General features: G+C 37.2%; 2 protein-coding genes across 5 annotated transcripts; one reads left to right on the forward strand and one right to left on the reverse strand.

The window, feature by feature from the left end:
- The first annotated feature begins 2,397 nt into the window (after nucleotides 1-2,397).
- LOC131950914 (uncharacterized protein KIAA0825) lies at nucleotides 2,398-29,360 on the forward strand. Its single transcript, XM_059313126.1, has 28 exons — nucleotides 2,398-2,425; nucleotides 4,126-4,296; nucleotides 5,170-5,341; nucleotides 6,049-6,213; nucleotides 6,688-7,051; nucleotides 7,677-7,880; nucleotides 8,698-8,819; nucleotides 9,354-9,522; nucleotides 10,537-10,689; nucleotides 11,443-11,672; nucleotides 12,358-12,501; nucleotides 13,075-13,196; nucleotides 13,471-13,624; nucleotides 14,736-14,926; nucleotides 17,903-18,082; nucleotides 18,827-18,949; nucleotides 20,001-20,091; nucleotides 20,430-20,527; nucleotides 21,237-21,506; nucleotides 22,117-22,174; nucleotides 22,525-22,577; nucleotides 23,333-23,472; nucleotides 25,315-25,475; nucleotides 26,232-26,373; nucleotides 26,753-26,849; nucleotides 27,673-27,776; nucleotides 28,479-28,690; nucleotides 29,089-29,360. The coding sequence occupies exons 2-28, from the start codon at nucleotides 4,151-4,153 to the stop codon at nucleotides 29,263-29,265; spliced, it is 4,242 nt and encodes a 1,413-aa protein (XP_059169109.1). The 5' UTR covers nucleotides 2,398-2,425; nucleotides 4,126-4,150; the 3' UTR covers nucleotides 29,266-29,360.
- Nucleotides 29,361-37,326: 7,966 nt separating this feature from the next.
- Nucleotides 37,327-51,653, reverse strand: LOC131950913 (uncharacterized). 4 transcript variants are annotated; one of them, XM_059313122.1, is made up of 2 exons: nucleotides 51,326-51,653; nucleotides 37,327-39,169 (listed from the first exon to the last, which is right to left on the reverse strand). In XM_059313122.1, the coding sequence occupies exon 2, from the start codon at nucleotides 38,816-38,818 to the stop codon at nucleotides 37,634-37,636; it is 1,185 nt and encodes a 394-aa protein (XP_059169105.1). In that variant the 5' UTR covers nucleotides 38,819-39,169; nucleotides 51,326-51,653; the 3' UTR covers nucleotides 37,327-37,633. The 4 variants fall into 4 exon arrangements, with proteins under 4 accessions (XP_059169105.1, XP_059169106.1, XP_059169107.1 ...); XM_059313123.1 differs by having other exon boundaries at nucleotides 51,322-51,653; XM_059313124.1 differs by lacking the exon at nucleotides 51,326-51,653 and adding an exon at nucleotides 47,895-47,971.
- Between the last annotated feature and the right edge of the window lie 20,436 nt (nucleotides 51,654-72,089).

A 72,089-nucleotide genomic window follows, 5' to 3' on the forward strand; every position in this document is an offset into this window, starting at 1 on the left:
TTTTCTAGGGCTGCCAGTATTCTATTGTTAAACAGACACGATGCTCTATACTGACATAATGTCAGACAATATTGTCTAATCCCAAGAAATGTCTAGTGTCCAATCCTTTGATATTGAACGAATTTAACTCAAGGTGCCTAGTGGATGTTATTGATATGCATACTCCATACTTTTTTCTCCGGGGAACACCTGGAATTTTCGGGGGGGGGGGAAGGGGAGGAGGGGGCGGACTAAATTTTCCGGGGAGGGGGGTGGGGGCGGCGGACTCTGGTAAAAGTATATGTTTTCTATATACATTTCATTTCGTTCGGGGGGGGGGGGGGGGCTAGACTTACTTGTGGGGTGTGTGTGTGGGGGAGGGGGGGGGGTTGACTTTCTTGGGGGGTAGTGGAGATGCCTGGAAGAAACGCTGTTGATATGTTAAGTAACCCACATGGTGCATACAAATGTATGCTAAGTCACCGAGAACATTTAAACACGTTCATATTATTGCGAGCTTGGAAACCAAAAGAACAGATTAACTTGCCTACAAGCTGGTTGCCTTCACGGCCGCTGTTGCCCCAATCGTGATCCAAGCAGCGAACCGAAAATGATTTTTGTATCAAGCTATAATATCTATATATATATAATTCTCTTCTGGGAGACGCTAGAAAACAAGCTGTAAACGCGCTCCCTACCTCCCCACCCCTACATGGTCTTAGTGAGCTGTGTTCACTCTAAATGTTTACAAACAGAGCCGGGTTATGTGACGACTATTAGGGGCAGATAATTTAGTTTAAAACGATTTTAAACGTAGGGGGGGGGGGGGGGAGGGGGGAGGGGGGAGGGGAGGGGGAGGGGAGGGAGGAGGGGGTGGGGTGGGGAGGAAGGGGGGGGTTATGGTCCTTAACGAGCTACTTAAAGTGTTTTAAAGAAATATTTTCAGTGGCAGCGTTGGTACTGTCGAATTCACAAATTATGAATTACTGAAAAATAGAAAAAACAACAACTAAAATAGCGGCGTATGTTATGCCGCGGGCCGGCTCGTGTAAATTAAAGAACCTCGGTCATAACTTAAGCTAGTTCACGGGAAAACCGCTGCAGAGCCAAGATGTTTAGAACTTAATGATAACATGTAAGTGTTAAGATCGTCGTACGTTGTCCTTCAAAAATCGACCCTGTCCACATCTCACATAGTAACAGTAAGTAGACAAATTAATAAGCCTATTGTGCTATGACTCAACTTTATCCAGTTCAAATGCAGCAATTTTATTCAAGCTTGTAAGTGCATTAATCTCCGATGACAATGTAAGAGTATCTTTACTAAATTTAATGATAACAGGGGAGATAACAAGATTGTATACTAGTGATCGATATATCAGTTAGTCGTCGAGGGACTAAGTCGATTCAGATAATAATTTGTGTTCTAGAGATTGCACGCTACTGTTTGGGTTTTAAAGGCAATAATTTTAGTCGTATTTGTTGTCGACTTTATTAAAAAAACTATTACTAAAAGTAGAGGATAAACCAAACAAAACAAATGCACTGTGTTCGCTGAAGTAATACACTTACAATTTAGTACCACTTATTAGAAATAAAGAATGAAAGTTTACTTTATTATCTAATTTACATTCATCCACCTGCAAATGTACCCAATTTTAAAATAATGATTTTAACAGCATATCTATTTACTTGTGTATGAATAAGTTCAATTATGTAAAATTTGTTGATGTTGTTGTACTTGTAATGAAAAAGTAATATAATTTTGTAACTGCCAAAAAAAAATTATCTAATTTACATAACATTCAAAAACTTAAATTTAGAGAAAAAAATGCTTTAATATTTATTTTGATTATTTTACATTATTTATTTATTTATTTTGTGGCTAGATAAATGGGAACTTATTCTTGTATTATTTTCGTTTTTTGTGTAACGCGAATTCCGTCCCTTGAATATAACGCAGGTAAATGCTGGTCAAAAATTTGGAAGTTATTATTGAGAATTATTTTCGCTATCAAAAAAGGCTAAAAAATACAGGCTTAGGCACTTAACGATAGGAAATTAGCTGATTTTAAAAGGTTTAGGAGGTTTTGACTAATTCGGCACAGCAATATTAGGATTCTGTTTTATAATACAATTTAATTGTTATGAGATAAGGAAAATTTAAATTATCATTTAAGGAACATTTGCATTTGTAAAATTATATAAAAATTATGTATTAATTTGTAATCACATTCTACCTAGCGAAGCAGCAAATATAAATAATAGCTTTGTTGATTATTCTGACTAGAGACTAATCGTCTAAATCGCGATTCTTCGATTCGGCTTTCCTATTTTCTTCTTTTATATTTAAGCTAAATTATCTACATTAGGCCTAGAGTAGAAAAGTAAATCTGGCAAGTAAAGGGAGAAAATTGTAGCCAAGGGAAAAATAAACAAATGAAAAGTACTTAAAAGTAGGCCTACCGACCTACCGTATTGGTGTAGCTTATCATGATTTCATTTTAACCGTAAACTTAGACTGAATTTTTACTTACTACAGTCTTTATCGTGTAAACTTAGATAAACTGTTCTCTATTAATATTATAATAGGTTGGAACCTCAATGCAGGAATGAGAAACATTAGTCAGAAAATAGTCAGAAATAATAAAAATTTTTGGTAATCTATCGTTTTAGGTACGTAAAATCGCCCGCGACTAGTAATGTGAAAGACAGGTGACTCCTTGAATTTTAATATTTATTTCACATTTTGAGGAGGATTTATGTTTTGAAAAATACAAAAATGATTCCTTGTTTCATTTCTGTTTTTAAACAACTGAATTAAAACTTTTCAGTAATAAATGAAGACTAGCGATGTTTCCAACAGATGCAACCATGCTCATTTACTATAGCAGACATCTTGTTTAAGTTCTGTTTTTGCAAACTTATAGCGGAATATAGCGCGAGATTCGGGGGAAGGCAACTCTATTTTACAAATGGCTGCTGTTTATATAGGAAATCTTGCTCGCAAACACTGTGACTGCTGTTTATTTGTTTAAAGTTAATTTCTGGCCTATATTGATATATTTAGCCATTGATTTAGGTTTATTATTCATTTATCTATAATATTTGACACAAATATATCACAATATAGATCTACTTCTATTAAAGCCTTGACAGTGAGGTAACTTTTTCGCACATTTCTAGCCGCGGGCGATTTTACGTACCCAAAACAATACATTACCAAAATTTAAATAGATCTAGATCTAGAATCTATAATCAGAATCTAGATCTAACCACTCTAACTTACAGATGGCTGCTGTTTATATAGATCTAGCAGCAAACACTGCTTTTTAAAGTTAATCTGCCCTATAGACCTATATTGATTTTGATTTATTATTCAGTTATCTATATTTGACACAAATATATCATAATATTGATAATATACATCTATTAAAGGCCCTTAACAATGAGGCAACTTTTCGCCAATTTTACGCACCTAAAACTATAGATTATCTTATCTTGATTAGATTTATTAGTACTTTTAGTAGTTTTAGTAGATTCTACTAGATTTTTAGATCTAAATTAAAAAAAACAACAAAATCTTAAAGTTACAAAAATTTCAGAAATTCAATACTTTAAGAATTTGCGTTATACAAGAGCAAATAATTTGAAAATATTTTTTTTGCATTTCAGACTAAATTTCTGACATTTTTTTTCTGAAGTTTCACTTTAGTAAGACAAACTGATTCATATCTGTAAACCCCACTCCTCATTTATTTTTCGCCCCTATATATTTTTATAGACTTATTCTTTTGAAAAACAAGATCTAAGTGAGCCACGTTTGTTTACATTTACAATGATAAAATGCTGAAAAAAATGTTTTTGGCATATTTTCAAAATTTAGTTTACTATACTTAAAACATGAACAATTTTAAGAAAAGTCAGACATAACCACAGATCCAAATTTTTTATAATCACAACAGTTATATTAACACTGCACATTATTTTTTAAAATAGTTATGTAACAAAAAATATTTATAAATATATGGTATCACACAACATATTCCTGCTGGATGCTACTAAGCAGCATCTGCCTTCTCTTGCTATAGTATACGAGTGACATTAAAATATGATTATAATTTTCTTTTTCTAAATAAATCACAGAAACTGAATTTTTTCGACAAAAAAGATGTCTCAGTATACTCAAGAAAATGGACCTGCTGATTATTTTCCTCCAATTGCGGCACTGTTCCAAGGTGGGATAGTTCCGAGCTCAGTGGCCCTGCAGAGCCTGATCGCTGACATAGATGGACAGATGGATGCCAACACTAAACAGTACGTATGACATTCATGCCAACACTAAACAGTATGTATGACATTCATGCCAACACTAAACAGTATGTATGACATTCATGCCAACACTAAACAGTATGTATGATATTCATGCCAACACCAAACAGTACGTATGACATTCATGCCAACACCAAACAGTACGTATGACATTCATGCCAACACTAAACAATACGTATGACATTCATGCCAACACTAAACAGTATGTATGACATTCATGGCAACACCAAACAGTACATATGACATTCATGCCAACACTAAACAGTACGCATGACATTCATGCCAACACTAATCACTTAGTATGAAATTCAACTCAATGACTGAATCTTGAGTTGTCTTATGTTAACACTAAGCAGTATGTATGACATTCACCTCATGCACTAAACAGTATGTATGACATTCACATCAAGGACTGAATCTTGAGTCGTCTTTCTGTATTCTGTTTTAGAGTCTTCATCTTCATACAGCTTTCTGAAATTGTTTAATTAGAGATAGTATAATCAGTTTAACTAGTGATGTTTGTGTATGTACCGAAACTGTTACATAAAAAAGACAGATTGATTTACTAGCAACTCTTGATAAAATACATGTAGACCAAGGAAACCAAATAGATCTGTTACTTTAAATCACTTTACTTTAGTAGAAATCACATTTAGTCATGGCATGTAAATACATATTTGAACCTGGAATTATTGCTTGCCGGCTAACAATATGACAATATTATTGTAAATCTGTACAAATAAGCAGACAAACACATTTAATTTCATTTCCCCAAGTGGGCTGTTTGAACAAAAAGTAAAGTTAAAATGTTGTTCATTACTTTTCAATTTACTTCATACATTTTCCCCCCTTTTCCAGGCTGGATAGTTGCTTGCAGTCAATCCTTAACACTGCCAACAATCTGCCCAGTAATCAAACCTTCTCCACACCAAAAGACGCACTTGGGTACATGTGTAACAGCCACACACTTGAAAAGGACACGTGTTACGACCCAGAAACAGATGAAGCTGTGGCTATTATCATGGCACTGGTGAGTTTAAAAAAAAATGTTAAGTTCCATTTCGAACCTGGTGGCCCACAGGACAGGTGAAGTAGAGTTCACCTGTTTTTTTTACCTTGGCATTGAAGGGATAGTGTCGTCAACACTATACCAAGCTGTCTTTACTTTCCCTAACGATAGTCAGGTACCGATCAGAGGTGGGTGGATTTACAGATGTGCTATGACTCTAGCCAGAGACTCGAACTTGAGACCATGCCATCCTACTGGCAAGTTTAAAAACTCTAAAAGAACCTGGCTAGCATCCCCACCCCGTGTATTCACACCAAGCACGGCTTCTTCAGAAAATACTTTGTAGACCTACCCCTAATTATTTCATACAATTTTTTTTAAACTGTTGATCATCTTTAAGTGTTTCAGTATAACAGATTTCTTGTCACGATAGAATGTTGCTAATAAAGTAAAAGTTAAGTACAGTTTCCCTTTCAGACCTAACTATTCATGGGGTGAATGAAGTAGAGTTCATGTTTCTTGACCTCAACATACGAAGAGTTGTTGTGGTTAGCACTATGCTCAGTCAGCTTTCCTTTCCTAATGTGAGACAGGTACTCATCAGACCTTCGGTCTAGAATTGATCGAGACCCGAACTCGATAACATCAGACTAGCAGTCTAGTGTTCTACCACACCCACACCATAATGTTGCTAAAAACAAAGAGTTTCTTTTGTCTTCTTGTGACAGTGTGATTCCCTTGAGAAGAGACCAGGAACTGAAGAATCAATCCTGCAGGAGATTTTAAGCCTGTCCTCTGATGAGGGCCTGTTGTTACCTCTAAGGTGCTCACAGTTGGCTGCAGTGAGCCATTCATCCAGTTCACTCAACATCCAGCTGGACACTGGGGACCAGGTACTCACACTACACTATAAGCAAGTTCCTCCCTCCACCAAGCATGTTCCCTCCACCAATCAAGTTCCCTCCACCAACCACGTTCCCTCCACCAACCACATTCCCTGCATATATCCAGTTCCCTCCACCAATCATGTTCCCTCCACAAACCAAGTTCCCTCAATCAATCAAGTTCCATCAATCAAGTTCCCTCAACCAACCACATTCCCTCCACCAACAAAGTTCCCTCCACCAACTATATCCCTCCACCAAGTTCACTCCATTAATCCAGTTCCCTCCATCAACCAAGTTCCCTCCACCCAGTTCCATCTATCATGTTTCCTCCACCAACTAAGTTCCCTCCACCAACCAAGTTCCCTCCACCAACCAAATTTTAAAGCCAGGCACCCGTCATAGCTTTAACACACATTAATCTATTCAAAAACTTCGAGGCACAAAATTTACTTTTTTATTTCTACTTTTTATCCTACCTAGCTTATAGAAGGTAGATGGGCAAAACTGATCCAAAGCATCCAAAAGCATATTGTGTCAGAGCTGTTAAAGATACCCACACTAGGGCAGAATGTCAGATGCCCCTGGGCTGTTATTGAGCGACGCCTCGACCTGGTTGGAGGCTTAAGGTCCTTGGCTACGGACGACGAGGCGTGGGTGACCTATCGTAACGTACGCGGCCAGCAGCTGGAGCAGCTGTTTAACTCCCTGCTGTTGGACAGCGACTCGGAGAACGTCAACTACAAGGAGCTGTGCTGTAACTGCGAGGCTGTGGCTGACAGGATCATGGAGATGATTGAAGAGGATTTCTCCGTGTTGTGCACGGGCGTCTTTAAAAAACTTGGAGGTCTGGTTTCTTCATTTTTATAAAAAAAAACTTATGTTTCTTATAGTGTGGTGTAGTTATGGCCTGATTCTTAAATATTTAGAAGAATTGTGTTAGTACTTTTCAAATATACATAGCTGTCTTTTGTAGAAATATTTACACACATTTTTAAAATCCATAGTGTAGTAATACATGCAAGCATTTATCGCTAAGTTCTAAATAAGTTGTAGAATTCTGTTAATACTTGTCATAGACATGTATTTATTTAAAATAAAAAAAAATGGTTAAAATGCTTTATATAGTATTGTGTTGTAATAGAAATGAAATCTACATGAATGGCCTAATTGTACACTGTATTTAGTACTTCTAATAGATATGTAGCTATTTTTTACTACTTAGGCTGTAATTAGTACCGCTACTTTAATTTGCCTAATTGAATTTAAAAAATGCTAATTGTTAATTTGGTATGAACTCTGCACCAATCATTATAAGTTTAATTTAGCTACTTAACATAAGGAAACAACATAAAATGATGTAACCTTTAAACAACCCATTGCATTAAGTTTTGTTTCATGCTAATATTGACTTCTTTCTAAAGGAACCTACAGTTATATCTTATATACTAAATATTGACTTCTTTGTAAAGGAATCTACAGGATATTACATGACCTGTACCTGGAGAAATACTCAGATGAGATGTCTGTCCTTGTGGAGGAGATAGCTGATGACATCAGAGAGTTCAATAAAAAAGTGGTCAAAGCATCCAAAAGTGACCACGGCCTAGCCAAGTCTGAAGCTGGTGGCAGCAAAGCTCCACAGCCTAAAGCTGGGTCAAGGGGAAGTTTAGGTGGTCAGTATTTCATTTTCAATAAATTTTAGGTGGTCAGTATTTCATTTTATATAAAGCTTATGTGGTCAGTATTTCATTTTCAATAAATTTTAGGTGGTCAGTATTTCCTTTTCAATAAATTTTTGGTGGTCAGTATTTCATTTTCAATAAATTTTAGGTGGTCAGTATTTCATTTTCAATAAATTTTAGGTGGTCAGTATTTCATTTTCAATAAATTTTAGGTGGTCAGTATTTACTTTTTACTTTTTAGAAAATGTTTAGGCGGTCAGTATTTCATTTTAAGTAAAGATAAGGTGGTCCATATTTCTTTTTAAATAAATTTTAGGTGGTCAGTATTAATTTTTCAATGTAGATGAAATTTAGGTGGTCAGTATTTCATTTTAAATAAAATGTTGGTGGTCAATATTTCATTTTATGTGAGGCTTTGAAAGTCAGTATTTCATATTAAATGAAAAATTAGGATTTCATTATAATTAAAGGTTAGGTGGTTATATTTTTCATCTTAATTAAAGGTGGTGTGTATTTCTTTTTATTTTAGGAGTTGATGGTCAGTTTTTTTATTTTAAGTATGCTATGATATGTTAAGCCAAGTTTGGGTGAGGGCTAATTGATAACAAATATTTAATGTTGATTTAAATTGAATTCATCATGTTCATAGTCGTCTGGCATTTAAAATTTGGTGATATGTATTAATAAGAAATATTTAGTTGAAACAATAATAATTTCTGTAGGCATTTGTTAAAAAGTACACAAATATTTGCACCAGATTTAGATTAGTTTTTGTTTCTCTACTTCAATATTTTATGTCACTGTTCAGCGACTTCTAGCGCCGACCTGTGGGCATCCAAAACACCAACTCTGTCCCAGAGCCTAGACACCATGTTTCTTGCTTCAAGTTATAAAGTAGACAAGGAGAAGACTGCTGGGCCTAGATTACAAGTAAGTTTACTTTTTGCTGAACTGATGTGGACCATAAAAAGTTGGGTTTAAAGATGCTGATCCACACAAAAATGGGGTATTGAAATTTGAGTTCTAACAGAAATATTATTATTTTTGAGACCTGACTATCCACAAGAGAGGTGAAGTAGAGTTGTTCACTTTTTAGACAGCAGCAGATGTTTGTGTGGCTAGTAAATATCAAAGTTAATAGTTTCATCTAAGAGAATGACCCTAAATCAAACACAGTATCTCATAGAGTTGAATGTACATCTTATAAAGAACAGTTTTTACTATTTATTTTTAATAGTTTCATCTAAGAGAATGACCCTAAATCAAACACAGTATCTCATAGAGTTGAATGTACATCTTATAAAGAACAGTTTTTACTATTTATTTTTCTTGTAGTAAAAGTAATCACTTAATGATTTATTTTTCCTCTTAAATACCTGTTTTTAAATACTTTTTTTATGAAGGATACCTTTATGATAAATTTGTGAAGACGGCTGGTATTTGAAATATTTTTCTAATTTGTAGAAGCAATCAAGTATGGCCTTCCCTAAAGACTGCATCACAGCTTTGAAGCACATAGCCCTGTCTCTGATGAAGCTGGAAGATTTTCTGGACAGCCTGGCCAAAATGACCTCGTGGGATGTCACTGGCCTGCCCACCACCAAGAAGGCCAAGAAAAAATCCAGTCTAAGAGGTGAATTAATATTGTAATTTTATTTGACTTGACATCTCTGTGATTATTGGTTGCAAAGCATCTGGTGCTCTGTGCAGCGCCACTTTGTTTCAACTGCTTTTAGTTGTTGCACTTTTTTAAATCACACACTGGTTTGTTAGGTAACTATCATAGAGGCAAGTTTGTCAGCTTACCACATTTATTGTAGTACTTAACACTAAAAGAAAAGCATAGTTATTTAGAAGTCTTGTCAAAATAAAAATCTGTTTTATCTATTTTATAATTTAGTTAACCATTTGTATGGCAAAAGTGTCCTTTTGACCAGCTTCTTTCATTCCTTTCTGCCTCTTTCAGTATCTCATATAGTGGTGAATCCATCTATTATCTGTTGCTTTCTTTTACTAAGTATAAACATTTTTGCAAGCCCTGCTAACCATTCTGATAAGCTTTGGGTGCCACAAGTGTCCTTTTGACCAGCTTCTTCCATTCCTTTCTACCTCTTTCAGTATCACATATAATGGTGAATCCATCTATTATCTGTTGCTTTCTTTTACTTAGTAAACCATTCTGCTAGACCATTCTGATAAGCTTTGGGTGCCACAATTGTCCTTTTAACCAGCTACGTCCATTCCTTTCTGTCCTGTGTCACCTTCAGTGTCTCACCCATTGGTAAACCCATCCAATCTTTGATCATTTACCTAGTACGACAAATTTTCATGTGCTACATCATTAGAGCTGCAGTCTTTATATCATCATCTTTTCCCTTACATGCCCAAGACACTTGAGGACGTCACAGACATCTCCCTCCACTTTTTTCTGTTCCTGCAATTTTCCTGGCAGTCCCCATGAGTTTTTGTATATGATTCCTATTATCTTTCTTCAAACATGTTGCAGGTGTCCTGAAGCCTAGCTCAAGCCCAGAGATCAAGAGACACTCCCTGAATCTTGGCAGCAGTTTCAGCAGCAGTGACACGACTTACGACTCCTCCACCCCCACCATATGATTCCTATTATATTTCTTTAAACTTGTTGCAGGTGTCCTGAAGCCTAGCTCAAGCCCAGAGATCAAGAGACACTCCCTGAATCTTGGCAGCAGTTTCAGCAGCAGTGACACGCCCTACGACTCCTCCACCCCCACCATTGTTCTACCAACAGCGCAACCTTCTGACAGTACACCACCACCTAAAGGTACCACCATTCTTATATTTGTTTGCTGTATGAGACTTGGGGCATTTGGTTAATTTTATTGAGAGAAATCTTTACAATCTACCTAAATATGGCTCCATTTTCTAATTGACCATTGGATAAGCTTATTGGAAATCCAAGCAAAAAGGCTGGGTCCTAAGTTGAGAAGAGCTAGATGTTGCCCATGTATCAGCCTCTAAAATAAATAATTAAGTTTACTTTCAAGGTAAGATGTTGGTCAGAGGAAGCAGAGTCTTTCTGTTTCTGATCCGTATGACCCATTCACATTATCTACTCTCCAACTTATGCCTAGTACTAATAAAGCTGGGTGAACTCAGACACACCTTACATACTTAGTTGTAACCAAATGCAAGACTCTCTAGTTAGCAGTCATGCACACCATGGCCAAATCTTAACCAAATTATTGTCATTGTTGTTGCTTCACACAATTGATCCAGTATCCAGCCCCAAGTTGAGTTGTAAGCACAGTGTTGTTGTACATTCAGTGGTCGATGGGGCAGGTGAAGTAGAGTTCACATGTTTCTGTTACTTTGGCACATGAAGGGATAGTGTGGTCAGCACTATGCCCAGAAGCAATTATGTTCCCAAATATGAGTTAGAAATCCATCATAGCTCTGGGACATTCTACTGACTTGAACCTGAATTTTAAATCCAGACCTTTGGATTAGCAGTCTAGCACTCCACTGCTGGGCCACGCCATCCCCTATGTAAGCACTTTGCTGTTGTACCTTTCAGTGGTGGAGAGAAACAGATCTGAAGACAAAGTCCGCTGGGACTGGAGACTCATCTTTAAAAAAATCGCCTCCGGTCTGGCCACGGCCATTGAAACCAAACTGGACATGACCATGTCCTCTACCCTATCCCATGAGACCACCTACTGGACAACGGAGCATGTTCTGGAAACTTCTGAGGTGGATTTTGCCCAGTTCAGTGATAGCATGGACCACCCTTGGATAGTGTCAAAGGTAAATTAATTAGAACTACATTTGCCATAATAATTAAACCTAATCATTCAAAACATCTGCAACAGGTAGTATTTAAACCTACATTGAAAAACTATATAAGATCTCTTTCACATATTAGGGGTTGTCCATAAATAATGTCACACTTGTAGAGGAGAGGGGGTCCGTATTTTGTGACGGTGTGTGATGAGGGGGAGGGGGGTGTTCAGATGGTGTGACGTCACTTTTTTCGTTATAAAAAAGCAATGTTAGAAAATGAGTTTTAGCCATTATTTCGCATTTTAGAAAACAGTTTTAATAAATTATTATAGAAATTGATCAAAATACTCTATGTTGACAGTGTTCTGGCAATATTTTGGAAAAATATCGATGTTTTGAGGGGGGTTGTAGGCTGAGGTGTGACATCAATTTAGGGGGGGGGGGGGGTCTGGCTTTTTGTGACGACGTGTGACGGAGGAGAGGGGGGAGGTAAAAATCGTCCAAAAAAGCGTGACGTCATTTACGGATGACCCGTTAGTGATTTAAACTACATCTAAACCTATGTAAAACAACCTATATATGATATTATTTAAACCTTCATTTAAAACTCAATCTTAAGCAGAATAGTGTATAAACTTACATTTCAACTACATTATATCAAACATTTGAAACATAATATCATTTAAACCTCTAAAAACATCTGACCCAGGATACTCAGGAGTTCATCAATGCTGTAAATGAGTTGCTCCCCCTTGCTCGAGCTGGGATTGAAGGCTGTCTTATTCCAGTCAGAACTGCCTTCATTGACTCCATTGGGATAGCTGTCAAAAATTTTAATCTTCACTGTGTCACTGTAAGTTGGCTTTTATGTCTGAAGTTTTTGTTTGGATTTTTAAAAATTATCACCCTAATGACAGGTCACTGACAGCTGACCTGAAGAAGTCAGCCATTGACAGGTGAACTTTGGACATTGTCAGTAACTGACAGGTAAACTTCAGACAATGTCAGTCACTAATAGGTAAAGTCTGGACATTGTCAGTCACTGACAGGTAAAGTCTGGACATTGTCAGTCACTGACAGGTGAACTTTGGGCATTGTCAGTGACTGACAGGTAAAGTCTTGACATTGTCAATGACTGACAGGTGAACTTCAGACATTGTCAGTCACTTACAGATGAAGTATGGACATTGTCAGTCACTGACAGGTAAAATTCAGACATTGTCAATGACTGACAGGTGAACTTCAGACATTGTCAGTCAGTGACAGATGAAGTATGGACATTGTCAGTCACTGAAAGTCTGGACATTGTCAGTCAGTGATGGTTACGGTTGTGGCATTGTCAGTCATCAACAGATAAAATTTTGACAATCAGGTGCTGACAGGTAAACTTGTAGTCAGTCACTGACAGGTAAACTTGTATTCCCAGCTGAGCAAAGATGTCCCCCAGAAGGCCAGCTTGAAGCAGCTCCTGATCATCATCTCCAACGCTGTCCACATCAAGAACTGCCTCACCCACCTGGAGAATGTGCTCTCAGTTGAAGACAACAAGTAAGAAGTTTAATTTAATATCCTGTTTAAAATTTGGTTTCTCACCTCTGAAGAGTTCGCCTGTTTTATTTTTTTGTTGAAATTTTGTTTTCAAAATTTATTTAAAAAGTATGAATTATTGTAAATTAATTTAAAATTTTAAGATAATAAATTTCTATTTTAAAGAAGTAATAATTTTGTAATTCAAACAAAATTAGTGTAAACTGCTAGACATTAAATATTTTTAAAAAGTTTACTAAGTCAATAAAGTTTCCATGGTAACCGATGTTTACAGCAAGAAGTTCATGTCCAGCCTAATGAAGCAATATGCTGACCTGGTGGATGGGCTGGGCAAGTATCTCTTGCAGGTTCACCATCAGCTCATGTCCACGGCCGTCCTGAGTGATGCAGATAGTGGGAGCTGGACTGAGATTAAAGATTTCTATGAGGTATGTTGCACAATATTTTTAATTATTTTATATATACATACAGATAGATGTTGGCCTAATAATAATATATATCTATTTTTATATGTATATATATATATATATATATATATATATGTATATATATATATATATATATATATATATATATATATATATATATGTATATATGTATATATATATATATATATATATATATATATATATATATATATATATATATATATATATATATATATATATATATATATATATATATATATATATATATATATATATATATATATATATATAATTTAAAAAATATTCGGAAATAGAATTAAAGAATTATGTGAATTTAACCCTTTGAGCCAGACAAGCTGAAAACCGGTTTCAAAATTAGGCGTATATATCCGAAAAGCCGGTTTTACGGCCCGATGATCTAGCATCATAGTCCTAGCTTTTTAGTGCGGGTTTATGATTCTAAAAATATATTTTGGGGAAAGTTGAAAGTGAAAGGTTTTGCATTTTGTAAAATACATTGTCAACAAAAAAAATCTTTTATTTTATATTATTTTATTATTTGGTAAAAAAAAATAATTTCCTAGTCTTGCTGAATTGTTGTTTGATACTGAGCCTTGATACCAAATTTGGCTTGATTATTTCAAATGGTTCAAAAGTTGTAGGCAAAGTTAGAAGCAGGTAAGTGAAAATTGGTTTGGGCCTGGGAGCTCAGGAAATGGGAGAAATTAGGCCAGGGAGGCCAGGGTTCAAAGGGTTAATATTCTAAGCAGTTAGACAATATATTATTTTTTAAATTTGATTTTGAATAAGTAGCTACTTTTTATTTAGTTAAAGAAGATCCATATAACAATGAGTTAAAACTAATAATTATGAATTACTTCATGTATTTCATACACTTCAATAAAAGTATCATTAATAGGCTGTTGATGAATTTTTTAATATATATTTTTGATCAAATAAATAAGATAACTATGTAATTAAACCGTAATATGCAACTTCTTTTTATATGCAAGCTAACCAATTTTTTTTCTTTTTTATAAGAGACATTTTAAAGAATAACAAAAATCAAATATAATATAAAAGTATTTTCACCTGTCTGTAATAAACACAGGATGAGCGCTGCTCCTTCACCATCCAGATGTGGAACTTTTACCTGCGCAGTGTGCAGCACGACATGTGGACAATCCTCCCACCGAAGTTGGCCCACAATTTGTTTGGTTCCCTCCTTCAGGACTCGCTGCTGATCCTCATGCAGAGGTACTCGAGGGTCAAGCCCAGCTTCCGCAGGGTCAAACAGTACAGGTACATCTTGTGAACTGTCAATGGTAGAAATAATAATAATACTGTAATATGGTATAGTAATAGCAGATTAATTCAACTGATTGGAGGGTCAAAGCCACTCTCTTGGGAATAGTTTATAGTAAAAGGTGATTTAGTATTTCTCTACACTGTATTAAGTACAGTAATAGGTAAAATGTTATTTAATATTTCTGAACACTGTATTAAGTGCAGTAATAGGTAAAATGTAATTTAATATTTCTCAACACTGGATTAAGTGCAGTAGTAGGTAAAATATAATTTAATATTTCTTTCTCAACACTGTATTAAGAGCAGTAGTAGGTAAAATGTAATTTAATAATATTTCTCAACACTGCATTAAGAGCAGTAGTAGGTAAAATGTAATTTAATATTTCTTTCTCAACACTGTATTAAGAGCAGTAGTAGGTAAAATGTAATTTAATAATATTTCTAAACACTGCATTAAGAGCAGTAGTAGGTAAAATGTAATTTAATATTTCTTTCTCAACACTGTATTAAGTGCAGTAGTAGGTAAAATGTAATTTAATATTTCTCAACAATGTATTAAGTGCAGTAATAGGTAATTCAAATGATTCAACCAGTAAGAGGGTCAGAACCAACCTTCTACCAGGAAAGATTTTAAAATAAAATTTGATAAAATATATATTCTAAGCCCCGTGGGTTGATACACGGGTCAGGTAAAGTTTAATAATGATAAAATAATGTATTCAACTGCCACGTGAAACTACATAATGAGCAGGATATCAGTTTTAAGTAATGATGAAATTAACAGTAGCGTGTACAGCAAGCTGTAATAAGTTAACATTATGCACACAGTGTACAGCCTGTAATAAAATTACTTGTTAAACACAGGGTAAACTGCAAGAGCTGGCAATGAATTTATAAATGCTTTTACTATCACATGTACCTTGGTGTTAAAATTGAATGCACATGTAGGGTCAGGCCTAGGATCCTCAGGGTTACACAGTTTAAATACTCTTGGGTACCTGGATGTTAAAATGTTTTTTTAATTAACTGACGCAGCGATACTCAAAAGTTGAGCCATGATTCATTATTGTTAAGCCATTTGTTTCTAATACGGAGGTATGTTACAATGTAAGTCTTAGAAGAGGCTAAAATGGTCACCAGTTATATACATGTACAGGATAAAATATAAGTACATTTTCATATCATATTTGTAATGGTTGTCTTTGAATGTTCTTAATGTATAAACTATCCTTGTTGGCTGATTTTAATATGATTTGGACACCTATTTATGAGAAGGGTTTTAAGGGGGAAAACCACAACAGATTTTCTTAAAGCACAAGGCTGATCTTTAAGAACCTAGGTTTTTAAACCTATAGGATGCTTAATGGTAGTTTGTGCATAATATTTCAAGCAACTAACTAAACAATGTTACATAATCTCAGTAAAAAAAAAAATTTAAAAAATGGAAACTGACTTGCTTGCAAGGCATCTTTTGTTGCAAACATACCCCAGGTCAGTTTCTTTAGATTAAAACAGTTTGGGATAAAACCTGCTATTTTTGTTTATTAATATTTCTTTATGTTGCCTCCGGTTTGACGCTGACTGAGACCAGGCATCCGTAGTGTTAAACAATCATATAAAGTTGCCTTTCTTAATTCTCCTAATCATGTTCTATTGTCATGTGAGCTTACTATCTCTCGCAAATCTGAAATCAAGGATGAGACTTTTTCTCTGATTTTATTGGCAGGTCTAATTTGTTTTACAATATTTACCTTCTTGTTTATCTTATTTGATGTATTGTTTTGAAAAATTCAGAATTTTGGATGAGCCAATTCAGGGGCCACAAATTAATATCCTTATAAAAAGGGATATCATGGTCAGAAGGTAGAACTTACTACTGCTCACCCCAAAGTCTTGAGTTCGTATCCCGGGCTTGAGTCTGTAGGACCTAATTACCCCTTCATATGCTGAGGTCTCTGAAACAGTTGAAATCTATTTCACCAGCCCCATGGACAATCAGGCTTCAAAAAGATACTAACATACATTCCCACAGAAATTGGTTCTATGTATATTACACTAACAAAAACAATAGCCTACAATTCCTTTTTCAGTGGTTTTTAAAATTGAATGATATGTGTATGTATGTTAATTTCTCTCTACCTTTATATAGTTTTACCATCACAAAACAAAATACTGATAACTATAGAAAGATTGCCCTGTTGAAAAATTGAATTTTTATGTTGAAATGTAATTTGTACCAGCTGCTTCCCCTTATAAATTTAAAACAATCAAGGGAGACAACCTCTAAAAATGTTCTGGAAAGTTGATAAAAATAAGAATTTTATAATAATTTTAAAAGAATAATAATTATCTTTGCTCATTATTTTATTCAACATGTGTGTTGTAAAACAAGTTTTTAGATTTTTATAGGTTTAGATTTTTAAATTAACATTTGATGCTAGTTGAAATTTAAACCTGTTAGCTGCTTTAAATACTTTATTGTTATAGATTTAAAATTTACCAAATACCTTCAATTTTGCAACGTGATCGTGGGTGCTTAGATAATCTATTGTTTTAATATGCATATACATACTTACACCAGGGGCGGCAACCTGCGGCTCTTTTGATATCAAGATGCTGCTCTCCAGCTCCTTGCACAAATACTAATAAACTTAAAAAAAAAAAATATTTGAAATAAAAAAATGTTAGTGGCTCTTTAAAACCAGGGAAGTTTTGAAAATTGTAACTTTTGGCTCTTCCGCTTCAAAAGGTTGCCGACCCCTGACTTACACACACACACATGTTTTTTTTAAATTTTTATGAATTATTTTTTTATTATGTTTCCTTAGGTTGATGTAATACTTTTTCTTGTGTGATGATATAGTCTTATGTGCTGCTATTTCAATCCATTTCAATATTTAAGACAAAATCTTTTCACCTACTTGAAAACTGATGTCCACTTACCTCCCATACCTGGTGTGTCTCTTTCAGGTATGACATCACCGCAGTCCTGTTATGTGTGTCCGACCACCTTCTGAAGGCCTGCTCGTCTGTGTCCCAGTACCTTGACCCTGGACACAACGAACTCCCCCACTACAGCATCCACAACCAGTGTTCTAACCTGTTGGCCATGTTAGCCATTGTTTCATCACCAATAGAGACTTTATACAGGTTAGCCATTGTTTCTAGAGACTTTATACAGGTTAGACATTGTTTTATAGAGACTTTATACAGGTTAGTTATTGTTTCATCCCCTAAAGAGACTTTATACAGGTTAGACATTGTTTCATCCGCTATAGAGACTTTATACAGGTTAGCCATTTTCATTCCCTATGTATCCCTTATACAAGTTAGATATTGCTTTATCCCCTACATAGACAACCATTGATGTAACCAGAATTACATTTACTTTTGCTAGCAGAGTCCATTAGATTTACCTATTTGTATGTTTAGATTTGTATAGTCAAGTTAAGAGTGCAGGTTTACTCACCCGAAATTTTCAAGTTTGGTACAAGTTTTTTTGTCTTGGACTTGAGTCTCACCCACATCAAGTCTGCTGTATGACCTCGAGTCTCACTCTGATCTAGTCTTTTGTATAACCTTGAGTCAGCTTGATGAAGTCTGCTGTATTTACCTGTGTATCAGCCAGCTCTCACTGTCTGACTAAAATAAAGTTGGCTCAACATAGTGCTGACCATACAAATGTATTGTAAAAGTAGTTCCTTGATAGAGGTTAATTTTATTTTCAAGTAAACTTAGATGTTTGTTGTTAATCATGAGTTAATCCATTTTGTCGAGGTAATGTTCAGGGTTTTCAAGCGTGGCTATGTTAATCATTAGTCAATCCATTTTGTTGAGGTACTGTACAGGGTATTCAAGCATGGCTATGTTAATCATGAGTTGACCTTCCAACAGGGTATTCAAGCGTGGCTACAATCGCAAGATTGAGAGTCAAACAAGCGGAGATCTACAAGTAGGTTACAACTCTCATTGGTTGCACTACATTTGGCCCTCGCTGATTCACTCAGGGACTAAACAGTAAGTGATTTAAGTAATGGTTTATTGATGCCACATTTTGTCATACATTGTTCTACTCTATGTAACTAAAGTAATGGTTCATTGATGACAAATTTTATCATACATTCTTCTACTCTATGTAACTAAAGTAATGGTTCATTAATGACAAATTTTATCATACATTCTTCTACTCTATGTAACTAAAGTAATGGTTCATTGATGACAAATTTTATCATACATTGTTCTACTCTGATTCAAGTAATGATTCATTACTCTATGTGACTAAAGTAAGGGTACATTGATGACAAATTTTGTCATACTAAATTTTGTTCTACTAAAAATTACTGAAGTATTGGCTTAATTAATAACAAATTTTTCATACATTGTTCTACTCTAAAATATAGTATTGCTTTATTGATACATAAAGTAAATACATTTCTGATTTTTTTTTAAGTTAAATTCTGGATTTATTTCTGTTTTGTTTTGGCTAAGATTGTTAGTGGAAAAAATGCTACAGCTGAGTAGTAATGCTATAAACCAACCTTTTTTAAACACATTTAATTTTCATTTTATATATATATATATATATATATATATATATATATAGTTTAAAAATTTCTCTTAATATTTTAAATGTCATGTAACATAGTCACAATGGGCATCGCTAGCTCGGGTGTCACCCCCACCCCCCCCCCCAAACTTATATATATGTATATATATATATATATATATATATATATATATATATATATATATATATATATATATATATATATATATATATATATATATATATATATATATATATATATATATATATATATAAATATATAAACACACTTAGTATCACACCCCCCCCCCCCCCTTCCGTTTTGCCAAGCATGAATTTGTGAACACATTATTTTAATTCAAAAGGAACAAAGCAACATTTCATGGTTTTCTCTATAATTAGCATGGTGCGCCCCAACCCTCCCCCACCTCATGACGCCTCTGCATAGTTGTGTTACATTGATATAGCCATTAATATGAAAGTTGTTCTATATTTAGCTATGACGACTTGTTCTATATTTAGCTATGATGACATGCAGACAGCAGCAGCCCTGTACCTCCATCTGTCTCTGTTTCTAAATCAGCCACAAACTGATTGGGGGGCCTTGACCCAGGTTTGTTTTCAGCCTCTTTTTAAAAGTAGACAGGTCAATATTTTAGATCAGTATTTTTAGAAATAAATACACCACTAAAAAAAAAAAATGTTTTCATCTTTAGGACATCATCAGAAATTAATTTTTAAAATTTTAAAAGTACAGAACATTAAATATATATATTTTTTTAAATTTTATTTTTAATATATAAAATTTAAATTTGCATTGGAGAAAAACCTGGAACAAATTTTTTAGTAGAAAAAATTTACTTTAAAAAATATTTAAATATTCTACTGTTGTATATCACCAATGTCCTGTTAAATATTTGTCCTATAAGAGATTATGTGTGTGTCTGTCAGGCTCTCTTCATGAAGGACCAGACTCTGTCCATCCTACTCATCACCAGGACATGTATGCTGGACAGTTCTCAGTCATCCATACTGGCCAGCAATTTTAGGTGGGTATTTAGTTGTGTCATCCAGCACTTTTAGGTGGGTTTTTAGTTCATTCATCCAGAACTTTTAGGTGGGTTTTAGAATAATCATCTCATTACTAATAAGTTTTCAAAAAAATTAAATCATCTCTTTTTGCCTATTTAAAGGCCTATTTCATTCAGTTGAACCTGTTCTTTTAGGTTTTTTTTAAAAATTCAAACCTCTCAGCACTTTTAGGTGGGGATTTTAATTCAGTCATGTCAGCAATTTTAAATGGCTTTTTAATTGAGTAGTCTTACTACTTTTAGGTGGGGTTTTATTCAATTCTCTCAGTACTTTGAGGTGGGTTTTTTAAAGCGCTAAACAGGTAGCATTTAGGATTTCTTCTCAGAATATTTTCAAACATGCATCTGTTCAATTCAAAAAACTTGTACCATGAAGCTTCTATAAAACTCTTCACAACTACAAGTTGTCAAATCTTTAAAAAAATCAGGATTGAAGACAAAAGGTATAGAAAACATATTTTAAAATTTATTACAGCCTTTAGAAATTAAAACTTCAGTATAAAGGTCCTATATGTAATTTTTGAAAATCATTTATTCCCAAAAAAATTGTATGCTTTTTACCATGTCAATGTTATAATTAAATAGAATTTAGATGTGTTATGGTGGCATGAAATAAACAAAGACCAAATGTTTTATTTATTTATTTATTATATTGCTGCTCCACCAGAACAAAAGCGCCGCTCGCATCCAGCATCAGCACCGACATCTCCCCTCCCACTGCCATCCTCCTGGCCCAGCACTCAGCCCAGTCCTCCACAGAGTCCAACTCACCTGGGGACAACTATTCTCTCTCACCTGTCACGGACCTACCTGTCATGATGGAGATTGACACGTCCTCAGACATCCAGCAGGTTGTGGATGCTGTTGTCCACATAGCGGCTCAAGTCCGTTACTTCCCTCACGCTTTGGCTAAATGTATTGTACCCACTATAGAAAGGTGAGACAGTTGGCTAAATGTATTGTACCCACTATAGAAAGGTGAGACAGTTGGCTAAATGTATTGTAGAAAGGTGAGACAATTGGCTAAATGTATTGTACCCACTATAGAAAGGTGAGACCATTGGCAAAATGTATTGTACCCACTATAGAAAGGTGAGAATATTGGCTAAATGTATTGAACCCACTATAGAAAGGTGAGACAATTGGCTAAATGTATTGTACCCACTATAGAAAGGTGAGACAATTGGCTAAATGTATTGTACCCACTATAGAAAGGTGAGACCATTGGCTAAATGTATTGTACCCACTATAGAAAGGTGAGACAATTGGCTAAATGTATTGTACCCACTATAGAAAAGTGAGACAATTAGCTAAATGTATTGTACCCACTATAGAAAGGTGAGACAATTGGCTGAATGTATTGTAGAAAGGTTAGACCATAGGCTAAATGTATTGTACCCACTATAAAAAGCAGGAAAAAACTGATCTTTTAAAATACACTTTTGTGCTTAATAAATTGTGTTAGTTTCTTGTACATATCAGTTAGCTTTTAGACATTGTGCCTTGGCTGATTTTTTTAAAAAGTGTATTTATTTTTCCTCTGCCAGACTGGCTTGCTGGGAAATGTTTAACATCAGAAATCCTCTTGTCACTCCTAGAATGCTGGTAAATAAAAAACTGTTTTAATTTTAATAATTGATATCTAAATTTTTTTTTCAACAATACAGATGTTTTATGTTCAAAATAGGAAGTGTTCTTAATCTGATTTTTAATGTTATAATCAGTAAAAAAATAGAAAATATATTTTTTTGTATTTAATACTTATACAACTGTTATGGAAAAAAAAAGATTGGGCGAGGCAATTAAAAAAAATCAACTATTTTTGTTGTATTTAATACTTATACAACTGTTATGAAAAAATAAGGTCTGGCAAGGCAGGTAAAAAAAAAAAATCTATTTTGTTGTATCTAATACTTCTACAACTGTTATGAAATGCTTTTAATTTGCTGCTTTAGGTACCAGAGTGGCTGGTGGCTGTGTTCAAACTAATGGACCCCTTCATTGACAGGTAACCTTCACATCGTTTATCTATAAAATTTGAAAAGTTTATTGTTTCACCACTGTCTGTTGTACACCTAGATCAGTGGTTCTAAACCTGGGTTTCACTGAGTCAGTCTCAGGGGTTCAGCGGAGGCTAAGACACACACCCAACTCATATGATTCATGATCAGATGTTGTGGGTGAGTCAATCGAACCATTAAGTTAAAGGGTTCGGTGAATGCACATATGAAACTGATGGGTGTCAGTTCATTAAAAAGGGTTAAGAACCACTGACCTAGATGTCAGGTTTGAAAAAAATTCATTTAACCTTAAAGTAAACTATTTTTTAAATGTTTAGTCTTTAGTTCCATTGGGCGCTGAAAGTACGATGAGATAAACTTTAACCTTTACTTCCCCAGGACCCTGGAGCCTATGCTGTTATAAACTTTAACCTTTAACCTTTACTTTCCCAGGACCCTGGAGCCAACGTTGATATAAACTTTCACCTTTAACCTTTACTTCCCCAGGACCCTGGAGCCTATGCTGATATAACCTTTAACCTTTAACCTTTACTTCCCCAGGACCCTGGAGCCTATGATGATGTAACCTTTAACCTTTAACCTTTACTTCCCCAGGACCCTGGAGCCAACATTGATATTACCTTTAACCTTTACTTCCCTAGGACCCTGGAGCCTATGTTGATGCAACCTTTAACCTTTACTTCCCCAGGACCCTGGAGTCAACGTTGATATAACCTTTAACCTTTAACCTTTACTTCCCCAGGACCCTGGAGCCTATGCTGAGGTACATCAATCGCGTAAAGCCAGCAGACAAGTACATACGGCCGGTCATCTCATACGTGGCTGACCTGCCTTGTGGGTGTCCACCTAACTACTCACTCAAAGATCACCCAAATCCTCCAGGTTAGTCACACCTGATAGATCCAGGTAATTAGGACAGTCACAATTACACCTGATATATCCAGGTAATTAGGACAGTCACAAGTAGAGCTAATGTATTCAACCAATTAAGACAGTCACAATTACACCTGATATATCCAGGCAATTAGGACAGTCACAATTAGAGCTAATGTATTCAACCAATTAGGCCAGTCACAATTACACCTGATATATCCAGGTAATAAAGCCAGTCACAATTACACCTGATATATTCAGGTAATTAGGCCAGTCACAATTACACCTGATATATCCAACCAATTAGGACAGTCACAATTACACCTGATATATCCAGGTAATAAGGACAGTCACAACTATACCTGATATATCCAGGTAATAAGGACAGTCACAATTACACCTGATATATTCAGGTAATTAGGCCAGTCACAACTATACCTGATATATCCAACCAATTAGGACAGTCACAATTACACCTGATATATCCAGGTAATTAGGCCAGTCACAATTAGAGCTAATATATTAGCCTAGTCCTACTCAGGTTAATTACATCTAATATATCCAAAATTAGGTTAATCACATCACAGATGAAAAACCTGACCAATTAGCCTAGGCCAGGGGTCGGCAACCTGCGGCTCGCGAGCCGCATGCGGCTCTTTTGATGTCAAGATGCGGCTCTCCAGCTCCTTGCACAAATACTAATAATCATAATCAAAAAATAAAATACTTGAAATAAAAAAAATGTTAGTGGCTCTTTAAAACCAGGGAAATTTTGAAAATTGTAACTTTTGGCTCTTCCGCTTCAAAAGGTTGCCGACCCTTGGCCTAGGCCATATTTAAGTCAGTGTTTAAGCTTCTGTTCTAGCTAGCATGTGAGGGGGTTACTGATCTAGCCTAGTTTTTAACCAGGGATAACTATATCAATACTGACTATGGGACTTGTTACCCCAGTCACTAGTTATATCATTCAACATAATCCTTTCTTGTTGGTGCAATACTTTTCTTGGTTTGTTTGTTCATTTGGACACTGTTTGTTTGTGTGTTTGTTTGTTTAGATATGAAAATGGTGCTGACTAGATGGTGAGCAGGTCATTCCCCCCCCCCCCCCCCCCCCCCCCCCCCAAGGACATTTCCCTCCCTGGCATTACCCCTGGAGCAATGTATCCCCTGTCGATTACCTCCAGTTAGAGATAAGTTTGGGATAGTGTCAAGGTTAGGATTGATGTTTGTGTTAGGGTTAGCAGTGGTTTTTGTGGTTGGGATTTGGGTTCTTTAGCATGGGGGGGTGGGTGGGGGGTGGGGGAAAGGGTTGTAATTGACAAGGAGGTAATTTTTAGGTGGGAATGTCCGGTGTGGGGGGGGGGGGGGGGGTGATAGATGGGGTGTAATGTACTAGACCAGGTGGTGATACCTTGATACTGTATGTTTGTTTGTGTAGATAGATGTGTTAACCAAATATATTCTGCTGTTGATACCATAACACTGTTAGTTTGTTTATTTGTTTGTTTGTTTGTTTGTTTGTTCATTTGTTTGTTTGTTCATTTGTTTGTTTGAGTAGATATGAAAGAGGTCCTGATGTAGTGTATTTTTGTTTGTTTGTTTGTGTAGATATGAAAGAGGTCCTGACCAGATGTAATCAGCTGGTGATACCATAACCCTGTTTGTTTGTTTGTTCATTTGTTTGTTTGTTTGTGTAGATAGAGGTGTTAACCAAATATATTCCGCTGTTGATACCATAACACTGTTAGTTTGTTTGTTTGTTTGTTCATTTGTTTGTTTGTTCATTTGTTTGTTTGAGTAGATATGAAAGAGATCCTGATGTAGTGTATTTTTGTTTGTTTGTTTGTGTAGATATGAAAGAGGTCCTGACCAGATGTATTCAGCTGGTGATCCTAGAGATAGAGAAGTGTATTGTGGTACTGCCCTCCAGCCTGTGCTGTCTCTTCAATGCTATAGACAGCAACTGTAGGGACCAAGGGATCAAGACTAGCCACAGTTGTGTGGCTTTTCAGGTACATGGCTTTTTGTGTGGGGGGGGGGGGGGTGTAGGTGTGTGGGGGAGGTAGATGTGTTATTGTGTGGGACTGTAGGTTTGGTGTGTGTGGTTACCTGGTGCTTTTGTGGGGGTTTGTAGGTTTGGTGTGTGTGTGTGGGTACCCGGTGCTTTTGTGGGGGTTTGTAGGTTTGGTGTGTGTGTGTGGGTACCCGGTGCTTTTGTGGGGGTTTGTAGGTTTGGTGTGTGTGTGTGGGTACCCGGTGCTTTTGTGGGGGTTTGTAGGTTTGGTGTGTGTGTGTGGGTACCCGGTGCTTTTGTGGGGGTTTGTAGGTTTGGTGTGTGTGTGTGGGTACCCGGTGCTTTTGTGGGGGGGGGGGGGGGTTTGTAGGTTTGATGTGTGTGATGGCCAGGTGTTTTTGTTGGGGCTGTAGGTTAAGTGGGGCTTAAGACAAAAGAGGTTTGTTTAATTAGGAGTTTGGGCATGAGGTGTGGGGTTTTTGAATGAGTTGTTGCTGTGTATTTGTGTAAAGTGTCACTGAGTGATGTTGATAATTTATTAGTGATACTAGATTTATGGGTACATTGAAATTAAAAGCTAACTTATTGTATCTCATGTAGATTGTTATTTTGATTTGTACTCACATTTCCTAATAAGAAGAATAAAAAAATTTTTAAAAGCTAACTAATTGTATCTCATGTAGATTGTTATTTTGATTTGTACTCACATTTCCTAATAAGAAGAATGAAAAAATTTTATTCCTCCCAACCTCAGATCATTACCTGGGCCATGTGGCTCCGCTTGAGCCAGTTTGCTGCTGGCACGGATAAACTTGGCTCCATCATCAGCTCTGATGTTAGAGGTTACATGATGACCTTGGCCGACAGTCTGTTTCACGTCCTGGTCTATGGTAAAGGTCAGTTCGTGTTTTTAAGTTTTGGTGCATTATAGTCAATGTTTTGTGTTTCACGTCCTGGTCTATGGTAAAGGTCAGTTCATGTATTTAAATTTTGGTGCATTATAGTCAATGCTTTGTGTTTTCAAAGAACTTTTAGTTTATTGAGGTTTCGAAACAATTGTTGTTTATTCATGTTGTAAGTGTTCTGTAACAAACGTTGCATGTTAAGCGTAAAAGCCTCTTGTAAGAAATGTTGTTTGCTTAGGCTTATATTATTTTGTTGTCAGTGTTCTGTAACAGTTGTTGCATATTCAAGTTGTACATGTTCTGTAACATTTGTTGTGTGATCAAGTTTATATTGTTCTGTAACTAATTCTTAAGTATCCCATACTTTCAGGACTCTCTACACCCCAGTTCCCTGCCAAGTTTATGAAAAGCAACAAAGAATGGCTGCAGCTGAGGATTCAAAGTATCAGATCCTACATCATTGATGAGTGAGTTGGTCTCAATTGTTTGTTTTGTTTTGTGTTTACTTTCAGGATTTTCACATAGTAGATCTACAGTTTTATTCTTTCTTTATTGTTGCAGTTTAGTTTAATATAATTTGCAACACATTGCTGAAAATGATTATAGTCTACTGGTTTGGGTTAGATATTGGATATGACAGCCTGAAATACACTTGCTATAAGATACAATTAGATAAATATGATTAGATAAAGATACAATATTATGCAAAAGTTTTTTTTTTTTCAAAGTAATATTTTTGTGTTTCCACAATTAGCCATAAGCGCAAATGTATAAGAGCCAACCTCAGACATTTTTTGCAATCATAAGATAGTAGACTCTTCTGCTGTGACATAATGGTGTGGTCGGGTCATAGAGTAATCGACTGCCAACCTGAAAGTTTTGGGTTCAGATCTCAGTCCACACTTGAGTCTACAGATTGGCCCAGCTCTGATGGGTACTTTACTCTTATTAGGAAGAAAAAAGGCAGCTGGGCATAGGGCTGACCACACCATCCCTTTATATATCAAAGTCAAGAAAAGTATTAACTCTACTTCGTATACCTTATGGATTATTCAGTCCAAAAGGCAAAGTTAATTTTTCTGTTACATTTTGTATAGGCAGCCACACTAGCCCATCTGAAGACATGACCTAAAAGCTCAGAAAAAAATCTTAGTTGTTCTTTTCCAATCACTGACTGACTTCATGGTCAGTTCTGCTCTCCTCTCTTCCTGATCAGACATTCCTTCTTATTATGTTCCCTTTTTAATTAAGATGTATTAATTAAATTTATGAGACTTTTTTTCTTCATAGGTTTCATGGCCATTCTAGTACTGATATCACTGAGGCCACAACCATCACTTTCACAGATCACATCTTTAGTATGATAGCCTCTAGTATTATGGACACACCCAATGGTAGGTATATGTTATAACAACAACAATCACTTTCACAGATCACATCTTTAGTATGATAGCCTCTAGTATCATGGACACACCCAATGGTAGGTATATGTTATAACAACAACAATCACTTTCACAGATCACATCTTTAGTATGATAGCTTCTAGTACAAGGACACACCCAATGGTAGGTATATGTTTTAACAATCACTTTCACAGATCACATCTTTAGTATGATAGCTTCTAGTACAAGGACACACCCAATGGTAGGTATATGTTTTAACAACACTTTCACAGATCACATCTTTAGTATGATAGCCTCTAGTATCATGGACACACCCAATGGTAGGAACATGCTCTTAGTGCTTTTTAAATGCTTTATTACTGGTAATAGAGCATTGTGCTGTCCATATGATTCTCCATTGTGATGATTACATAGTTTTCTTTATTAAGCTTTGACCACACAAAGCTCCAAAAAGCTGACCACACAATCCTTCAATAAACTGAACTCAAAATCCTTCAATAAGCTGACAACAAGATCATTCCATAAGCTGTACAACCAATCCTTCAATAAACTGAATACAAAGTCAAAGTCCCCTACAAAATTACCACACAATCCCCTTAAAAGCTGACCACACAATCCTTATTACAATCCTCCACTGTGTTTCTGTAACCTACCACTAAATTTTCCCCCACCATTTTCCCCCTACCCCACCAGGCTACCAGGAGTTGAGCACATTATGTAACCTGGTGCGCAACAACGGACCCTGGCTACTGGAGCAGATGGACATCCAAAGTCCACTGACCAGCAGCACTGACAGCAGACAGAAGAAGCTCAGCTTTAAGCTCGAGGTCTCTGCCCCACCCAGGCCGGCGGAGTTTAACCCCATAAAAGAGATGAACAGCATTGGGGCATGTTCTTTCAACCAGGTAAAACATCAGCAGTTTGTTTGGTTGGTTAGACTTAATTCCAGGTAAAAATAACGTACTCTACCCTGCTCGGGTTTGATCCAGGGGTTGTATGTAAAGAAAACAGTGCTCGATTTGATAAATTATTGTTAAATCTTCTATTATAAATTTACATTTTTGATACATTCAGCCAGTGAAATGTGCAAAATCTTGTGCTATTTCACAGGCTTAATAGCACAGTGTATCTATTTTGGTATATTTTATAAAGTTATTTTAAATTATTATAAAATTTATAGAATTATAAAATTTTAATAAATATGTATCAAATATGCAACAGAGAGCTAAAATATAAAGTAAAGATACCCTCTCAGGATTTATGGTCTATAGTGTGTATAATGTCATGTTTTTGTTCTCTACAGAAAGCTATCATTGAGTTCCCGTTTGATTGGCTGGCCTTGTTAACCAGCGACCTGGGGCTGAGCCAGGCAGCATTCCGCACACTGCTGATGAACAGGCATGAGATGCAGGATGGCGCCACGCTGGAGGAGAATGAGAAGAAGCCAGTGGATGTTCTCAAAGCAGTTTATGAACGTTGATGGGTTGTTTCAGGACGAACTGTGCCAAAATGTTTTTTTTCTTGTTTTATGGGGGTTGTTTTTTTTTGGCATTTGATAGTGTATAAATTAGAGTAAAATAGATAACTAGAATAAATAATAAATTGCATATGCATATATATATATATATATATATATATATATATATGTATATATATATATATATATATATATATAAATTAAAACGGGTCAATTATTTAAACTGCAATATATTTATAAGAACACATTTTTAAGAGATTATTGATCTTTCAAGTCCTTATTTAATATTTAAGATCTAAAATGTAATACAAATATACTGTAATTGTGATAATTTTAGTCCTCAGCTCTTATTCCCTCACATTAAACCGCATTTACTAGTGTAATTGATTTGTTTTATATTACATAAATGTTTTAGAAAATGTCACTTTACTGACTTAATTCAAGTTTATTTTATTTGTTTTATTTTAGGATTTTAATATAATCATAACACTATGATCAGAGATGCTCTTTATTTTTTAAATTTGATAGTTTTTAAAAACATTTTTTAATAGTAATTCATTAGTATGTGAAACTTACATAATGAACATTACAGTAATGAGTCATTATGTAAAACATACACAATGATGTTGATGTATAAGTGTGATAAAAGAATGTGAAATTGAGCTGAGTTGACCAGATTTTTCTGAAATCTCAAGCTGTATATTGGCATGCAGCTATTTAATCCAAATTGTTTGCGTATACATATTAGTATACTAATGTAACGCAAATTGTTTATGTATACATATTAGTATACCATTATTATGGTTGTTGTGTATGTTGCCCTATAATTTATATCTACATTAACTACACTAAAAATTGTTTGAGCTTTTTTATTACAATGTTGTGAATGCACGTATTATTGTACACATTTTTTGTATGGTAACTGCTAAACAAGATCACTTCTTCTACAATCTAAATATTTGTAAACTATTATAAAATGAAAATAAATCAAGTCCAGAAGCTTAAAATTTAAATTTTCAAACTGCATGAAGAGCTTTGTAAATCTACTACTTAACTAGGTTACTCTGAGAGTATCTAAAACTATTCTTGTGTATTCGTTTGTGGTTTTTTTTCCACAGTACTTTTGTTAAAAAGATGATAGGGGCTGTAATCTCAACACTTTTTTGTATAATTAATACAATTGTTTGCTTTTTTTATCTGATCTATGAAAAGAGGATTTAAATTAACTTTCAAAATTCTTAAACTGAAAGTTAATCATTCAATCTGAAGTGAGCAAAATACATTTTAAAGAATTTTGTGTAGATGATAGTTGAGCAAAAGTTGAAACCATTTTTTTTTTTCGTAAGACATGTGAGTTTTTTCCCTTGTTTTACTGTGATATTTATTTTTATTTCAACTGGACAAGTTTTGATGTGAGGAGCTGTTTGACCATCCCTTTAACTCACATTTGTGATAAAATATAACTCAGTATTTGCACTGGACAGAGATCTCTATTTTAATTTTACTGTTTAAGAAATCAATTTGCTGGACAGAAATCTCTAATGTTTTTTTTTTATTTTTACCAATTTAAGAAATCAATTGTTGCATAATATTTTTGTAATCTATTTCATTAGTCCACTTACAAATGTTCAAATTTCAGTGATTTTTTAAAAAATTTGAATTAATTAATCATGTTATTAAACTGGCTTTTAAAAAAATCAAAATGCCTAATTTTTTCTCCAAAGAAGCACATGACAATCTTCAGTTATTCAAAATTGAAAAACCAACCACATTTTAAATATTGAATTGTAAAACTTAAGCAGTCTTTTTAAAATGATGCATTTGTTGTTGAATCTAATAGCCAAATGGTAAACCACATTTTTATGGGAGCACATGACAGTAAATCAAATTTTAAAGACACTTTTTTTCTTTAAAAAAAAACCTTTTTTGTACTCCATTTTGCCAAAAGTTTTAATCATCATAAGATTGTTGTTAATTAATTACCTGTGCATTTATTTATATTTTCACTTTAAAAAAGTGTATTATTATATTTTACATTGTTGTGTGCAGATAGTTACGTTATGTTTAAAGTTAACATTTAAAGTTGTGTGTGGTTAGACACCTTTTGGTGAATAAATATTGCTGCTGTACGTAATGTTTGGTGTATGTGAAGAGGCAGGCACAGTGTGAAAGTTTTCACATCTCACATTTAAAGTTGTGTGTGGTTAGACACCTTTTGGTGAATAAATATTGCTGCTGTGTGAAAGTTTTCACATCTCACATTTAAAGTTGTGTGTGGTTAGACACCTTCTGGTGAATAAATATTGCTGCTGTACACAGTGTTTGGTGTATGTGTTAAGGGAGGGGAGAGAACAAAAGGTTTTTGTATTCTATTGTTAGGTATGTCAGAGTGGATTAAACAGATTTGTAACAGGCTCTGAGACATTTAATGATCCATGAGGATGACTTAAGCAGGCAGGGGTTGAACTATCAAACTATTGCACTCCCCCCTCCCCCCATTTATATACATTGTTAGCAAAAAGTGCCTCCGCTCCTCCCATTTTTGATGGTCGGTGGCATTTTTACCAGTCACTGTCCCTGAACAGTTATTTTGGGTGTCATACAACAGATTGAGAGAACAGTTAAATATGTCAGTTAAGTCAAGTAGCAGTCTATTCTAAACCTCCACTGCACAATGCAGTAATGAAGCTCAACTGAACTTTATATATTGTTTTTTTTCTACCCTGTTTGGTGCCCAGCCCTCCAATTGTTGGTGCCTGGGGTGGCCACCCCACCTGCTCACCCTAGCTAGGCCACTGAGGTCAATATGAGGCAGACACTTCCAAATAATGATTTCTGTTCTTTGTTTCGATATTGTTACAAATAAGATGAATTTAAGAGTAAAATCTCCCTTATCTAGTTGAAGTAGAGCTCAGCTGTTTATGTAACTGTTACATGAGTTTTACAATAACCTGTCAGTATCACTTCCCCCAACATAATGCCATATACTCATTAAAGCTGGGTTAGCCTCGGGGATGTCATGTAGTCATCATACATAGGATTTGAACTCATAGATCATCTGACTGATACAGGAATGATATTGTAAGTATGCTTTTAATAATCACACATTTATGGATCATGTACATTATTATCTGAAACTGATTGCCGTAGTGATAGGTTTCTTATTAAGGTAGATGCGTTAGAGTTCACCTGTTTCAATTATCTCCCCTGCAATACTTAATACTTGCAAAAATTTCTTAATCCACCATTGTAGCTAATGAATACTTTGCTTTAATCTTCATCTTGACCAATCTAACTCACTTGTTCATTGTTTAGGCGCTAGAGTAACAAATACAAACAAGATGGTTTCATCCATTTTATTTTATTTTTGTCACCCCCAGCGTTGATCTCCAAAACTAATAACAGTGGCACAGTTTTTTATGTACAAAACAATTTGATAAAATAGCAATAGTTTTATTTACAAGGATAATATAGGCATACATACCAAAGACATGCCCACGTATTTAAACAGAATCATGTAATACCATCACATATAACACTGCCCTCAAAAATAGACGTTGGCAAAACTAGGGAACAAATAATTCTAATGAATTCACTGTTATTTACATGGACAGTGTGGAACATCCTGATGAATTCACCATCTGAATTACATGGACTGCCCTCAAATACCAGACTCAACAATCCAATTGACATGTTGTCTGACAGACTGGATAAACAACAAAACAATTTCACAACAAGGCAACTTTTGAATATAGGTAACATTTTATTTACAGGAAACTTTTTCAAAATTTTAGCAAGCCAGTGATGATTTTCAGCAGAATTCTACCCTGCAGACAAGTTTTAACTAGCAGTAGTGTTGTTCAGGGTGGGAGGGGGGTGTGAAGGTAGGTGAGGATGTTTAGGGTGGGGGGAGGTGGTGGTGTGTAGGGAGGGGAGAATGTTCAGGGTGGGTAGGGAGGGGAGAATGTTCAGGGTGGGGAGAGGTGGTGGTGTGTAGGGAGGGGAGAATGTTCAGGGTGGGGAGAGGTGGTGGTGTGTAGGGAGGGGAGAATGTTTAGGGTGGGGAGAGGTGGTGGTGTGTAGGGAGGGGAGAATGTTTAGGGTGGGGAGAGGTGGTGGTGTGTAGGGAGAGGAGAATGTTCAGGGTGGGTAGGGAGGGGAGAATGTTCAGGGTGGGGAGAGGTGGTGGTGTGTAGGGAGGGGAGAATGTTCAGGGTGGGTAGGGAGGGGAGAATGTTCAGGGTGGGGAGAGGTGGTGGTGTGTAGGGAGGGGAGAATGTTCAGGGTGGGTAGGGATGTGAGGATGTTTTGGGTGGGGGGAGGAGCCAGGAGGTGATGTGTACAGGGATTGGAGATAGGGTTGGGTAGGGATGTGTCTGAGGAGGGGTGTCTGTGGTGGGGTGTGGGGTTCAGTACTATCGTGAAGAAAAATTGAGTAACATGTAAATAACACACAGTATATAACACGTGACCCTATAACCGCCGACATGTGCAGAGACGCACCTGGCTATATCACTGCACATCGCCACACACATTCACACATACACAACAAGGCTGAGATTAAAATTGGGCACCCCCCTTTACCCTCCCCCACAACGAAACCTAACCACAAAGTCGGTGTGTGTCCGTATACCCTGCTTAAATCTTACCAATCGGATTAGGCTGGAAAATACCACATTTTAAATTGCAAACAACACTACTGAACAACTGTTGACGGGGGTGGGAGGGGGGAGGTGGACTAGATTTCTGCATGGACGGATTACATTTACAGGTGGTGTGGGGTTGAAATGGTGGGGGGTGGGGAGTAGAGTATAGTACCGACTTAAAATAGTGTTGGCAGTTTTACAGTAAAACTACATGCTTTAAATCTGACACCTGACGGATTAACAGGCTAATCTGAGCCTAATCTACTTTATATTTTACAAGCTCACAACATGGTAAATGGGGAAAACGATTTCAACTTAAAATAGACGAACACCTTGTCAACTATACAGAGAAAAGTACAGGTTATGAAAGAAATGTACCCTACACGCCACCCCCCCCCCCCCTCCCCATTCTGGTAGTTGACTGCAACTTCTGTCTAGTAACTGGAGTGGTCTCGGTACATGTAACACGAGGCTGTTTTAACACAAGTATAGCTGTTTCCTGTGCTCTATACATGTAATACGAGGCTGTTTTAACTCAAGTATAGCTGTTTCCTGTACGCTATACATGTAACATGAGCTTGATTTAACTCAAGTATAGCTGTTTCCTGTACGCTATGCATGTAATTGTAACGTGAGCTTGATTTAACTCAAGTATAGCTGTTTCCTGTGCTCTATACGTGTAACATAAAGCTGTTTTAACTCAAGTACAGCTGTTTCCTGTGCTCTATACGTGTAACATAAAGCTGTTTTAACTCAAGTATAGCTGTTTCCTGTACGCTATACATGTAACACAAGGCTGTTTTAAAGCAGGTTTATCTGTACCCGGATATACGCGGGCAGGTAAAAAAATCTAAGTCCGATGACCTATTACAATTAATTATTTTAATTAAGGTTGAGCACACTATTTTTATGCGACGTGGGTTAAGGATAGAGAATGTGTACAGAGGTTAGTTTACACAGAATCGGGAATGGGGCTTAGAGAGTATAGGGAGTGGGGTTTAGAGAGAATAGAGAGTGAGATTTAGAGAGTTTAGGGAGTGGGGTTTAGAGAGAATAGGGAGTGGGGTTTAGGGAGTGGGGTTTAGGGAGTAAAGGGAGTGGGGTATAGAGAGTTTAGAGAGGGGTTTAGAGAGTCTACAGAGTGGGATTCAAATAGTGTGGGGCGTGGGGTTTAGAGAGTACACAGATGTTTAGAGGGTGTACGATCTTGTGAGTATGGTAGCGTGGCTTAGAGAGTGAAGAGGTAGGTTTAGAGAGTGTGAACAGGTAGGTTTAGACGGTATAGAGGGTGAAGATTAGAGAATATGGGGGTGTGGTTTAGAGAGTGTGAGACGCGAGGTTTTAAAGAGTATAGGGGTAGCGGCTTTAAAGTGTGCGGACAGTCCGGGATGGTTGTTTAGAGAGTTCAGTAAAGACAGAGTAGATCCTATCCAAACTGAAATAATGTCAACTTTAGTTATTAAGCAAACAACTTTCCAAAGTGGTCCCAAGTGTACCTAGATATTATTTTGCATATTTCAACGGTTTATCTTGACAAACGCTTTAAAAAATTGTTAATGCAGTACACTATTTTCAGACCGGATTTGAGACCAAAATTATGTTATAGATTGTTCGTTGCCCGGAAGTTAAACTAGACAAGTTATCTTTTTTTGGCTAGCTCATGCCTACTCTGTGAAAAAACCACATACCAAGCTAGAGCTAGATGCACGTGGATCTAAATATATCACGGTGAGAAAGGGAAAGGTGTGTGGGGGAGGGGCCACTCAAGAAATCAAATATGACATGAATTAAGGTGGGGGTTTATTTAATAAAATGGACATTTATAGAAATTTACTAATTGCAAGAAAGAGGACACTAATTATGACGTCACTACTCACATCAAATCAGCCTAAACCCACGCATATTTTAACGTAGAAATACAATATGTATGTTGTTCATGTTATAAAATAAACCAAAGATATGACTACGGTTGCGATCACTATAAACTTTACACCTTATAGTATACTACAATATGGCAGTCAGCTATTTTAAACTATCCAGCACTACTATCGAATGTTACAACTGGGCATACATAAGCATATAACTGACAATATGTTAAGCAATGTAGAGTTGCCTAAAACTTAATATAAAGATATGATTATTTTGAATATAAAAAGAAATATATTTGATTATATTTGATTATAATTACAGTAAAGTTAATGAATAAATATAAATAGATACATAAAAGGCGGTTTCAGCATAGAAAGGGTAGGTGGAGGGCCGAGGGCAACATGCATAAAAAATATGAGCTTCTTTGGAACCGATTGTCTACCCTTGTTGATATGTAGCGTATATAAGGGAAATAACATGTGTTGATATGCCGCTGGGAACTTTAGGATAAAATGTTGGACATAAATACTACCAGCGTTGAATACACTGTAAGTCGTTTTATCGAAACAAAAACAGAAACAGTAATAGTAATATTATTGGCATTAGGCACTTACAAATGATCACGCTCATTAAGTACAAGGAATGTTTCTTTGTTCCTAAGATGTAATATCACCAATGGCCTACTCTCCAAGAGGGAACATGGCCTTAGTCCAACTCGCTTAGAAGGAACATGTCCCAAGTTCGACTCTGCAAGAAGGAACACCGCCCAGGTCGTACTCTCCAAGAAGGAACACAGCACAGGCCATACTCTCCAAGATGGAACATGTCCCAAGTTCTACTCTCCAAGAGGGAACATGGCCTTAGTCCAACTCGCATAGAAGGAACATGTCACAAGTTCTACTCTCCAAGAAGGAACACAGCACAGGCCATACTCTCCAAGATGGAACATGTCCCAAGTTCGACTCTGCAAGAAGGAACATGTTCCATGTCCTACTCTCCAAGAAGGAACATGTTCCCTGCCCTACTCCCCAAGAAGGAACATGTTCCATGTCCTACTCTCCAAGAAGGAACATGTTCCATGTCCTACTCTCCAAGAAGGAACATGTTCCATGTCCTACTCTCAAAGAAGGAACATGTTCCATGTCGTACTCTCCAAGAAGGAACATGTTCCATGTCCTACTCTCCAAGAAGGAAATGTTCCATGTCCTACTCTCAAAGAAGGAACATAACCCTGGTCCTACTCTCCAAGAAGGAACATGTTCCATGTCCTACTCTCCAAGAAGGAACATGTCCCAAGTCCTACTCCCCAAGAAGGAACATGTTCCATGTCCTACTCTCCAAGAAGGAACATGTTCCATGCCCTACTCTCCAAAAAGGAACATGTTTAATGTCCTACTCTCCAAGAAGGAACATGCCCCATTCTTACTCTCCAAGAAGGAACATGTTCCATGTACTACTCTCCAAGAAGGAACATGTTCCATGTCCTACTCTCCAAGAAGGAACATGGTCCATGTCCTACTATCCAAAAAGGAACATGTTCCATGCCCTACTCCCCAAGAAGGAACATGTTCCATGTCCTACTCCCCAAGAAGGAACATGTTCCATGTCCTACTCCCCAAGAAGGAACATGTTCCATGTCCTACTCCCCAAGAAGGAACATGTTCCATGTCCTACTCCCCAAGAAGGAACATGTTCCATGTCCTACTCTCCAAGAAGGAACATGTTCCATGTCCTACTCCCCAAGAAGGAACATGTTCCATGTCCTACTCCCCAAGAAGGAACATGTTCCATGTCCTACTCTCCAAGATGGAACATGTTCCATGTCCTACTCCCCAAGAAGGAACATGTTCCATGCCCTACTCTGCACCAAGAAACCCTCTCAGTCCCGCCATCGAAGCGAAGCCTACCAACAGCACCACGTGGTTGCAGATCTCGGCCTGGGCCGTTTTCTTCGAATGTCGCTCCGTGGTCTCGGTGAAGGCCACGTACATGAACGTCCCGACGGCGAAGGCTTGAAGGCACCCAGGGATCATACTGGCCTGACCCGTCCGCTCCGAAAGGTCAAAGGCCGTGTGGACGAAAGCCGCGCTCATGGCCAATCCGGCAGGGGCCACGACAGCGAACAGGAAGACGTAGAGGAGAATCCGCGAGAGCTTCGTCTGCTTGTCGTAGTTGCTGAGCAGTGTCAAGGACAAACTGATGGACACGAAGGTCTTGTGGAGGGAGAGGGCGAAGATCAGGGACATGATGACCTTCTCGGAAGTCTGCAGACCCAGCATGACCCCGTCGAAAAACCCGTGAATGCACAAAGCGGCAACCAACGCCATGGACCTCAACTGCCCGGAGCTGGTCAAAGGGGATTTTTTTTCAGACAGGTCATGAACTTCTTTAGAAATGAAAGCTTCCGTATCACTCGATCTTTCTGTCGACCCCCCTGCGGTGTTTTCATCAAAATTTGTAGTTTCTGATCGTTGTATTGACGTGGTTGCAGTAGCTCCAGGCGCGTTAGGAAACGCCGTAAATTTCGGCTTCATCCATCTGGGTGATCTGTTGCCCTCGTCGTACTTGTCCGCATCGCGCTGTTGAAACACAACCTCGTCGTCGTTCGGTTCCTCTTCTATAGCAACCTGAACCGTCCTCCTCCGCGTTCTTTTCCAGGATTTAATGACGGTGTCGGTCATGTAGATGAATAAAAACCCAAACACGACTAACAGTTCTGCTAGTGGGTATGCGTCTTTAACCTCTTCAACACCTTCCGTTGGCAGCCTGGTCGAGTTCAGGCCTTCGTTGTGTTTGCAGGATTTGGAAACCAGTGTGTCTCGGACTGTCGCTAGACTCTCTGGGAGAAGGTTCAAGAAACAGGTGGCGATGAAGACCCCAGACGCCAGAGAGTGGAGATAATCCAGCACGGGAACTCTTCTTTGGTGTGAACCTTTGATGCGCGCGCATCGCTTGAAGCACCAAAATGGCGTCCAGCCGAAAAACAAGGTCAGAATAAAAAATAAGAATCCCGCAAACACTTTAGCACCGATGATATTCATTGCATCTGAGCTACTGTGTAAAATTTATAGTTTAAGTAGTTTAAATATAACGTTAATCCAAAGCCATACAACGAGACACCACCATAAAAATCGTCCTTGTACTTCTAAATCCTCACACTTACAGCTTTAAAGTCACCATTTTCTTCACAAAACGAAACTACCCACAATTCCAAGAAAATTTTCTTATCTCCGAATCACAAACACAAATTCCTTCCCGTCTTCTAAGTGTCACAAACTCTCAAGTCACTGGGGACAAAATACTCCGGGTAACAAATGTTCCTAATCACCGCCTGTGAATCGTACTTGAATAGGTAGACAGCTGGTCGTCCGTTTGTCAGCTGATCGATTTTACTGTAGATTTAAAAAGTTGAAACGTCAGATTGTAATGCAGGAAACAAAATATAAAAAAAAAATGGTAGGAAAATGCGAAAGATAAAGAATGCACATATTGTTTAGACGTTTAGACCGTCAACACTGAGAATTATAAATTAAAGACTGGGCTTTTAAAAACATGTTGATTCATCTTCCCTTTCTGTCGTGTAAATGCGTAGATAATTTTTCCCCCCCAAGCAAATATCACGCAGACGCTATCTGGTTTAAAGATCGCACAGTGTCGGCTTACAACTGGGGGTAAACACACCAGATGCACTCGCGTCTATATATATGTCCAACTGTTTATTTCATGCATCTCCCAGAAAGGGGTGGGGGTCTATTGCCCCATCTGACACGTCCACCGCCACCTGGATAAAAAATGTCAAACAATTAATTATTTAGAAATAGTGTTTAAACTCCCTCCTGTAAGTTTCAAGACCACCCCTCTCCTTCTAAACACCCGGGAAATTTCAAGCCCCCCCCCTCCCAATCCCCCTCTCTTTACACCCGGGGGAAGTTTCAAGATCACCCCCCTCCCTGTGATAAATATATAAAAGAAACCCCGTCCGTCATTTGTTTTCGTTAGCCCTACCTGCACCGACGAATATTTCCGCTCGATAACACAACCCCAAATATGGGTGCCAGAACTCGTTCATGGGAGGTCACTCCCATTTGTCGATAAGAACATGTGATTGGAGAATTGACTATTCAAAGAAAATCTAAATTGGTTGACACCGGTGGTGTATGCAGGGTGTTGGTAGAGGTGTCAAGTCAAACACCGTTGGCGCCATAGCGCATGCGCCCAAAATATTTAACTACCTTTGTAAGGAAAAAGCCAATATATAAATTTGAACGCTGCAAGTATTTTATTTTATTACTGGCAATTGATTTGTAAATTAAAGAATCCAATTCAGACCTATCGATCCTTTGGGTAGATGAAGTAGAGTTCATATGTTTCTTGACCTCGGCATACGAAGGAATGGCGTGGTCAGAACGATGCACAGTCGCCTCATCTATCCAACGTGAGTCAGGACTACATTAGATATGGATGGATTCAGAAACGTCACGAGATCCGAACTCAAGATCGGCGCTTTACTACTCGACCACACCGTCCCTTTTAACACACACACACAAACAAACACATAAAAAACGTAGTGCTCAACATACTACGCTGCAGCATAGATGAGACAAGATGTACGAGTATGTACGTCGGCTACATATAATCGATAAAAGCTGTCTGAATTTTAACCTAATGGTATAGATCAGAGAATTAAGCAATCACCGTTGTTATACGCTCAATGGATTCCTTCCAAACTAATAGTCTGCGTAGGATGAAAGGTTAACCACAGACCATACATGGGACGGAGTGGCCTAGCGGTAGAAAGCCTCAAGTTCAAATCCGGGTTTAACTTAAACTTTAATGGGTATCTAACTCACGTTACAGAAAATAAAATACACCTTAATATGCCGAGGTCATAGAAACAGGTGAACTCTATTTCACTTGCCCCATGGACCGTCAGGTTCGAAAGTGAAGTAGAGTTCACCCGATTCTGCAACCTCGGCATATGACGGGATAGTTTGGTCAGCACTTTGCCGCATTTCCTTAACGTTTGTTAGGTATGCATCAAAGTTGGGTAGACTCAAACCCGAATTCAAACTCGAGATTTTCGAGTTGGCAGTCTAGCGCTCTAGCGCTAGGCCGAATCACATACTAGGATGCAAGTTAGAAATTACTACCCTAAACTAAAAATGTTTATTGAAATAAAAAACCAATCACTGTATAATATAGTAGCTCATTTAGTAAATTTGATGTAAACAAAACATGGTTGTATTTAGACTATCGTTGAGTAGTTTAAAATAGTAAATGTTAAAACGTGAGCGAATTGTGTTATGGAAGCTGAGTACTCACACTTGGTTTTTGAAGAGATGAGTTAACGTATGCTGGATCTTGTATCACGAATATGTAAGGCAATCTCAGTTCCAACAGTATTATGACATCGTTAGAACTATGACCAGTATAGCAGAGTTCATGGAATAGGACCAGTACAGTAGCACTACTAGACTTTACCAGGACCACTACAGTAGGACATCTAAAGCACAACCAGTACAGTAGCACTACGCGGACCACTACAACAGGACCACTACAACAAGCAGGCCATCAAGCGAGATACAATCACAATCTCGCTACAAACAAGCATAATCTCGCGCTACCTTGGCCAAATGCCGACCAACAACAAAAGAAACCCACACATAAAAAAAATGTATTTCTGTCATGGTTCATCGATGAAGTAAAGACGGGGTTTACATTGGGCCGGGGGAGGTGATGTGTGACAGAAATAAAGTAACCCCGAGGGGGTGGGAGAAGGGGGGATAAGCGTGTGTCGTGGATTCGGTTATATCTCAGTGCTTAAAATGTGTTTTTATTAGAAAGGAAACAACTGGTTTAGATAGGGGTTGAGTGCTTTATTTAGTGCTGATAAAAATTTTAGAGCTGCAGTAGCTTTAAGCTAAGGGTAGACAAAGGTACAGAAGTGTTTACACGCCTGACTTGATGCATGGAAGGCGAGGCGATTTGGTGCCGCGTGGAATTGTAGGTTCGGATCCCGTTTTAGTGCTAACTGCTCTGTCTTTACTTGGACTATTTTCTGTACCTTTGTCTACCCTTGTCGTTGAAATATCACTTTCTTTTCATATTGCTATTTCAGTTCTACCCCCCTCTACATAGCTTTTAGCTAGGGCCTTTTGTTACTGTCAAATATATTGTTGAAGCGAAGGCTCCGTGCTATGTGTACATTATTACCGGGAATACAGTTGCAGCCGGTGTTTAATGGCAGTCTGTTTAAATAAACAAATGAATAGGTTTTATTTTTGTTAGTGAGTTTTAAGAACCATGCATGTATCGTAAAGCTAAGACACGCAGTTGGTATGGGCATGTGGCACCAGCCATCTGGCTTAACAAAGGCATTCATGGTTGGCACGGAGCCAGGGGGAAGAAAACTAGGAAGGACAAGACGAGATTTAATGGAGGACAGGGGTCGGCGTGGTCGAGTCGGTAAAGCTCATGGTTGCTAAACCGAAAAGTCTCGAGTTCCGCGGGCAGATGAGGCTCGTTAGCTGGAACAGCCACTCTTCTAGGAGAGACAACTCCAAAATCAAACAACTGCGGCCTTGTAGTATGTTCTTGGTTGGACAAAGGCTATGGAAGCAAATCCAAAAAGAAAAGCAGGCTGAAATCGGAGTCAATGGCCTCAATGGCGCATAACCAGTTGACACGTAACGCTTAATTGTGTTGGAGGCGTGGTCGAGTCGGCAAAAAGCTCATGGTTGATAAATTCGATTAAAGTCTCGATTTCAAACCCACTGGCAGATAAATCTCGATCTCCTTCAACACTAATAATTAAGAACGAAGAAGAAGAAGAAGAATGGAGGACATCAAGGAATGGACTGGGCTGCCCGTTGAAGAATTATTTAAACCAACAAAGGACAGAGAAAGGCAGAAAGTATTATAAGAAAAAACTCTTGTGCTCCATTGACCCCCCCCCCCTCCCCCAGGGGTTATGTCATGATAGATTAATTGATCGATTGAATGTAAACTATCCCGTCGGTCGGGGTGCCAATTCGTGGCACTAGTCAACTACAGGTTGGGTTGAATCCAGGTGAGACCCATCCAACCATCAGTGGCGTAGCTAGTGCGGCCGCACCGGGCGCCGACCCTAAGGGGACGCTAAAGGGAGTAAAAAAAATAACTAAAAATCTCATTTTAAGCTAAAGTATTTAATTATACACAGTCAATTTTACGAAAATAAACTACTGGAAGGCTTTGCACACTGGTTTAACTGTTTTTGTGTCACCAAAATAAATTTTTTTTTACGGGATAGTAACTGGTAAGCAGCGCCACAAACTTTTCCAAATGAAGAGGAGGGGGGGGGTGCGCTTTTTCACAAATAGGAGTAACTATTTGAAAGTCCGACCCGGACGCCGGAATGGGTCGCTACGCCTCTGCCAACCATGCTAGCCAGTAAGTAAAGTGTGAACCCACCTGTAGTTCCGCCCGTTGTCTCGACTCTACTGTTACCTGGCCTGCCTGTTTATAGAGGGCAGGACATTACCCCCCCCCCCCCTCCTTCCCCCTCTAAAATCAATACCATATCAATCACCGCCACTAGTATAAAAAAAACTATTCCTTGTAGATTACAAATTAACCCTAAACATAATCCTTACCTTTAACCTCAACCGTAAAGTTAAGATCAAAGTTTGGGTAAGGTTTAGCGTTAAACCTGGGTTTAGGAAATTCTGAGCGATAATAAGCTTATTTTTACCTTGTATTGTGTTTCCCTGTTTGGCATTCTAGATTTCAGTTGAATGCTTAGCCTAAATACAAATAAAAAGGTTTTATGTTGTACTCTATCGGGGCATAGTGTGTATGTACTCTGTAGAAGATCCGGGTTTCGCGTTTTGACGGTAACACTATAGTAGGTATTCTCTAGAGGGAGGGGTAGGGTTGCACGACCAGGGGGTAACTGACATATAGGGGGGGGGGGGTACTGACAGAGCGTAATCAATCTGCAGGGTAATAGCAGGGAGGGGGCGTCGACACGGAGGGACCATTGTGCTAGACCCGTTCTGGCTAATTTGAACGTGGGGGGGGGGGGGGGGGGGGGTATAAGCCTGTTAGTTTTTTTCGAATTTTAAAAGTAGTGAATTTATACCAGAATTTATGGTTATGGCAAGGGACAGTTTTAGAGCTATGAATAGGGTTTAGTGACGGCTTTAAGAAATACTAGCTGGCCTAGCTTAGGGCTAGGATTACATTCGGGTTTAAAGTTACTATACTAGGAAAACTAATGTACGGATAGGTCTATGGCTAACAGCTGGGTTATTTTTGGCGATAGTTTATTTACATGCTGGTGTCAGTAACAAGCAGTGGCGTAGCCAGGATCGTCTCAAGGGGGGGGGGGGGGGGTTCCAATTTTTACCCGGGGACAAGCTTTCGATTTGCACACCCCCCCCTCAAACTTTCGATTTGCCCCCTCCCCCCTCAAACTTTCGATTTGCACCCCCTCAAACTTTATATATATATATATATATATATATATATATATATATATATATATATATATATATATATATATATATATATATATATATATATATATATATATATATATATATATACCGAGGTGTCTATGGGGGGGGGGGGGGGGGGGTTATGACCCCCTTAACCCCCCCCCCCCCCCAACCTGTCTACGCCACTGGTAAAAAGTCAAATCCGCAAAGCCAGAGGCGGTAGAGGTTTTCTGCGAAAAGTACAATCCTACAAATTACCTCCGCTTTAATTAAAACTTTTTTTTTAATTAGAAGACGCAGAAAAGTTCACTTTAAAATTAGCTCTTATACTAATCCTATTCCACTTCAATTCATCACTTTGTAAATAGGAATATCTTTAATTTATAATTTAAAATATCGTTTAATTTACATTTCTTCAACACGCATTTTAAATTCCTTACAAACGACTAAACATGAAAAACAAAATGCTCTCCATGCCTACCATAAACACCTTTGAATATAAAGTGTTTTCACTTTTTACTACTAGATCTAGATCCCATTTGTATAAATTTAGTTAAAACAAAAGGTATACAATTCCCTTTACTATTTTCGTTGTAACACGCCTTAAATATCAGATGAAAAGAGCCAATTTTTTTTTACAAAAACGACTCCTAAATCGAAGGTTGTTGTACTTTTTAATTGTTTAATGTATTCACATATAAAACGTTTATTATTTTAATGGTGTATACATATTAACCTGTCGCATGGTATTATTCTATGAATTAAAAAAACATTCATTAAAACGCCATACATGCAAGCAAAATAGCCCTAGGCAAAACACAAAATATTTAAAGTTTTAAAATCCGGTTTGGGTGAAATGTAAATAATTTTTGAAAACACGGATGTATGAAACCTGGAAATTTTCCATGTCGCGTTTGTTTGTTTGGTTTAAAATGATAAAACTTCGAGAAATTTCTGGAAGGGAAGTAAAAGTAATTTTTTTTTTTGACGTAAGGTTTCATAAAGCAGACTGAGTAGAGTTTATCTGTTTCTGTGATACCAAGATTCCAGTGTTTGTATGGTGTTGGTGGGTGCTCTGTTCAAATGATTGTGTGGTGTTGTGGGTGCTGTATCCCCATGATTGTGTGGTGTTGTGGGTGCTATATCCCCATGATTGTGTGGTGTTGTGGGTGCTATATCCCCATGATTGTGTGGTGTTGTGGGTGCTATATCCCCATGATTGTGTGGTGTTGTGGGTGCTATATCCCCATGATTGTGTGGTGTTGTGGGTGCTATATCCCGATGATTGTGTGGTGTTGTGGGTGCTATATCCCGATGATTGTGTGGTGTTGTGGGTGCTATATCCCCATGATTGTGTGGTGTTGTGGGTGCTATATCCCCATGATTGTGTGGTGTTGTGGGTGCTGTATCCCCATGATTGTGTGGTGTTGTGGGTGCTGTATCCCCATGCTTGTGACGTGTTGTGGGTGCTGTATCCCCATGATTGTGTGGTGTTGTGGGTGCTATATCCCCATAATTGTGTGGTGTTGTGGGTGCTGTATCCCCATGATTGTGTGGTGTTCTGGGTGTTATATCCCCCATGCTTGTGTGGTGTTGTGAGTGCTATATCCCGATGATTGTGTGGTGTTGTGGGTGCTATATCCCGATAATTGTGTGGTATTGTGGGTGCTATATCCCGATGATTGTGTGGTGTTGTGGGTGCTATATCCCGATGGGTGTGTGGTGTTGTGGGTGCTGTATCCCCATGATTGTGTGGTGTTGCGGGTGCTGTATCCCGATGATTGTGTGGTGTTGTGGGTGCCATATCCCCATGATTGTGTGGTGATGTGGGTGCTATATCCCGATGATTCTGTGGTGTTGTGGGTGCTATATCCCCATGATTGTGTGGTGTTGTGAGTGCACTATCCCCGATGATTGTGTGGTGTTGTGGGTGCTATATCCCCATGCTTGTGTGGTGTTGTGGGTGCTATATCCCCATGCTTGTGTGGTGTTGTGGGTGCTATATCGCGATGATTGTGTGGTGTTGTGGGTGCTATATCCCCATGCTTGTGTGGTGTTGTGAGTGCACTATCCCAATGATTGCGTGGTGTTGTGGGTGCTGTATCTCCATGATTGTGTGGTGTTGTGGGTGATATATCCCGATGCTTGTGTGGTGTTGTGGGTGCTATATCCCCCATGATTGTGTGGTGTTGAAGGTGCTATATCCCCATAATTGTGTGTTGTTGTGGGTGCTATATCCCCATAATTGTGTGGTGTTGCGGGTGCTATATCCCCATAATTGTGTGGTCTTGTGGGTGCTATATCCCCCATGATTGTGTGCTGTTGTGGGTGCTATATCCCCCATGATTGTGTGGTATTATGGGTACTATATCCCGATGATTGTGTGGTGTTGTGGGTGCTATATCCCCATGATTGTGTGGTGTTGTGGGTGCTGCCACAGCTACATTCCAATGATTGTAAAGTGTTACGACATTTAGATAAAAAGTCACTAACAAACTCACAAGATTTTTTTACTGCACACTACCACCGCACACCCCCATTTTACACTTCACTTGCACACTACCATTGATGAACACTATCATTGCACATACGCTCATGTCACGACAATGTTCGACACACCACTATCGACACATCAAAATGTAAACAATCTTCGGTCGTGATACGTGGCTTCCGGTCGTTTTAGAACATGCGTAGATCAATTAGCATTGAACACGTGATAATTACAAGCTCATTTTGTTGGTTGAAGAAATGTTAACATTGTGTTTTGTTTTGGTTGTTTATAAAAGCGGTGGGGGTTGTATTGGTGACAATTAGGGCGGGCATTGGGTTAAATTTGAGAAAGGATTTCGTCTTCATCCTTCAACGACTACATGAATGATGTACGAATATTAAAAGCAGTTTGGTGTCACCCCTTTTCCAGATAGTAATAGTAACACCCAGTGCCTAAGGATATATATATATATATATATATATATATATATATATATATATATATATATATATATATATATATATATATATATATATGTATATATATATATATGTATATATATATATATATGTATATATATATATATATATATATATATATATATATATATATATATATATATATATATATATATATATATATATAACGTAGCAAACTAACTGATATAGCAGACTCATTAAAATTGGATAGATTTCGTTTTGGTGTCACCCGATTGGATGGTGCAACACCCGGAACAGACTGCAACCTCCACCCACCCCGCGTTGTGACGCTACTGGTGGTATTTAAGTGTTGCTGCCTTAACCCTGGCTGACCAGGTTTCCAGGCCTAGCCTTATCCCTGACCAAACGCTTCCTATAAGATTTTAACAAAGTTGTGTTGCCGTGAGTTTTAAGTGCAGGTCCGAGTCATTAAAGTGTGAGTACGTATGTGTGTGTGTGGTGTTTAGTGTGTGTCCAAGTGTGTCTTTTGTGTGTGTCTGTGTGTATGTATGTGTGGTGTGTGTATGTGTGGTGTTTAAAGCATGTCCTTGTGTGTGCGTCCGTATGTTGTCAGATTTATCTTACCTTATTCTATGGTCAGTTAAAAAGGTTGTTTCAACGCATGCGCAATCGAGTCCTTTTAACTGTTTAATTATTTATCACTCACTTTTTATTTCCTGTCAGAAGAAATGAACGCGAGATTTACTGATGAGACGGTGTTCTTTTTGTTTTTACTCCGAAAATAAAACCTCATCCAACGGTTTTTATTCCGATGAGATATTTTTTTTTTGTGTAAAAAGATTGGCTTAATACCCAGGACCTGTAATATTAAAGTTTTAATTATTTGTCACTAGATTAGTAACACGATTTGCAGGCGATGGAATTATAAGGGCCATACATAAATTATGTGGGTGCGTATTGAACTGTGTGTGTCGTGAGTTGGTGTATGTTCTGTGTATGTTAAGTGACAGATGGGAGTATATAGATATGAATGGATGTATATGTATGTGTGTAGGTGTAACTATATTTTAAGGCTTATTATAAATATGTATAATGTGTATATAAGTATGTGTACTGATTCACCTATGTGTACCGGTGTATAAGTCTGTATGTGTAAATAATGTGACGTGTGTTTATATGTGTAAATAATGTGACGTGTGTTTGTTTATATGTGTAAATAATGTGACGTGTGTTTGTTTATATGTGTAAATAATGTGACGTGTGTTTGTTTATATGTGTAAATAATGTGACGTGTGTTTGTTTATATGTGTAAATAATGTGACGTGTGTTTGTTTATATGTGTAAATAATGTGACGTGTGTTTGTTTATATGTGTAAATAATGTGACGTGTGTTTATATGTGTAAATAATGTGACGTGTGTTTATATGTGTAAATAATGTGACGTGTGTTTATATGTGTAAATAATGTGACGTGTGTTTATATGTGTAAATAATGTGACGTGTGTTTATATGTGAAAACAATCAGACGTGTGTTTATATGTGTAAATAATCGGACGTGTGTTTACATGTGTAAATAATTGGACGTGTGTTTATATGTGTAAATAATGTGACGTGTGTTTATATGTGAAAACAATCAGACGTGTGTTTATATGTGTAAATAATCGGACGTGTGTTTACATGTGTAAATAATTGAACGTGTGTTTATATGTGTAAATAATGTGACGTGTGTTTATATGTGAAAACAATCAGACGTGTGTTTATATGTGTAAATAATCGGACGTGTGTTTACATGTGTAAATAATTGGACGTGTGTTTATATGTGTAAATAATGTGACGTGTGTTTATATGTGAAAACAATCAGACGTGTGTTTATATGTGTAAATAATCGGACGTGTGTTTACATGTGTAAATAATTGGACGTGTGTTTATATGTGTAAATAATGTGACGTGTGTTTACATGTGTAAATAATTGGACGTGTGTTTATATGTGTAAATAATGTGACGTGTGTTTATATGTGTAAATAATGTGACGTGTGTTTATCACATCGAGTAGGAAGGCAAGAGTGCGGCGTCTCCACCCAATTTAATTAGTCATTAAGCTTAAATCCGGTTACGTAAATGACATGCACATGGCTGTATTAAGTAGTTGCCACTTACACCTGCTGTTGTGTATGTATATGAGGGCAGCAGATGTGTTAGGTACTCAATGAATACATGCTAACCATGTTCTCTGTATGTACAGGTAGTGGCGTTACTAGGTAGGGTGTCACCCGGGGCTGTAAGTAGGGTGTCTCCTTAACCCCTCCAACAATTTTTAAATTTCTGCGAGGTGACATCCCTTTCCCTATACAATTTTTTTTTTAATCTTGGTGTCTTGGGTGGATGAAAAATTGTTTGGATACTACATTTTACGATTATTCGTCGGGGTGTCACCCCCTTAATGGTGTCACTAAATTATACAGTTCGGAGCTAATCGTGAGCTTAAAAGTTTGAAGACTTCTTGTTGATAATTCATATATATATATATATATATATATATATATATATATATATATATATATATATATATATATATATATATATATAATATGTTTAAAGTCTGACAGGTCTTAGATTGAATTTAAAACGATTTCCAGCTATGTAGCTTATTATTCACACCTCTTTCTGACTTATCTAACTTGAAAAGCCTTTTTTTTTAAATCATGGATAATAACAAATATTCAGTTACCGCGCAAATATAATGAACGGGTCCCGTCACTAAAAAACTGTCCAGGGCTTTTAAGTGCTAAATGCAAGTGTTTCCCCCATAGTTTGTTTAAACTAGATAACAACGTATGCTTTCGGCATGCTTTACCCATTGACGAAATAATTAAAGGAGTGGTGGTTGGTGCCTAAGGACAGTCCTAAAGTCTAAAGATGGGGCCTTCTATATAATGGGGATAAGGTTTAGAGAAAGATGTGTTGTGGGAGTGAAATACATGATGTGTTTGATTCACAATATTTGTTTTGTTGTGTGTATGCGTAAGATTTTATTCAGATATATGGCATATAGAGAAGGTATATATATATATATATATATATATATATATATATATATATATATATATATATATATATATATATATATATATATATTCCAATCTGCTATTGCCCCTGCCCACCCACCCCAAAAACTTAAATATGCTTAAAGTAGATCATCCGCTTTAACCTTGGTAGCCAGATGTGGTAACACCCCCCCCCCCCGTCCCCATCTAACAATAGCCCAAAAACTGGCGGGGCACCATGTAAACAACGTTTGAATCATGCCAATACCGACTTACGTGACTTTTATCAGACAAGGGCAAGGGGAGAGAACTGAGTAACGAAGGAGTTACGGTTCCTGGAAGCGGCGATTGCATAACAAGGACGAATTTCTTGATGGATGCAACAGTGACGACACATTGGTGACAAGGTTAATAGAAACACAGAGTGACACAAATCACCACCAATACGTTGCTATTGCCGTCTTTATACCCACTGACACAAATAAAGTATGGCTACATTTTAACGAGAGAGAGGGAGAGAGAGGTTAGACCAATAAGACAACGCATTTCTTGCAAATAGAAACAATAAAAAATCAGATGCATCTACATCTACGATAATCACACCATTCGACACCTTTAGCCTAAATGAGACACTAAGTGCTCTTGGCTGAACCGTAACCAGCTAAAAATAACATTGTTTAGTAATCTAGATGTAAAAATTTAAGTTCAAAACACACACACATTATATATATATATATATATATATATATATATATATATATATATATATATATATATATATAATAGCCTTTTATTATATATTATATATGTGTCCTTATATAGTAAGCCCTATACATTTTAATATTCCATATCATACAGAGTATTATAGAGTCTAGTTATATTACATGTACGTATATATATATATATATATATATATATATATATATATATATATAATATACTATAAGTATAGAGGCAGCTGTATGAATTGCTATAACTATATAACTCAATAGGCCTAGATAGTTAATATATGGCCAATCTATAGTATAACTAAAGATAGAGATTGAGAGAAAAAGAGCGAGAGAGAGCAATGGATAAAAGGCTAACCTACTTACTGTTAACTGTTGCTGTGACTCTCCAACTTATATTGACATCAAATGAACGTCCACGTAAAATCAAAACACACACGGTCTAACGAAATGTTGTCTCGTACAGTCTATTAATAACCCGGGGAAAAAAATCACGTGGATAAAACAGTTCTTCAGCAAGTAAACATTCAGTACGATACGTGTACTGTAGCCATTCGACCCCGGTGAACTTTGGCCTAGTTTTAAAAAACAAATTACCGCTACAAATATTCTCAAGTAATTCACTCCCCTTTTTTGAAACGGCTCGACACAGTTGCGTACCTTTCCTTGACTGGACGTGTGTTACACACTAAAATCACACACATTATTCTGTAACTAACACATTGACAGCCATCCCCTCTACGCAAGTGATTACATCTCAGTTATAAATGGCTTTGAATTGAATGCCTGAATCTGACTGCGAAATCGCCTATTCATCTATTTTTGTAATTCATTTGTAGTTCTGAGTAATTTTTTAGGGTGTGTTCACACGGTGCGGTGTTTTTACATCGGCCAGTTTAAGGCGTGTCGTTCAGTCTACACGCGTGTAACATTTTTTTAACGTGTTATGCTAAAGGGACTTAAAGCAGGAGCGTGGTGTGTGTCTTCGGGGATTTAAAACTGTGTAAGAGAAATATTTAACTGACACAATCATGCTGTTAGACAGCAGTCGACTGACACAAGCATGTTGGCAAGACAACACAGCACAATCATCCTTCCAGACAGCAATCCAATGTCCTATCACAATCTCAGACAGCTCGGCTGTCATAATACAAGATAGAGATGTCTTGACATGATTTATACCTGACTGTCACAGTGTCAGACAGTCTGCCCTGAGCTGTCAAACACAGCAGCCACCCCCCCCCCCCAACTCCTTACCCCCCCCCCCCCCACCTCCACCACCCCCTCTCCCTCACCTTTTGTTGTTAATCGTCTAGAGTTTACGGACAACGCCTTACATACACATTAACTCTCCTCTGTTATACAGATGGATACAGGTCTTTGTATTTGTAACTTGATTACTTTTCGCTAGCCATTGATAATTAATGCCTAAATTGTACTAACAATGCTTTATTTGCTTAACCCAGACGACAGAATAAGATCAGCTACACCCACTGGATAATGGGATGAAGGATTATTAGGATAGATAAGAGACTAATCTTAAACTGAAGTATGGATGGTGCTTGATCGAGTCGTTCTATCTAGATCTAGATCGTTCTATCTACCTATAAATCTTTCTATCTACGTATAGATCTACACCATTCAAGTTAACACACACACCAATACAAGTGGCTACACATTACTGGGAGATGAGAATATGTGTGGAGGACGGCACAATTATGTTGACATACGCCGTGGTAAGCCTCTTCAATTGCTGGTCAAGCACATACACTGACCCCTTGTTAACTCAACTAACACACTAACCAGTTTGTACACGTTATTGTTTGTACTAGCGTACACCTAAAAACTTTAACCAGGAAACTAATTCTATAGCCTTGTCTTCTTAAAGTAGATACATATGCATGCATTTCTCATTGTGTCAACTAGATTCCTAAAGCTTGTTTTTGTTGTTGTCAGTTTCTGTTTAGATTTGGTCCAAGGTTAGCGTTGATTTCTAGTAAGTCTGAGTTTGGCGCGCGAACATCTATATTTATCTTTTTAAGTGGTTCAAATAGACATCGTTGGGAGGGGTGAGATAAATTGTGTGAGCGGAATTTTTTTCTGAAAATCTTAACACACTCACAACATTTGAGTATAATAAAACATACGCTAGCCTATCGAACGTGAAAACCACATTGCTTTTGCCTTTTTTTTTTTAAAAGTTTAATTAACGAAAATACTCAAAACATCGAATACATCCACTCTAGTCCGAAAAAAAACGAACACTCAATGTTTTATAACCAAATTAATTTTAATTACACCGTGCATGATTTTTTAACTATTCAATGGGCCTCTCGAATACCTTTGAGACTATAGTTTGGGTCAAAAACATTAAGACACTGTCTTAACTAACACATATGACGGTGTGGTTAATTATCAAAGCCAAGTCAAACTCTCGAGTTCACCCAGTTCTGAAGGGTGCCTGACTTACGTTAGGGAAAGTAAAAGGCGGCTGGGCATAGCGCTGACCACACTATATCTTCATATGCCGAGATCACAGAAACAGGTGAACTCTGCTTCACCTATCCCTTGGGACGCCAGGTCCGAAAGCGAAACTTTACTTACTTCATTTAACCAGTTGTGCGAGCAATGATTACATAGCTCTAGACACGAATACACGGCACACGTCACCACACTGTATCTCATCACACAGATATATTCGCCCATCTGTTACCATGTGTGTGGGCTATGATAAGTGTGGGTCACACGTGGTATCAATTCAATCCTTCACGCGAAGATAATTCAATGTAAGCCAGAATGATCAGATATCCTTGAATGTGCTGGTTGTATCGGTGTTTAGCACGCCTATCTATGGCCCGCATTGACATGGCGAATGCCTAATTAGAGATTGTGAGTGAAGTTCCCATTATACTTGAGAATTAAAACGCTATATATTTCTACTGCGACTGAGTAGGCCTATTACTTTTTTGTATTAGAAAAAAAAATATTGAGACTTATTAAATATTTATTGAAACCAATAGATACATTTTTATATATTTTATGTAGTTAAAAAAACAACTCACATTGAATAAAATAAAACACTGTTTTGTGATTGGAAATGTGATGGGTAAAAATACGATAATGAAAAGAAGCATAACCCAATATTTGTTGCCCGTAAAAATATTACAGAGGTTATTTCCCATGCTAAAAAGAACTAAGTTCAGTTACATCAAAGTATGTTACACACACGTATCATATCTATATATATAATTCTCTTCTTCGAGCCGTTAGAAAACAAGCTGCAACCTCGCCTTACAGTCCCCTCTCTTCCTCTATATCAATATCACAACCACCCCCACCCCGCCCCCACATTGTCTGGTGAGTTGTGTTCACTCTGTTTACATTTTACAATCACAGAGACGGGTTTGGTGACGGCTATTAGGGGCAGATTCCTTCCTTCCTTCCTTATACGGAAACCGGCTCAGAAGGTTGACTTCCATCAGCCAGGCAGGCCTCAGTGTAGCAAACCCCGAGAGAGTTTCCCACACATCGGTCGCTACTTCCGTGGGCTCTCACCAGGCTTTCCTTCCCCACCCACCAGACGCGGGACGTCGTCCCACCGCCTGGTACCCAGCTTGATCGTGGGGGGCATTCCGCCAGATCAAAACCCTCTAGCTGCTGTTATCTGCCACTGGCCATTCCGCACCCACTAGGGGGGACATGAGTTTGGTCGGACCAGTGGCATTATTCCGAAGCCCCGTTAAGGCCGCCGCTTAAAGTCAAAAGATCTGGTTGCGGACTTTTGGTTCCCGGCAGTCTTGCACCTCTCCTCCCCCACGCTATTATGTGGGGGACTTGGGAGTCCGACGTACCAGGCTCTTCGGAAGAGCCGAACGCATACAGCAGCTCCACTCGGCCAGATCAAAAACCTCTAGCTGCTGTTGGCTACCACTAGCCATCCCGCACCCACTAGGGGGGTCATGAGCTTGGTCCGACTAGTGGCACACATCCGAAACCACGTAAAGGCCGCAGCTTAAAGTCAAGACATCTGGTTAGGGTCGAGAGCAAAACCCTTCTTGGTTCCCGGCAGTCTTGCACCTCTCCTCCCCCACGCTATTTAGAGCAAGCAACGGAGATTCGCCCGTCTAATGCGGACAAATCTCCTGGCTCGCTCATGTAGGGGACTTGGGAGTCCGACGTACCAGGCTCTTCGGAGCCCGTCCTACGAAAGTCCTACAGCGGCTCCTTCCGCAGGTCTCGGGCGTACAGATTAAAGACCCCTAGCTACCGCTAGCTCCCCGGGTAAAAACCCGGGTCCCCTTCCGCGACCACGAGGAGGTCGTAGCTTCAGGTCGAAACATCTGCCGTAGGGCCATAAAAACCCCTTTTGTTCCCAGTCCCTGTTCATCCACTCCAGCCCACATGGCTGCGGGAGTTCGAGGGCACCAGGCTGCGCGGAATTAGGGGCAGATAATTTAGTTTGAACCGACTTTAAACTTACAGGAGGTAACTAAGAGGAGGCTGCTTTCACGGGGGGGGGGGGTGTAGGGTCGGGGTTAGGGGAAAGGAGGGGGGTTAGTGTTTTAAAGCAAATATTTTCAGTGGCAGCATTGGTACTGTCGAATTCACAAATTATGAATTACTGAAAAGTAGAAATTAAATCAACTAAATAGCGGCGTATGATACGCCGCGGGTCGGCTCGTTTATATTATTTATGCATTTTTAAAGTATGTTATTTTTACTAATAATATTTTATCAACATGTTTGAAAATATTCTTTAATGTTCAAACGTTTACATATGCACTTAGATGGTTTCATATACATGTACTGATATTATACATTCACATAATGTACGTATGTTAAAAAAGAGAGGGTAACACTACTTCGAGGTTTTACACTTAATTTTACTCTATGTTTACTGTGATAATTGTACTTGGCACCCATGTTCATTTACAAACAGGCGTAGCCTAGTTTTAAACTTTTAAATTAAGTCTTTTATATCGATAGTAACGAAGTTTAAAAAGCTACGAGACATCGTAGCTAAAAAAAAAGACGTTGAAGAAAAAGTCGATTTGTCTCTCCTTTTGAAGGAACTACTTTGAATAGATTGAGCAAATTCTCCACTAGCACTGATGAATTCAGTCGTTGAAAGTTTGGGAGACGCCCAGGAAGGAAGGGGACATCACTCTTAAAATCTAGTTTCCCCGTGTGATGGGAAGAGTGGTCGTTATTATTGAATGTTGATGGGTTATTGTCAAGTAACTGAAAAATTCACCATGGCAAAGTTTTGGGTGAGAACCCTAGCTGCGCCACACAATATAGCATATACAGGTGTACACAATATGCATCAATTTAACTAAGATAATGGAGGTATTGACACTTTTTAAACACGCTTTTTATTTTGTTTATAATGTCCGTTTGGGGGTTGTGAGAAATCTTTTAACTTAACCAACTTCTAATGCAGAGATTTCGTTCAAACTTTCCAAATACATTTTTCTACGATGACAATGCAAGGATATCTAATTGTTAATCGAATTAGATAAATAGTCATGATACTTTATTTTTTTAGAAGTAGGCCTACTAAGCGTCGACCATTGACTAAGAACGAGCAGATGATTGTCTATTTAAAGATAGCAAGCAACAGATCGGGTTTATCCGCACTTATTTATAGTCGTAGCCTAACTGGTGTCATCTTCATTTAGAACGAATTAATACAAATTTGAAAATAAAACAAATTTGAAAAAAAAACTGTATATTATTAAGCTTTCAAATTCACTGAAAATGATAAAATAAAACTAATTTACTTTCTTTGATAAAATCGTTGGTCGATAAACTATGTAAGAGATAACATGAGCGACCAAAGCTTCTATTAAAGAAAGCAAGTTATTTTAATTTTCTTATTTTAGATGCATTTAAAATCTTATTATTATAAATGAATTTTTTTTAAATGTTTGTTTCATTAAAGTTTGCCGATTCCGAAACAGCAATAAAACAAAAACAGTGGTAGATCTAAATTAGTGGTTCATAACCTTTTTTTTAGATAACAAACCACCCCACTCCCATTCCAGTGTTATTACTTGCGGGTTAATCAAACCCGTCTTAATAGCTCGCACTGACAAAATCCGATTGTGAATCAAATGAGTTGGGGGTGTGTCTTGACCCTCGCCGAACCCCTGAGATTGACTCCCCGAACCCCTGAGATTGACTCACCGAACCCCTGAGATTGACTCACCGAACCCCTGAGATTGACTCACCGAACCCCTGAGATTGACTCACCGAACCCCTGAGATTGACTCACCGAACCCCTGAGATTGACTCACCGAACCCCTGAGATTGACTCACCGAACCCCTGTGGTTCGATAGAACTCAGGTTAAAAACCACTGATCTAGATAGTCGAACCAAAATGAGAAAAAAACATTGCCAACTACATCTAATCCTGAAAATATTTGTCTGTCTGTATGTTTTACTGTAAGGTAGTTTGTCTAATTGTTTGTCTGTCTGCATGTTTTACTGGCATTTAGACAGGTTTACTGTAATTTAAGAAGCATCGACATTCTACAAAGTCCGACCTGCCTCTCTTTAATATCATCCATCTCTTACAGCCTAACAATTAATTAGCAATTAGCATTGTTTTAATTTTTTCCTCCTCCCTCCGGCACGTGAGTTGCCATACACCACGTGACTCAGGCTAAAAATAAACATCGAATTTTCCAAAAAAAAAAAAACGAGGCCTTTCGCTGTCAGGTCTACCAGCAAACGCGATGTCACTTGACCATGCAGAGTTTCTTCCAGGTGCCCCCCCCCCCCCCCCCGAGAAAAAAGTCCGGAAGAAACACTGCATGTAATCATTGGGGTAGTATTCATGTGGTACCCGTGAACTTATTAGGTCAGATGACCTATCAATGCCCTGTGTCAAACACCAATATATTCATGTTGGGTTTTGTCACCTGTCAGTGCCAAACCGCTGACTCTTCCAATTGTTATGATTGTCAGGTTGTTTATCTAGAATATACTTTCATTGGATATTAGGGATCAGTAGTCTTCCAGAGTTTTTTCTCCGGGAGAGGGGGGGGGGGAGGCACTTGAAATTTTCGGGGTGGGGGGGCGAAGTCACATTTTAGGTTATAAAATCATTTGGTACATTTTCTTTAGAAAATAGGAAAATTATGTTGTGTTCGAAAGATAACAACCATCATCAATTTCTAGTAAAAAAAAATTATATAAGTAACATTTTTTTTTCAATTATAAGAATCTTTTGCAACATCTCCTTTAGAAAATTAGAAGCTTATATTGTGTTGGAAAGACGAATTATGTAAGCCAGTAGTATCAACTTAGTCATGCCACAATCAAATCGGTATAATTTAAAAAGTAAAGAGTATCTAACTTAGATTCTAAGTCATTGTTTTGTATCATTACTTTACATCACACTCTATCGTATACAACATATTATAACAAAATAACAAAGCACGACTCTACACACTTTGTGTTATTCATTTATATGTACGATCAATTAAACCTACGGTTAAAATTGATTCTTGGGTTATGTTTACATTCAGGTCAGGAGTGGAGTATAATGAACGTATATATTAATTTGCGAGTAATACCTGGTTATCCAACTCACGTTAGGGAAACGAAGGCTGGGCATAGTGCTGATCACACTATCCTTTCTTATGCTGAGGTCTCTAAAGCAGATAAACTCTACGTCATCTGCCCCATGTGTCTTGTGCACGAGCGGGAACATATGATGAAGATGATGAATAACTATCAGACAAACACTCCATACTTTTAGAGGAGTTTCTAAGCGTGGTATTTAACGTCAGTCACTGGGGTGGAAAAAAAATACCAACACCATTACCCCAGATCATGCTTCGACGTCTAAACCGTCGTCGATTTCTAAGATCAAGAAATCAAACACACGGCCATGTCCTACATCTTCAAGCTAATTTCATTCTTCACTTTGCCGTGAGTTTACGCATTACAATTTAAAAAGATAAGGGGAGAGAACCGAAAACTTCATCAGGGTTGTTGGAGCTCGCCTCGACTCTAAGTGCTGTCCAGAGTTTCTTCCAGGCACCAAGGGGGAGGGGGGGGGGTGGAGAGCCTTGAAAAACGTCTACGCCCCCACCCTGAACGCAATATAATTTATATAAAAAATATATACTTTCACCAGTTCCGCCCCTTCCCCGAAAATTTAAAGTGCCCCCCCCCCCCCCCGAAAATTGCTAGTGCAACCCCTCCCCCTACCCGGAGAAAAAAGTCTGGAAGAAACACTGGTGCTGTCATGATAATCAATAACATGAAGGGGGATCATTGCAGCCTGTGTGACAGGTTCTAGGGACACTCTCTAACCTATTTGGTTTCCCTTGCGTTGAGAGAATCTCTGTACAATTTTATTAGAGCTCAACCAAGTTTTACTTAGCGAGATTGTGGTATATATGGAATAACGCGTGCGGTGCATATCTCTTCATAGCAACCCTCCCCTAACTTCTCCCCCCCCCCCCCCCCCCCCCCAACAAAAAAAAACCGTCCCCATTAAAACAACCGTGATTCACACTCCGCGTCGATTTCAATAAGTTTCCATTTCATCATACAATATTACAGAACAAGTTTAGAATGGTGTGCAAGTGGAGTAGGTAGGTGCCATTTACCTTTGTTTACAATATTTTTTTCTCAAATTCTTGTTAGCTGCGCCCGTTGTGTTATTGCCTATTTGCTTTGTGTCTGACCAGTGGGCAGTTGAGCTTCACATGACATGCGAATTTATGTGCGTGCGTGTGGACGTGCGTGTGCATGTGTTCGTGTGTGTATGTTTACACAAACAAATATAAGGACACATAAAGAAAATGACATTACACTGACAATGTATGGGCCTAAAAAATTTCTTCATGAATTTGCATATTAGGAATTGTTTATGAAGTATTTTAAACTAACTTTTAAAAAGACGCATTTATAGTTACTTCCCATGTTAAAACACATTAAGTCTAAGATAAGCTAACCCATTTAGAACCCACAAGACATAAAAAAAAATAGTAAAATTTATAGACCGCAGTAGTGTGTAAAAAATTAAATTAAACAAATAAATAAAATAATTGGATTTATAAAAAATTGAAAATAATATTTTTTTACGTTTCTGTCGTTATAAATTTAAAGTTGACCAAAACACATATACATTGATCTTTTAATACATCATATTTGAAGACAGAAGAAGTATGTATATACTTGGTGATCTTTAACTCATTCAGTTAAACCATAATTTTTTTTAACCTAAATTCTCACAACATAATTCATTTTTCCTTTTAAAAATTAACTGAAATAAATCATGATAGCATACAATAGACAGATATTGCTATTAAGTTAAAAATAGATACAATTAAATATAGACTCTAATGTACAACATGAACGGTTGTCTAGTTAACTGTGTTGGTAACATAAGCCACCTACGATTCTAGCAGACTTAGCTCTAACCATGAGCAGATCTGAGCAGTGATTCTTCCAGGCCTTTTTTCTCCAAGGGGGGGGGGGGGGGGCACTTAATTTTTTTTGGGGGGGGGGGGGGGTTGGGGGGTGGGGCGGACATCATTTTCCGGGGGGTGGGGGCGGACGCTGTAAAGGTATATGTTCTATATAAGGGCAGTAGATTTTCTTCTTTATTATATTATCAGCTTTTGCTCCTTCGGTAACTGTTATACAGGGAAGGACGTGACTTTCTTAAGTGAGGAATGATTTGGTATTTGTTGATTTGTTTTTTAAGGACACTGTCCTAAATTAATATGGATTCGTATGTGCTAGGGCAGGGGTCTCCAAACTACGGCCCGCGGGCCGAATGCGGCCCGCAAGGTCCTCTCATCCGGCCCACGGAGATCTTTTTGTCCACGGAAAAAATGTCCGTTAGAGGTGGCTGAGGAACTTTGCCCAGAAAATTCATAACAATTTGATAATGTAGTTTTGGGTGCAAATACCTGTGCCCACCGTGTTACAGACATTGGTGAAAACATCGTGACTCAAATATCGAAAAATGCAAGCACGTTTCACTATTACTTAATTGAAATTAATGAGTCGCTGGGCAGCTGTTTCCCCTCTCAACCGATTGTGTTCATTAGGGGTGTGGATGAAGACATGAACATAACACAAGAGCTTGCTTCCCTACATAATATGTATGGCACTGTTACCGGAGAGGATATATTCAATGAGTTGAAGAAAACATTTGCTGATTATAACTTGGACTAACCTCAGTTACCTGACTGTTGATGGGGAAAAGTATTTTAGTGGCATAAAGAAAGGCGAATGAGAAAAATATTCTACAACCAATGCTCCTGCACTCGATTATTCATCAGCAAGCTTTGAGTGCTAATATATGGACATTAGCAGATGGCGAATTTAATAAGGTCACATGGGCTCAACCATAGATATAGAATACGTGAAGAATAGTTTGAGAGCAAACTTGGACCTCGAGTGTGTTGTCGGCCTCCGACAGTGTTTCTTTCAGATTTTTATTTTTTTTCTCTTGGGGGGGGGGGGGGGGGGGGGGCGGCACTTGAAATTTGTAAATATTTCTATATAAATTATATTTTGTCGGAGCGGGGGGGGGGGGGGGGGGGTGTGCGGTGGACTTTTTTTTTGGGGGGGGGGTCCATAACACCGAAGATATGCATTGAAAAAACTCTGGCCCCCGAATTGATATTTGATAGTCATGCGGCCCTCGGTCTGAAAAGTTTGGAGACCCCTGTGCTAGGGTGTAACAACCGAAATATATAGAATATCACTGATCTGTAATAAACATCTAACATTTTCTTTACTTTTGTATTTTTCTACTAAATATGTTTTTTTTTGCTGCGCACATTGTGTCATTACATGTGTCATTACATGTGTCATTACATGTGTCATTACATGTGTCATTACATGTGTCATTGCATGTGTCATTACATATGCCATTACATGTGTCATTACATGTGTCATTACATGTGTCATTACATGTGTCATTACATGTGTCATTACATGTGTCATTATATGTGTCATTACATGTGTCATTACATGTTTTATTGCATGTGTCATTACATGTGTCGTTACATGTCTTATGTGTGTCACGTTGAACGTGTCCTGACCGGTAAACACATGACATTAGCATATATGTGTGCGTGCATGTGTATGTTCGTGCGTGTGTATTTTTGTGTTGTTTTAAGACACACAAAAAACAGGTATCTGACTTTCCCTTTTTTTTTAACAGCATCAGACACGTAATTTACAGCGTCAGTTTGCCTTGTATGTTCGCTTTAGTATTACAGTTTTCATTATCGGCTTGTGAGGACTGATACAGATTTACAACAGTAATATTTCTTTCTTTTTTTACAAGCTTTTATTTAACTCACTTCCTCTGTCGCCAGTCTGTCGACAGTCTGTCGTCAGTCTAGATCGAAACGCAGTAGTGAAAATTCGGAAACTTCTACTTGACCGATACGATTCACATTTGGCACGTGGGTCAAGACATGAAGACAACGCAATCTGAAACTAAATTTGACTGAATTGGATGCATAATTAATTTTTTTATGAATTAATTAAAATTTGGACCGAATCAATAGGCATGTCTATCCAACCACACCACACGCGTCATCACGTTCAATCGCTGCGCCATCACCTTCAGTAGGCGCGCCATCACGTTCAATAGACGCGCAATAGTTTTTAGTCATGTAACACTATTGTAAATAAAACATGTAAAGTACTGAAAAAAAAATTCATAAAAAACGTTTTAATAACAAGCTTTTATGTAATGATGCACTAAAAAGTAGAAAATAAATTATACACTACTATTTAAATTACTATAAAGAAAAGCTTGGGTCTCTTCTCAAATATTAGTAAAGGTATCCAATAGGTACTAAAGTACTAAAGTGACCCACGCTTTTTCTTTATAGTAATTTAAATAGTAGTGTATAATTTATTTTCTACTTTTTAGTGCATCATTACATAAAAGCTTGTTATAAAAACGTTTTTTATGAATTTTTTTTTGTAGCCTACTTTCATTCATTTAAGATGGTTTACTTATACATAGATCTAATACAAAACCGTCTAAAGATTTAAAAAAAAAAAGGTAAAAAAAAACAACCTGCAAATGCAAATGTGTAATTAAATGATGATGATTCAAGGGAATTTTTTTTCCATCGGCGTGGGTGGGCTGAGGGGGGGGGGGGGGATTAGGGTTTTTAATTAAAGCTGAAATAAATTTGGGATTACAGAGATACAAATTTTAAGCAATCGGAAAAGTTATGTTATTACTGTGAGACACATCAAAGCAAACAAACATCTATATCTGTACAGTCCTCAAACAGTTTTTTTTTATTAATTCATTTGTTTTAAAAATTTAAATCAGTAATAATAATATATTTGATAGATTTTACACAGCATCAAAGACATGAACAATGAACATCAATTGCATATATAATAATCAAAGGGGAGAAAAATAAAATTGCGTAAGAACTAGATTAAAATAAGGTGTGTGCAAACTAGGGTTTCTCTTGACTGCTTAGTTTAGTGTGCTGCGGAGTCAAAAGTTCACATTGTAGCCACCCATGGACAGAAATAGAAACGACCGTGTGAGAAGTGTCTCTGTAATACACATACTGATCTATCATTCCAAACTTTCCATGACATAAAATTGACCCTAGGCAATGAGGGCACGCTACCTTGAAATATCCGCCAGTCCGGTTGAGTGTGGGGGGGGGGGAGGTGAGTGTAGATGTGTGTGTGTAGTGGTTGGGGTGAGTGTGTATCTCTTTCTACCATTCAGGTTGTGCATTTTAAAACCCGGGAAACAGAAGACTGTTCTAATGTTAATTTACTTGGGGGGCTGATCGAGTGATGTTTGGCTTGAGACTGTCTAAATTAAAATTAATACTTTATTTCTTTCTTTCTTGTATATTTCTTTTTTTCTCTGTTAAGTGAGAGTTCCCAGTCTATGTCTTAGCCTTTGCTTGAAATATTTCTTTTAACTCTATGTCCGTGTATTTTGTGAAAAATATCTGACTTTATTCCTAATTAGCCATATAGTCGATCTATAAATAGCCGTTGTTACTAGTCTGTTTTCGTCTTCTGTTCTTTGTCTAGTCGTGTTAATTAAATTAAGTGTGATTGCTTTATTTGTTGTGGCTGTTTGATTGGTGGTGTTTAATATTTTCGAAAGTGTTTGCTTTGCTTTCTGTACTAAAATACAATCTAAATAAATGTGTTTCTCAGTTTCTTGTATATTTTGTTTACACGTTTGACATGTTATTTTAACATTTTTGATTTGACTTTGTATTTCGTGAAAACTGGAGTTGTATTAAAAATCAGTCTGTATGCTACTTCCTTTTTTTTTGGTGTAATGCGTTTATTATGTAGGTTTCTAAATGTATCTTTAATGTCTATTATATTGTGTTCCCTGGCCCTACTAATTCTCGTGTATAAGGGTGTCGCTTGTTTGTTTGATTAGGATGTCGTATATTTTTTTGTGTCTTCCCCAATAATGCTTTTTTTCCCTTGGAATGTTGCTAGCGTTTCTTTATAAAAGCTGCCTATGTCATTTACCCCATAGTGTGGTGTTATGATGTTTAATTTTAAAATGCTCGTTATGTTTAACCCAATGTAGTATTGTGCTAATGGATGATAATGTGGTTTCTATCCTTATTCTATCCAGGTGTTTTAATCAGAAGGTGTTTATTTTAGTTTGAATGTCGTGTAGCCCTATACCTCCATTTAATTTATTTTGTATTAAGGTTTTGTGGCGAATGTTTCTAATCGTGTTTTTGAAAATGAACTCTCTAATGTCTAATTTGTTTTTAGTTTAAACTAGAGTTTAAAAGACTAGGCTAGATTTACCGCGCATATTTGAGTTGATATTTATTTCAACGGTGAACATTGTTACGATAATCCAATGTAACATAATTAATAGTTTCAAATTAAAATAGAACCAAATGAATAATTCCTAACGTCCTTGTATTAAAAAAAAGTAACACAACTAATTCAATCAAAATATTTCTATTGCATACTATATATAATACTTCATTCTTTTATAAAAAGTACTGAATTTCCTTATATTTGTAAAGACTTTTGAGAAAAGTACTTAAGGTAATGTCCCTTAGTTAAATAAAATTAATTGGAAGGTAATAATAAATCGTTTTTCTATATCTATATGAATTATTTAACTACTCGAAATATTTTTACTATATTGCAATTTTTATAATCATATCGAACAGTGATGTAATAACTAGGATTTTGTTCATTTATCTTTCATATATATATATATTATTATATATATATAATATATATATATATATATATACTATATATATATATATATATATATGTAGACACAGTAAAAAATGCCCTCTCCCCACAGAGAGGGAGACACTATGCCAGTGAAAGTCCTCATACAATAAGTGTCTTATTAGATTAAAACTTTCATTGGATGTTATCGGAGTTTACAAACTAAAATATTCTTTGTTACCTCAAACATAACGAACATATGAAATTGAACTAGCATTCGTTTTTTACATTTCTCGTATATACGAAGTATAGAGAAAGTCTTGTAATCGTGCAAAAAAAAAAAAATCGAGATTTTTGCAAATCTCGACGTGTTTACATCTCACTGATACGGAAAAAACATAATTTTGCAATCTTGTCCGTATGTCTGTGTGTCTGTGTGTCTGTCTGTCTGTCCGTGTGTAAACACGATAACTTGAGTACCGTTACAGCTAGGTTGATGAAATTTCATGTATAAGTATTTTATCAAAATCGTAGATCCGTATCAACTTTTGAGCGATTTCCGATAACCGGAAGTGGTACTTTTTCTACTTTGAATTTTTCAAAAAGCCTATAACTTGAGTACTATTTCAGATAGATAAATGAAATTTGATATGTAAGTAGAAGATCTAATTCTCTACCTTCTGTAAAATTTTGAGTAATTTCCGTTTATCGGAAGTACTTATTTACGCTACTTCCGATTTCTCAAAAACGCATGTAAATTTATAAAGTACTAATAATATTGCGCACTATTATGCACATTCTTTATTTAGCGTTCACTTGGTGTGCATTTCTTTTTTCTACGAGATTATATTCTATTTTTTAAAAATTTGAGTATTTAAAATGGATTAAAAATCATGTCTAGAAGTCTATAGCCCGAGTTCCCATCCCATGTTATTTTATATAAGAATATTCGAGAAAGTTTAGGGGAGATCACTCCCGGTTTATTTTTAAAAAAAATTTCTGGATGGAGGGGAGAGAGAGAGAGAGAGATTTGAAACTTTCGGCGAATTTCGCTTACATTTCGGGGGGGGTGGGGTGGAGGCGGAGGCTGAAAATTTATAAAAGTTAACGTTGTTGTGAATAGACCTTCGTGTATTGAATGGGTTTGAGAGTATGTGTGTAGCGGAATTTGGTGTATTAATAAAAGATGTTGAATGTGACGATGCAAGGAAGGGTGTGAGTGAGAGGATAGGATTTGGTTGTTAGGGGAAGATGGTTAGAACAGTCTTAGTCTTGGTCTTGTCGTGTGAGGGTGCGGAAATCTTCGTCATGTCTATCGTCGATGTAGTCGTGTCTATTATAATGTTATTAAAAGATGAATATAAAAAAGAGCATAATTTTTTTTCCATGTATTTAAAGCTCATTGCAGAATTAACGGTTTTGCTTACAGAAAAAAAATATGTATCCTTATTATATATACTAGAGATGTTGAGTAGAAACAGCTTTCAAGTAAAAAAAAAAACAAATCTCAATTTAATAAAGAAAGATAAGAATTTTGATTTAATTACTTCCCATGTTTAAACATAAAGATGCTAGGGTAAGCAACCCAATAATTATGATGTACAGAGATAACTGTTATTATAGGCTAACTTTGTTGATCGCATCAGCGACAAACTATTACCTTATAATTTAATCTGACTTCTTCTTCTTCTTCGTTCTTACTTTAGTGTAAGATGAAATCCCCTCCAACACAATTACATGTCAACTGGTTATGCCCCATTGAGGCCATTGACTCCGATTTCAGCCTGCTTTTCTTTTTGGATTTTTTTTCCATAGCTTTTGTCCATCCAAGAACAAACTACAAGGCATCTGCCCGAGAGTTCGAACTCGAGACTTTTCGGTTTTGCAACCACGAGCTTTACCGACTCAACCACGTCGACCCCCTAATCTGACTGAATAACAGTGACATGTTCATTACCTTTGGAAATATTTCCCCTCAATTTATTTGTGTAGCGGTGCTAATGGCGTTATTTCCTCTTGTATGTGTATGTGTAATATGACTAGTTCACACACGACATTCCAATGTAAGTGCGTGATTGTCTGCACGCGTGGATGTCAATGTGTATTTACACAATCAAATAGAAAGACGCAACATGAAATTAATGAGGGGGGGGGAGGTTGAGCATCCGAATTCCCTAACTACTCCCTTTGTCGATATATGGGCCTTAAAATATAAATTTCTATCTAACTTCACTACACGGTCAGTAAAGTGTTTCACAGTAGCATAAACAAAGGTAAGAATTTTGATTTAATTACTTCCCATGTTAAAACATAGAGATTCTAGGGTAAGCAACCAAATAATTTGGTGCCCTTAAGACGTATATAATACAAATCAAGTTTATAAATAACAATATTGTGTACCAGTATATGTTAGTCATTATATATTAAATAATATGTTTTATAAATAATGGACTAATAATAAGTTTTTAAGTTTTTAAAATATCTTTTAAGAGTAGTTTAATAACAAATATACACTGACCATTTTTTACATATAAATTAATCAAATAAAAAATTGTAGCCCAAGCATATATTCTTCTTGCTTTTTGGCTTGGCATTACCATGAATATTTTAACCATCATTAGACTTGATTTATTGTAGTAGGTAGTCCAAACTGAAATTAACTATTGATTGCAGACTTCTGGAGTGAGTATGGCATGAAAGAACTTTTAATTGTAAGCTCTATGCCACAAATTTTATGAAAATATCTCAATAAATAAAAAAGTTATGCGATTTTTAAAAAAGCAAAATTTAGTAAAAAACTGATTTTCAAAAAGTGCCATTTTTGAGAACCCATATTTTCTAAACTAAATAAAATAGAAGTGTAGAAATTGGTAAAGTTACTGCAAAGTTTGCAATATATATGCCCAATTTTTTTCAGTCATCTAAAATGAGTCTTTCTAAGGTAAAAAAATAATTGAAAATGACAAAAATGCGTTTTAGTCACTTTTATTTTCATAAAAAAAAAATCAAATTTTTTTTTTGCTTTGGACATAAATAACTCTAAAACTATTGTGTTGGTAATATTAACAGGAAGAATGTGTTCATTATTTTCAAAAATCACATGAGTTAAAATATTATTTTTAAAAATGCCACAGTTATCTAGTTCAGGAGCAACAGAATCAAAATTTAATGTAGTAATGTAATGTAATTTAATAAAGACGTGATGTCTACAAGTGATGCAGCAGTTGTTGCTACATTCAAACCTATCGGGTTGATAACTGCTTTGGGGGAACAGTTTTTAAAACGACAACTCCACATCTTTGTATGTCTTGTTTCCCTCAACCTTGATCTTGATTCCCCCCCCCCCCATAGTTTGAGGGGGGGGATGCAAATCGAAAGTTTGAGGGGGGGGGGGTGCAAATCGAAAGTTTGAGGGGGGGGGGGGGGTGGGTGCAAATCGAAAGTATGAGGGGGTGGGGGTGCAAATCGAAAGTTTGTCCCCGGGTAAAAGTTGGAACCCCCCCCCCCCCTTGAGACGATCCTGGCTACACCACTAATATGTTTTGGGGACTGTATGGGGGAGGGGCTTGGCCTTCTTCCCTTCCCTTGTAAGGAAAGTTCTTGATAGGCCACCATAAATGTCTCCAGCTATGGAATATATAATTGATATTGTGATTAATAAAATATAATTAAATTTACTACTAGCCTATTGTGTAAGCCTACTATTTGTCCTATGAATATAACTATAAACATATGAAAAAGCCTGAAAACACCTTTTTGTTAAAAGTAATGTATACTTGATAGTTTATTTTTAATAGTAATTCTACTGAATGAAATATTCGTAGCTTGTGCCACACTGGTTGAGATATCCAATGATGAAGACGCCATACTGTGGTTCTCAACATCCTATAGGACAACTTAACTGTCCTTCATTGTTACTATATGCATATAAAATAAATAATGAGAAATACTACTAGTACTACTTACACTTACAACTAATATAGCATTTAATTAAAACTAAGTCACAACATGTACAATCTTAATAAATTGCACCGCCATCTAAAAATTGATCTGGTACATTTTATTACGGAGACTGGCGCAGACCATTTCACATTATTCAGCAGGGGAATCAGAATTAGAGTGCACAACAGAAAATACAAAATTAATCACATTAGTCCTTAAAATTTAGTGTCTTGTTTTTAATAAAACAATAAAAATGTATAGTTATTATAATAGTTATTATAATTATACATTTCTTTTGTGTTTTATTAATATTTTATAAGTATTTAACCTTCGTTCCCTGTAAATAATTGAGTTCGTCCACATAGTAACCAGGATTGTCTGGTAGCCATTTTGAATTTGTCGATTCATAATTTTTACGTGATAGTCCAGATAAACTGTAGTAATACGACCCTATCATTAATCCCATTCGATAGATTTTAAAGAATTAGTAAACACTAGCATCTAATAGTTAAGTGCATCCATATTTTAAGTCCCTAGAATGTCCTGAATTAAATAGCTTCACGTCTAAACACACCCTGTGTACAAGCGTAGTTCACACGCTAAAAACCGTGGACTAGTAGCGTTCAAATTTACATTAATAACGTGTACTAATTAAACCAAACTGACATTCAAACTTAAAATTCATTTATTAAAATGGAAAATGAAACTTTAAAAATGATACTTACAACTTGTTTGAAGGCTCTAGCAAGGGTAAAATCCGTTTAGCATCATCGGTCGTCAACCTTTAAAACCGTTATGCGAGCAACTCACTCGGGGCTGAAAATTGACTAGAGGGTTATATGTTTATTGAGGGCACGGCTTCGCGACCGTAAATCAGAAATACTTGAATTTACAACACAAAGTAGTTATAAGAGTGAACTTTACATCGGTGTAAAAATTGAAACAGAATTAGTTTGTTTTCGTATATATATCGTCATTTAAAGTTTAAAAACTGATTGTTTAAAATGAAATAAGCAAGTTTTTTTTTTCAATTTATACATCAAACGAAAGACTAGAATTCGCTCTTTAAAATGACATTAAGATTATGCTTCTACAACGCTTCGTCGCGAAGCCGCAACCAAATGAAACAGTGTGGGGTCGATCGGTACTCGCAAAACGGTGAAATTTGTTGACGTAACTGATACTTTTCAAACAAATATAAAACACATTCAAACATGTGTTACAGATATAAAAATACCAGATTACGACAGATAAAGACTTAAACTTTATTGACATATAATTTTTATTCTTATAGGATAACTAGAAGTAGTGAAATTATTTTTTTTTGAAAACCGCAAAAACTGACCCTAAAACGCACTTTTTCGCCAGTTTGGGCTACCTAATTGTAGACTGTAGACGACTCGACAACGAAGGTATGCCAACGCATACAACATAATTAACAACACCACAACGTAAAGAACATGTGACACTGCTTTGGCCACCTGGCCCGCCCAATCCTAACCGTCACATTTCCTTTCATCACACCCTCCCCTTCCCCAAACTCCAGGACCCCCATATCATATTGCCCCCTTAACTGCATCTCCTTCGTCCCCATGACCCTACCCCTATGTTGAAATACTATCTATATATATAATTCTCTTCTTCGAGCCGTTAGAAAACAAGCTGCAAACGCTCTCCCTACCTCCCCACCCCTACATGGTTTTAGTGAGCTGTGTTCACTCTAAATGTTTACAAGCAGAGCCAACGATTTTAAACGTAGGGGGGGGGGGGGGGGAGGAGGAGGGGGGGGGGGGGGGAGGGGGGGGGAGGGAAGGAAGGGGGGGGGTTATGGTCTTTAACGAGCTACTTATAGTGTTTTAAAGAAATATTTTCAGTGTCAGCGTTGGTACTGTCGAATTCACAAATTATGAATTATTGAAAATTAGAAACAACTAAATAGCGGCGTATGTTATGCCGCGGGCCGGCTCGTGTTAAATACTAAGGATGATGTATTACCAAAATAAATAAAGATAAGTGTTACTCATACGATCGATGTATGCACTACAAACATCCCTTATTATTAATCACTTATCCTTAAATTCCTTTCTTAAACCCAGATAATAACATGCGCTCTCATTTCATACAACTAACCCACCCCATATCAAACGATGATGGAAGACTCTTGCCTATCTAGCAGAACCGCCCCCCCCCCCCATTACGTTAGCTACACACAACAAAATAAAACACAATCATTAAGATACACACCAAAGCACAGACCGGTCCATAGTAACCTTCCGCCCCCCTCCCGCAGTAAAAAAAAAACAATTTAAAACAAAACCCCACACCTTACATTTTGCCGATTAATTCACTATTTATTTAAATTTTCCATTGTTCTTTGCATTTGATTATTCGCCAAATGCCTTCTTTTCCTGTATTTAAAATTAGCGTTGTACAACTGGTACATGTTCGCCTTTTCTTTATATCTCATACATCACAGCACATTGATTGCCACCCCCCCCTCCCCCCACTCCCCCCCTCCCTTCCCCCCCCCCCCCCATAACAACTTCTTTTGCTCGGATTCCACGGGTCTTCACTACCGTTCACTTATTTTCCAATTAATTTTCCACGCTGTTTATACAATACACGTAAACGGTGTGGTCGAACGGTAGAGCATTTAGTGCTAATCTAAAAGTCTCGATTTCGTATCCCGGGCTTGCTTCTGTAGGACGTCCCTGAGTCCACCCCGCCCTAATGAACACATGAATAACGTTAGATAAACAATAGCGGCTGGTCATAGCGCTTATCACACTATTCCTTTGTATGCCGAGATTATTGAAACAGATAAACTCTACCTTATCTTGAACACGACTGGGAAAAGATAATGATAAACAATTAGCAGACAGGGGTGGAAACAGTTTAATCCAATCAGGCGAAAAATAGATGTAATTAAATACTGACTTTAATGTTCTGCAGAATGGGTGTTAGGTTAACTGTGTT

This window comes from Physella acuta, unplaced genomic scaffold (genome assembly GCF_028476545.2).
Source record: "Physella acuta isolate Inbredline_101_S28 unplaced genomic scaffold, ASM2847654v3 ptg000788l, whole genome shotgun sequence".
Lineage (NCBI taxonomy): Eukaryota > Metazoa > Mollusca > Gastropoda > Physidae > Physella > Physella acuta.

Excerpts from the sequence above, each read along its gene's own strand:
- LOC131950914 (XM_059313126.1), top strand. The coding sequence starts at position 4,151 with ATGTCTCAGTATACTCAAGAAAATGGACCTGCTGATTATTTTCCTCCA. Across the intron at positions 12,502-13,074 it reads TTAATCTTCACTGTGTCACT|CTGAGCAAAGATGTCCCCCA; the intron begins GTAAGTTGGCTT and ends TTGTATTCCCAG. Across the intron at positions 21,507-22,116 it reads ATTGTACCCACTATAGAAAG|ACTGGCTTGCTGGGAAATGT; the intron begins GTGAGACAGTTG and ends TTCCTCTGCCAG.
- LOC131950913 (XM_059313122.1), bottom strand. The coding sequence starts at position 38,818 with ATGAATATCATCGGTGCTAAAGTGTTTGCGGGATTCTTATTTTTTATT.